This window comes from Coptis chinensis, chromosome 2 (genome assembly GCF_015680905.1).
Source record: "Coptis chinensis isolate HL-2020 chromosome 2, ASM1568090v1, whole genome shotgun sequence".
Taxonomy (NCBI): domain Eukaryota; kingdom Viridiplantae; phylum Streptophyta; class Magnoliopsida; order Ranunculales; family Ranunculaceae; genus Coptis; species Coptis chinensis.
Genome location: NC_141457.1, coordinates 88,254,484 through 88,326,572, shown reverse-complemented (window position 1 = coordinate 88,326,572; position 72,089 = coordinate 88,254,484). Strand labels below are relative to the sequence as shown.

The 72,089-nt window shown below is 39.7% G+C and overlaps 1 long non-coding RNA gene and 2 pseudogenes across 1 annotated transcript; 2 read left to right on the top strand and 1 right to left on the bottom strand.

Annotated features, from left to right (window-relative positions):
- Positions 1-30,853: 30,853 nt before the first annotated feature.
- LOC147518668 (uncharacterized) lies at positions 30,854-32,555 on the bottom strand. The gene is made up of 2 exons (XR_015211855.1): positions 31,936-32,555; positions 30,854-31,901 (listed from the first exon to the last, which is right to left on the bottom strand). It is a non-coding gene; the product is annotated as an uncharacterized LOC147518668 (long non-coding RNA).
- Positions 32,556-36,937: 4,382 nt separating this feature from the next.
- LOC147518667 (uncharacterized) lies at positions 36,938-38,273 on the top strand (annotated as a pseudogene).
- Positions 38,274-49,732: 11,459 nt separating this feature from the next.
- On the top strand, positions 49,733-53,461 carry LOC147518666 (uncharacterized; annotated as a pseudogene).
- The last annotated feature ends 18,628 nt before the right edge of the window (positions 53,462-72,089 follow it).

Sequence of the window (72,089 nt, the reverse complement as noted above, 5' to 3'; positions counted from 1 at the left end):
CTGAAGATGTCCAAACCTATAGCATTAGCTCAGTTTTTCTTGGGCAAAGGAGTAATGGTCTCCTCAGATTAAAGCAAGGGGAAGTATCGTTGACGCGTACTTCAAATTTGGGACTTGGTTTAATTTATTCAATTTTTCAAAGTCGATAGTAAGTGTAAAGAGTGGAAGTTACATTAATCTTGATTCCTCTCCAGATTCCATAAACGTTCATGTTCGTGAAGGTAATATTCTAGCCATGCAAGGTGAAGCCTATCTGACGAGAACTTGCATAAAGATGCCTTTCCACCTCTTGGTGGCAGTCAACAATAGTGGTAATGCCAATGGAGAAGTTTTTCTGGATGATGAAGAGGAACTGGAAATGGGAAAGGATGGGGGGAATTGGAGTCTAGTGAAGTTCTCCAGTGAACTATTAGGGGATGAGGTCAAAATAAAATCAGAGGTAGTGAATGGAAAGTTTGCTGTTGGACAGAAGTGGATCATAGAGAAGATGAGTCAATATTCATTAGACGTTTGGACCCTTTCTCTTATTAGTATAACTGCAACCTAGAACATCAACGACAACTTAATATAAGTATGTATCAGAAACGAAAGAAAGGCATACCAGAAAACTAAATAAATAAATGGAAGACAAAATACCCACAACACAAAGATGTGCACACTTACTTTTCTGTAAAGTGGGCGTGTTTTTGCCTCTGTCAAAGCGTTTCTCTCATCGGCAAGATCCTTAATCTCTTCCTCTAGAGCAAACATACGATTTTCACTATCTTCGTCGATGGATCTAAAGTCAATATTCATTAGACGTTTGGACACTTTTTCTTATTAGTATAACTGCAACCTAGAACATCAACCGCAACTTAATATAAGTATGTATCAGAAACGAAAGAAAGGCATACCAGAAAACTAAATAAATAAATGGAAGACAAAATACCCACTGTAGGGGAGTGATATTCTCTATCCAGCACGCGCCTAACGTGGTGGAAATAACACATCGACCTATGGATACAGGTCGCATCCATGAACCAGTAGAACACTACATACAGATCGCAATATCATGCGAACTACGCTAGGAAGTGACACAGACCCCCTATCCATAAGCAATCATGACTAAAGGGTACTTGTATATATCTTGACCGTCAGCCACTGGTCACGGCCACAAGCTACTTGTCTGATCGCCACTCCACATCATTACTGGCAGACCTATGAGAACGGTTCTCGCGTGCTATCCTAATCTCCACCCCTCGTTTAGGACATCCTTTACACGTGGAGAGCAAGGATACACTCTCAATCTCTATAAATACCTCTCCTATGAACTACGCCAGACCTGATTCTACTCTGCCCCATAGAACCCAGAGGAAGATACGTAGGCAGTTCGCTCTAGTCGAACTCGGTCTCATCCAATAATCTATCCCAGTCCCCCAGAGACTGTTTGTAAGGGAAAATCATATCACACCTTTACATTGGCGCCGTCTGTGGTCTCAATTACTTGAGTAACCAAACCATCTCCAAACAAATCCGTAGCCAAAACTCTCAAGCCCACGAAGAATGGCAAGCCTCGAAGCTCAACTCCACCTTTTAGCAGGCCAACTAGGGACAGTAAACGAGCAAATAGCTGAGCTCAGGCAAGAAAACATCACACTCCGTGCACAGGTGGACACACATAACCTACTAGGAGTCACCGCAGAGGACGACGTCATCAACGTCAGTCAACAGATCACCGAGCTGAACCAAAGGCTCGACAAAAACGCGGTCAAGAAAGATTCCACCTTGATAGTGCAAAAGATGTTGAAAACCTACCGCGCATCTCCATTTGCTGCTGAAATACTTCACAAAGTCTCTCCTCCAGACTTTGTCCAACCACGATTCCCGATGTACGACGGCCGCACATGCCCAGGCCAGCATATAGCAAGATATGTTCAAAGTCTTGCCCTCTACAGCGCACCAGAGTTCGACCATCTCCACTGCAGACTATTTCCGGCAAGTCTAAAGGATGGCCCACTCGATTGGTTCTTCTCCCTCGAGGCAGACTCCATAAAAAGCTTCGAACAGCTCACCGACCTGTTCGCAAGCCAATACGTCCACAACAGATGTAAGAAGGGTGATCTCAATTCACTCTTCCAGCTCGCTCTTGGCAAGGAGGAAACCTACAGCTCTTTCCTAAGCTGGTTCAAAACCGAACTCTTGGACATGGAAAGCGGCCTCAAAGAGTCATTTGCCGCAGTGGCTTTCACAACCGCCTGCCGCACCTGCAATACCGACCTAACCAGATCGCTCCTGAAAGACCAGCCAGAAACGCTGGCCGAGCTGTACGCTCGAGTTGATAAATACATCAAGCTGCAAGAAGGTCTGAAAAAGCAGAACTAGGAAGAAGAAGAAGCAGAAGAAGGAGAGGTTTACGAGGTAGCATCATCCTCTAGGAAACGACCCCGACAACAAGGGCAACCCTCCAAACCCAAACCAAGAAACGATCGAGAATTCGCCGTGCTCACCAGATCTCCTAGTTACATACTAGAGAAGATCAAGCGAGCTGCCTTTTACCGACCGGAGATAAGGCAGCCGGCAGATCGCCTAGACCAGCCCTACTGCGCGTTCCATCGCGCCAATTGCCATGAGATCGACGTGTGCTGGGGGCTCAAGCATTATTTGCAAGACTTGGTCGAAGCCGGGCACATCAAGCAGTACACCAATATACCTGACGGCGACTTGCGCCACAAACTCATGGCCCGCAGAATACGAAGCAGGTCCCCACCCCGACGGAGCGATCTGCGGTCCCAAAGTCGCCCTCACAGCAGAGGACATTCCAGAGAACGCGTCTGTCAAGATCGTCGTCAGACATCAAGAGGACGCGAGCACGACAGAACCATCCACATGATCACACTGCAGGATGATTCCGTCTCGAGTTCGCGGGAAAAAAGAAGGCGCGTCGGTGCCCTCCATGAAGTGTACAACTTTTCTTCACAAGCCGCACCCGCGCCATGCAGTTCAGGGCGTAGAACAGGAGACATCACCTTCTCAGAGGCCGACCTCAACAAGGTCCGCCCGCGATAAACGACGACTCGTGGTCCACGTCAAAATCGGTGATCGGACCGTCAAGCGAAGTTTTGATCGATCCCGCCAGCTCTTGCGATATTTTGTTCTACCACACGATCCAGAGATGAACTTGCCAAAGTCGGTCTTCATAGACCCCATCGCACCCTCTCTTCGATTCAATGGCTCCGGGCCGATCCAATAGGAGACATCATACTCCCAGTCTCAGTGGGTTGCCGGGAAGACAAGGTCAGCTTCAACACGCGTTTCAGCGTCCTAGATACCAAGTCGTCCTACAACGCTATTCTAGGACGACGGTGGATACATCAGATGCAGGCCGTACCGTCCACGTTGCACCAAGTGATCCGTTTCCCTGGCCCAAGGGGAATGATGGAGCTTCGAAGCAACCAGCTCGAGGCCCATCATTGTAACCAGATCATCGCAGCAAACAAGATCGCTGAACCTCCCATCACCGTCAACTACGAGCCCACTAGCTATACAATGGCCAAAGACTTAGTGGCTGAAGTGCGAGCCAGCGCACCAAAACAGAACGCCGGGGGCTCCAATAGAAACTTCCTCTCACCAGCCCGGATCCCGACCGCTACCAAGTCAGCTGTCATACCAGCATCGCAAATCCTTGAGGTCGCCCCAGTGGAAAACGTCGCATGCAAGCAAAGTCTCGAGGCCGCACTACCAGCTCTCATCCAACCAGCGGAGTCGCAGCACACCACCCCAGTTTCTGTTGTCACGGCAACAGCAGTCACCTCTGACCCTGTTGTCGTAACCACAGAAGACGCCCCAACTCCTACGGCTATTCCAGCCAGTCATAAGACCAGCCCAGCATCGACAAAGCGCAATCTTCCAAATGAGCACTTTCGAGCAGCGAGAACCAAACGGCGACTCGGATAAGCGACAAGTGAATTGAACCGAAGACGACCCTAAATTCGTCTATGTCGGGGCTAACCTCGACCCCACACTTAAAGCTCATCTTGTAAATTTTCTGTCCATGAATAAAGACGTGTTCGCTTGGTCGTATATCGACGTGCCTGGCATAGACCCTAACGTGGCATGCCACCGGTTAAACGTCAATCCTAGTGCCAAACCAGTTCGACAACGACCTAGGAGACTGTCATTACGCTTTCAAAAAGCAATCAACGATGAGGTAGATAAGCTCAAACAAGTAGGTTTCATCCGGAAGGTCGATTACCCAGAGTGGGTCGCAAATATAGTGGCAGTCCCAAAAAAGAATGGTACAGTCCGCTTGTGCGTCGACTTCACCAACGTCAACCAAGAAACTCCAAAAGACAGCTTTCCACTACCAAGAATCGACCAACTAGTCGACCAGACTTGTGGGCACGAGCTGCTATCATTCATGGATGCATATAGTGGGTACAACCAAATACCACTTGCTGAAGAAGATCAGGAGAAGACCTCATTCATCACTGAGCGAGGAATTTATTGTTACAATGTTCTCCCATTCGGACTGAAAAATGTAGGGGCGACATAACAACGACTTGTAACCGACATGTTCCAGGACATGTTAGGCGATACCATGGAGGTATACATTGACGATATGGTTGTCAAAAGCAAGAAAGCAGGCGACCACCTCACTCACCTCGAGCAAGCGTTCTCGGACTTCTGACGAAACCGAATGAAGTCGAACCCGAGAAGTGCCTTTTTGGAGCGTCCTCCGGAAAATTTCTCGGTTATCAGGTCTCGCAACGAGGTATCGAAGCAAATCCAGACCAAATTCGGGCGTTCATCGACATGCCCGACCCGCAAACAAAGAAGCAAATACAAAAGTTGTCAGGTATGGTCACTGCACTCAACCGATTCATATCAAGAGCATCAGACAAATGCCGACCGTTCTTACAGATACTAAAGAAAGGCGAGCAGTTTTCATGGAACGATCAATGCCACCAAGCATTCTCCACTCTTAAGGAATACCTGACAACACCCCCCGTCTTAGCTAAGCCGACAGACGGAGAAACTCTGGGGCTTTATCTGGCAGTATCGGATTTCGCCATCAGTTCGGTCCTATTCAAAGAGGAACACAATTTAGAAAAGCCGATCTACTTCACAAGTAAGACACTAACTCCAGCAGAGAGGAATTACTCCCACGTAGAGAGAGCAGTCCTTGCTTTGTTATACTCGGCAAGAAAATTCAGACCTTACTTCCAAGCCCATCCAATCAAAGTACTTAGCGATCTCCCGTTGAAGAGGATCCTTCACAAGGAAAATAAGACCACCAGGATGGCAATATGGGCCGAAGAGTTGGGCGAGCACCACATGGAATTCGTCCCCCGCACGTCGTAGAAAGGTCAGGTCGTCGCAGATTTCCTAGCAGATTTTCCAGTCGACGACCCCAATTGGGAGTCAGAAACAGAGGTCGCACCCACAAAAGCAAACATAAAAACAGTCTGGTCCCTCTACGTCGATGGTTCCAGCAACCCAGGAGGTAGCGGTATCGGAGTCGTTTTAGTATCCCCGGAGGGAGCTATGATAGAGAAAGCAGTCCGCATAAACTTTGCAACTTCCAATAACAAAACAGAGTACGAAGCACTAATAATGGGAATACGTGCGGCAATCCAGCTCGGTGTAAAGGAGATCCAAATCTTTAGTGACTTCGAAGTGGTCGTCGGTCGGTGTCGCAAAAAGAGTACACTACCAGCGAAGGTAACCTTTCCAAGTACCTTCAAGTTGTTAATGATTTGCTTCCTTCCTTTAGCAGAGCTACGATACACCATTTTTTGCGTGACGAGAACTGTCACGCAGATAGCTTAGCATACTTAGCCACTCAGACGCCGAATTGTGCCCCTAGACAACTGACCATCGAAGTGGTCGATCGACCAGCTTACCAAGCGGACCATGTCTTGGCAATCAGCGACCTGTGCCCACTCTCTAAAAATCAGATGTATCAAACATGGATGCAGCCTATTATACAACACATCCAGCACGGCACACTTCCAGACGAGCGTACCTGACCAACCTCTTTTTGTGTGTTTAGATGGTGTATGGATGATGTAGATAGATGATGATCGTTGAACAAAAGAGAAGCGTATCAAAACCTAATTATCCCTCACTAAGTAAAGGATGAGTAGGGTATCGTTCCACTTTTAAGTGTATGTTATGTGAAGGACGAATTTGGAAAGGGGTTTGAGGGATTAAAACTAATGTTGTAGAGATTGTAGATTCTAATGCTAAACTAAGCTAAACTAACTAAACTATTGAGAATTTATAAGAGAGAGAATTCAAGAGATTAGAATCCACCAATACTTTTAATCTATGACCTTTCGCTTCATGGTTGTTCTTACAAAGTAGACTACAATTAGGCAATCGGCGAGTGCCGATGCCCTTTGGATGAAACATCGTTAACAATTAACTCTAGTTAAGGTTGTTCTTATGTTTATGCTATTAATATCTTCTTTCCTTTTATGTAAGCTCGGGCAGCCATTCAATGTATTACCAAGAGCAACATCAAGGAGTACTTCCTAATAGGGCAGCCATTCAATGAATCACCACTTAAGGCAAACACAAAGAATACTTCCCCTAGGCGACCACTCCCTGAGCTACCCCTTCTAAGGCAACACAAAGAATACTTCCCTAACTCTAAAGAATTACACTACTAGAAGAAAAGTAAAGAACACTAGCATGATATTAATATTGCAAAACATAAACCCTATTCTATACTTCCATCCCCTGGTGTGGGCAATGGAATTAATAACTACAAACATAAAGAACTAACCTGATTGAAGAACACCATGAACCAGAAGAATCATTAAACCTTAAGCATTGGCTTCATCTCCTCCCTTGAAGGAGAAGATTAGCCTTCCATATAGAAGGAAGAACACGAAGAACGAGAAGAAGAAGAGTTGAAGAACATAAGACTAGAAAGACTAATTTATTAAGACTCAGCTAGTTAAAACCGATCTTTTATTATTAATCTCTCTCTGCCTCAAGTTCTGGAGACAAGAATATAAGTGAATTGGCAAATTACATGAGGCACTTAGGTCCTCTATTTATAGGGGTTACAATGAGTTCTAGAAGGATTCCAAACCGTCATTTGTTTCCTAATACAAATAGGTTTCTTTCAGAGTCCGACTTCGTCTTCAAAACTGAGAAGGAATTGGCTACAATTAATCGATTCATGCGCCCGGACGCATTATCCATGCGGCCCCGGACTTAATCAATGCGTCACGGGCGCTCGATCTATCGGCCCCGTGACGCAATCAATGCGTCTGGGACTTTCGATCCAGCGTCCCAGACGATAAGCCGATTTTCTCTCTTCGCTTCTATCCTTCTATCCCTCTTTTGCGGGCTTTGGTCCAAGCAACGAATCCTTTGGCCTTGGGCTTCCAAATAGACTTTAAAATAGGTCCAAGTCGCATATTTAATAGCTCCAATTCCTTGGCCTTCTCCATGATTGTCCACGGACCTCCCATGTGATCATTGATGCTCAATTGCCGTTTTACCCCATTTTCTCTAATATTCTACAAAACTCTCTTTTTCACCTGTAGAATCTTAAAACACAACTTATAAACACTATTAGTCCACTAAGATGGCTAAACAAGAGGCATAATCGAGGGTTAAATAGCACTTTTGAGCACTTATCACAACTCCCAACTAGCCTTTTGCTAGTCTCTTAGCAAATAAGATAAAAATAGATAAGTGATCAAAATCATATCCTAATAACAAAAATAAAATCCTAACTCACTTTCAAGAGGCATCGCGATTGCATTTACATATATGCAACAAGGCTTTAAACCTTTAAGTTCCAAAAAGGACGAAGTTATAGTCTCAAGTGAGGGTTTTTCGGTGATATACCCACAAAATCAATTAATAGCATGTTCAAGAATGATAATATTTTTCAGAGAGAGAAATTCCTTACCTACTTAGTGCTTACTCCAATAGGCGGTCTCCATTGCTAACTACATTCTTTGCAAAACTCATAGATTATGATGGGAGATAGTAAAATTGACAAAATTCTCAATCAAGGCTTATGTGTGTACTTAGTCAATCTCCTATACTCTCCTATCCAAGAAACGGAATCCCTAGTTTACCTTTAGACAGATAAATCTCGACTTTCAATCTTCACTAGTCATACTCTCAACAAAGAATCTCTCAGAAGATGGTCTACTATTTTACCTCATGTATGTGGGGAAAAGAATAATGCATATGAACATCCCACATACTATCTTGAAAAACAGACTTCTGAATAAAAGTAGTCTCATGGAAAGAATGTCAATCACATATGAAGTGTCGGGTCCTTCACTTTAGCATCCTCTCACCTATTCTAAACTTCGTACCATACTGTAGTGATAAGTCATGGGTTGTAACTTGGCTTGGGTATTGGTTTATGAAGAAAAGGTAAAAAAGATTCTAAGGTTGTTTCTGAAAAACACTAAGGGTTTTGCTTCTTTCTCAAAAGATTGGAAGATTTCTTCAAATTCTGTATTGCAGAGAAAATTCTTTATCTTAGCTTTTCCATCCATTCTGTTCAACTTTTTTTTTTTTTTTTTTTTTTTTTTTTTTAAAGCTCGATTGGTATATCCTTGATTAGTCTTGGATATGCTTGTTTTCCACTAGCTTCTTTCACTTTGAAGCGTAATGATGGACTTCATTGTATCTCTCGATATTTCACGGTAATCTTCCTTTTGTGGTCTTTCTTCCTCCTTGTGCCCCCATTAGATTCTCGTAAAACATATAGGTATGGCCGATAAAGATTTTGGCTATACTCCTTGTGCGGAGTTGGGTGACGGGTAAAGGGTTTTATGAAAGAAAATGGTTTATTGTAAGGCTCAAAAGGGTTTAACATGATGGTCCTACTAGGTGGGATAAAGTTTGAATGGGTTCACTACTTGACTTATCAAGATGATACTCTGTTTTGAATAGACTACAAGACCTAATGGCTATCTCCCAGTTGATGTCACCGTGATTAACCAAATTAAAGAATAATGAGACTATATTACAACGACATAAAGAACTGAAAGATGATGAGTCACTAAGACTCGGATTTTTCGTAAGAACTCTCCAAAATGGGTATAAAGCTCAAGTCTCACGGGCTAAGTCTAAAAATTCTACTTCAGGTTTACTAGGGGTTTAAATCTCTTCTAGCAAAAGTACACAAACCTGACCAAGTATTATGGTGGTGCCTTGATAAAGAATTCTATCAATAAGAACTATGTCCGAGCATAATAAATAGTCTAAGCGGTAATGAAATCAATAATATCAACTATCTATCAAACTCAGCACTAAGTAGTATAGAATCTATATCCCAGACTCATCATTAAAATTCATTTTTCTCATGCTACTGATAACAAAAAAAAATATTTTTGTTTTTGAAAACTAATTTTCGAAATTCATTTCTCAAGTACACCCTCCCCCTACTTATGCATGCATTGACCTCAATGTATAAAGAAGTAAATGAAATGGATGAGAAAAAGGTAGGATATTACCATTGATGCCGAATATCAATATTTGATCTTTCTCTGTCATATAAATGTTAAGCTCACAAAATAGAGAAAATCAAATATCATTAGTTTAAGAAACAAAACAAATACAGGATTATTAAAGTAACTAATCCTACCTGAGCAAAAAAGTGCTCAAAACTACTTTCGTGGCTGACCCTCGGCGTTACGACGTCCTCTATCCGCTTTCGTCCGCCTCTCGGTTGACTCTCTCGGCTGACTACCCGCTCTTTTAATCGTCAACACTACCGCCAGGGGTATCTATCGACCTCGTCGTCCGAAGTGTATGGGTGGTCTTTGCTTCGATAGTCCTTTGATGTTCAAATAACGCTGCATTCCCTCGTGATATGTATCATAGCAGCCCTCATGTTCTCGGTCCTCTATAGCTTGATAGGGTGCTATGTTTCCAAAATCATACTTTCAAGTAGGGTGTGGTGCATTCTGGAAGTCGTCGGCTGTCCCGCACATCTAAGTACTCGAGCTCCATTCTCCTGCGGTCCTCGTAGCCAAAATACTCTTAGGATCATAGCTCTCGAGTCTCATCCGAGCAGCTGATCTAAATCCTAAGCCTTCCATGATCTTTGTGGCTATGACCGGGAGCGCTATCTTAGAATGCTCCACCTTCTTTGTCTTCATATTCCCCAGCCTTCTAAGAATAAATCTACACATACAGATTCTAACGTCCCTAGTCATCAACATCCAAAGCAAGTGTAGACCAGGTTGGTATAAAGTGTTCTCACTCACCGTGCCTACTACGTTGTGACAAAGCCATCTGTATGCTAGCTGCTGGTTTTTCTGCAGAGACTTGGTCTTTGTCTGGCCTGCTTGATTAACCTCTGCATGTGGGCCAAGACGTCCATGGTAATCCTTTAATCCTCCCAGTACAGGTGTCTCATCCCCCTCGTACATCGGAATCTGGGTCAACTCCTGGAGCATCTCCCTCGTCAACTTAAACTCGTCCCAATTTTCCGCTTCAACAGTGGTCTGATAAACCAGATCCTTGAGAAAAATGGCCTCCACGTCTCCAGTAGGTAACTCCAGAAAAGGCTTTAGTCGATGAGCATTGACTTTGAAACGAGTCCTTCTCTTTATGTCTTCTACTTCAATAGCTCCAAAAGGTGTGACATGTCTTACTATAAACGGTCCCAATCCATCTAGATCTCAACTTTCGGGGAAAATTTCTAGGCGAGAGTTGTAGACCGTAACCTTCGTCGGGTTCAAATTCTCTTGAGAATTCTTCTATCATGTAATGCTTTAGTCTTATCCTTGTAAATCCTCGACTTATCATAAGCATCACTTCTCAATTCCTCTAATTCAGCGATCCGAAGCTTCCTCCTTTCTCCCCGCTTGATCTAGGTTGAAATTCATCTCTTTCACTGCCTAATAGGCTTTATGTTCTAACTTCAACGGGTAGATGACACGCTTTTCCATATACCAAGCGATAGGGTGACATCCCTATGGGTGTTTTGAATGCTGTTTCGTATGCCCATAGTGCATCTTGGAGTCTAAGAGACCGATCTTTTCCTAGATGGATTTCATTGTCTTCTCGAATACTCTTGATTTCCCTATTGAAACTTCGCTTGACCATTAGTCCGAGGATGATATGGTAAAGCTAGCTTGTGAATTACTCCATACTTTGCCATAAGATTCCTAAATACACGCGGTTCTGAAGTGAGAACCGTTATCGCGATGATGGCTCACCGGTGTTCCAAATCTTGGTAGAATGTTCTTCTTCGAGAAAGTCCACGGCGACTTTATGATCGGCGGTCTTCGTAGGAACTGCTTCAATCCATTTTGAAACATAGTCCACAGCAAGTAGAATGTAGGTGTAACCAAAAGAAGGAGGAAATGGTCCCATGAAATCTATACCCCATACATCAAAGATTTCGAGATAAGGATCGGTTGTTGAGGCCACTCGAACCTTTTCGAGGTTTTACCCAGAAATTGGCATCTCGGACATGCTTTGCAATAAATATTTGCATCTTTAAAAAGAGTAGGCCAATAGAATCCAGCTTGTAATACCTTGTGCGCTGATGCGTTGCGGGCCAAAGTGTCCTCCATGAAGGCTAATCATGTGAGAATGATAGAATGGATTCTGTTCCATTCGGGATGCATCTTCGAATAATTTGATCCGAACACTTCTTGAATAAGTATGGATCATCCCAAAAATAATATCTGGCCTTTGAGTAGAATAAATCTTTTTCTTGCTTGCTCCAATGTGATGGTACCTTGTCGGTCACAAGATAATTTGCAATGTGGCCGTACCATGGCACTTCGATATCTTGAACAACTGTTCATCGGAAAAGTCTCACGATTTGTAAATTGTCTTCCGTATTCTCCACTAGCAATCTAGAAAGGTGATCAAGAAGCGACATTCTCTCGTTCCTTTCTTATCACGTATCTCCAAATCAAATTCTTGTAAAAGTAGTATCCATCGGATCAATCTTGGCTTGGCATCCCGCTTAGCGAGTAAATGACGCAAGGCAAAGATGGTGGTGATATAGACAATCACCTTTGAACCTATAAGATATTGTCGAATTTGTCAAGAGAATAGACGACGGCTAAGAGTTCCTTCTCGATTGGTAGAATAATTAATCTGAGCTCCATTTAGAGTCTTGCTAGCATAGTAGATTGCATATGGCACTTTCTTGTCTCTTTGTCCTAGAACGACTCCTATAGCATAATCAGATGCATCACACATGATTTCAAATGGCTGGCTCCAATCGGGCGCACGAATGATTGGTGCTAAAGTTAGTGCTTCCTTTAACTTCATAAAAGCTTCAACACATGATGTATCAAAATCAAAGACAATATCTTTCCCTAACAGATGTGACAGCGGTCTTGCAATTCTGCTGAAATCTTTGATAAATCGACGGTAGAATCCCGCGTGACCTAGGAAGGCACGGATATCTTTGACAGTTCTTGGTTTGGGTAGATCCTTTATAATATCAATCTTCGCTCGATCTACTAGAATTCCTTCCTTTGAAACTTGGTGACCTAGCACTATCCCTTCCTTTACCATGAAGTGACACTTTTCCCAGTTCAGAACTAAGTTGGTATCGCAACAACGTTTAAGGACTAAGGAGAGATGGTGTAGGCAATCCTCAAAAGATGATCCAAAAACTGAAAAATCGTCCATAAAAACTTCCATGTATTTCTCCACCATGTCGTCAAAAATACTCATCATGCATCATTTGAAAAGTGGCGGTGCATTGCATAGACCAAAAGGCATCTGACGGTAGGCTTAATGTTCGAATGGACATGTGAATGTGGTCTTCTCTTGGTCCTCGTGGTGAATATGGATTTGAAAATATCCGAGTAACCATCAAAGCGATAGTAAGCTTGTCCGACTAATCTTTCTAACATCTGATCGATAAATGGCAATGGAAAATGGTATTTCCTCGATGCGCTATTCCGCTTCCTGTAATCAATGCAAACTCTCCATCTAGTCTGAATCCTGGTTGGAATCAACTCATTGTTCTCGTTCTCGATCACCGTGGTTCGGACTTCTTTGGCATAACTTGAATTGGACTAACCCATTGACTATCGAAATAGGGTAGATAGTGCGGCGTCAAGGAGTTTGACGACCTCTTCTCTAACTACTTCCTTCATTTTCGGATTAAGCCTCCTCTTTGTGGTTGCTTAGAAGTCTTGGAATCCTCTTCCAGATGAATCCTATGTTGAACTATCATAGGGCTGATCCCCTTGATATCATCAATTGTCCAACCTATAGGTGACTTGTGTTCCTTTAAAAGTGCTACTACTAACGGATTCTTGCTCGCAATCAAATCTGATGCAATGACTACTGGGTAGGTTCCCAAATCTCCCAAGAAAACATACTTGAGTGTAGACGGTAAAGGCTTCAATTCTAGCTTAGGTGGCTCCTTCTTAAGCTCTTTAGGTGGTCCATCAAGCATAGGCGATTCAAGTTTTTCTTTGAACTTGATGTCATCCATGACAGGTGATGAATCCAAAATCGCATTGATTGACTCAACACTAAGTTCCTCACAATCTGAGTTTGTCAGAGCTTTCAATAACTCGTCAGCAGGATATGAATGAGTCAGATAATCCTGTGCTAACGCTTCAATCATGCATACCTCGTTCGCGACATACTTCACGTGGTTCTTTGTAACATATGGAAAACATTGGTCTCAACTTTCATATTACCAAAGGATAACGTCATATTACCGTTTCGACAGTTGATGAGTGCATTTGCAGTGGCCAAGAATGGTCTGCCTAGAATGATTGGTATCTGCCTACCAGATGTAGGTTCTGTGTCTAGTACTATGAAATCAACCGGATAATAGAAATCTTCGATCTTGACTATGACGCGTCTTCAATTAGTCCTCTAGGTATCTTCGATCTATCGCGGTTTGTAAAGTAACATCGGTCGGTTTTAGATCCTTCAAGCCCAACTTCTCGTAGGCGAAATATGGTAGAAGATTCACTGCGGCACCCAAATCTAGTAAAGCTTGTTCCTCCAAAGAATCTCTAATTCTGCATGTAGCAGTTGGACTTCCGGGATCTTTCGGTTTCCACAACCGATAGATTACGTAGGTACGATGAACATCTTTGGCGATAAAAGCTTCTTTTCGGAATGTTGGTCTTCTTCTTTACTAGATCTTTCGGGGAACTTGGCATACGAGGGAACTTGCTTGATGGCGGTCGAAATGGGATATTAATCAGTAAATTCTGAAATACATCGCAAATCTCCTCAGATCTTGGTCATCTTTTCTCGGTATTCACTAGTTTTGAAGGAAACGGTGCTGGCGGATTCTTCAAAATCAGTTCTCTTTTTTCGGCTTCGGTTGGCTTGGTAACAATTAGTGGAGTGACAGGTGGAGTCACTCGTGATGGCTTCTTCTTACTTACTTCCATAGTAGTTCCTTCAACTTCTTTTGCAGCAGTTTTTCTTGCCGGGTTGCCAACACTAGATATATCTGGAATGTTAGAACTGGGTGGGATGGTGGGGACATAAGTTACCTTAGGCTCCGCAGAATCTTTTCCTGGTTCATAGACAATCTTGTTATCAACTTTCTTGCCTGACCTCAGAGTGGTGACAGAATTAACTTGGGCATTCGACTGAGTAATCTCCAGGTTATCCACCTGCAGGACACCTCTTCCTTTCGGATTTGGCTCGAATCTGGCTTGGTAATGCTCCTTTTGATCTTTCTCGTCAAGGCGGCGGCGATTTGCCCTATCGGCCTTGAATGACACTAAAGTTATTCTCTAAACGGGTTCTTTGATTTGTCTGTTTCAGCTCATTGACAATGGTGGTGATAGCTTCTTCCAGATGTGGGATAACTGCTTTGCTCGACTGAGGCGTAGGGGCAATATATCCACTCATAAGATCTGGTACTAACTCTCTGTTTGTGTTGGCTTGGTATTGCTGGTTATGGTATGATTGTTGATTTATGTATGGTTCTTTGGCGGTTTTGAACCGATCATCGGGTTATTCGAAACCGGATTTGGTGATTTTGGAATCACGGAGGAAAATTCCTCGATTTGTATTTTGTGGTTTCCAATAATTTTGTCCCCGATTGAACTGGGTTATTTCTTCCTAAAGAGTTGATACTACATGCCTGCATTAGTATCCGGATAATCTGAACACTCTCTTGGTGGTGTGGCCTTCATCGAACATAGCTCACAAATGGTATAACAAGGCTTGGATGGTGAGGTTTAGCTTGGAAATTGTTTGGTTTTGGAGGATTCATGGAGAACCGATCAAACTTCTTGTTCAGATTTTCAAGTCCTGTTGATAGGTTTGCCATAATTGATAGCATTGCTTGATTTGGGTCTTCTTGAATTTGGTTGCCAAATTTCTTGGCACCCTCCACTCTAGCCGTCCTCGTTGCTAGTACTCCATTGTTGAGTGTCTTGACTAAATTCTCGAGAAAGTTGTAAGCTTCCTCTCCATCCAATGATGTAAACTTACCTTGATGCATTGGATTGTATCATCTGCTTGTTCATAGTAGAAAGTCCTCGAAGAAAAAATGAGCGGTGTGCTCTTATCATAACCATGATGTGGACATGAGACTAGCAGATTATTGAATTTCTCCCGGCTTTGATGATATTCTTGATCCACCTTCCCTTTGAAATTGCGATGATGGCTTGCTGCATTGCATCATCTTACGGGGTGGGTAGAACTTGTTCATAAACTTTGTTCTTAACTTCTCCCCGGTTGTTGATTGAATTGATCGGTAAATGCGGTTAACCATTCGGATGTTTTACCTTCGAGGGAGAGTGGAAAAGAATTAACTTGATACTCTCATCCTTGATATTTGGTTCTTGAAAGTTAGAGGTCGATAGAAATTTGTTCATGTGAACATAAAATTTGAACATTATGCGAACCATTGAACTTTGGAAGCATAGAGATTACCGATGCTCTAAGTTCAAATTGATTAGCTTTCGCCGTCTCTCGGAAAAACAATCTCTTTGGGTGGCTCTCCAATAATTGGCGAATAGAAATCGCTCAGCTTCTTCCTCTGTTGTGCTTGCATGGGTGGGATAGCTTCAGGATTATTGGTGTCCAAAACACCTCCATCATTGCTTGCGGCCATTGTATCAATCTCGTCTAGTATTCTTGTGAGTCGGTTGTTAAACCTTGTCCACTGTTGTGTTCTTACCAGACGATGATATGGACGACGGGGCATACACTAGAAAATTCTATGCAAAAATAAAAAAAACTATCCTACTATGCAACTATTCTAAATTATACTAGAATGTAAAACTACTTTTCTTCAACTGGGTTGGGCTTTGCAGCTAGTATCTCGCCCGTTGTCTAAAGCTATCTCTTCTAGGGTTATGGTGAATCACTTGGATTGCTTAAGTACCCACGCACGAGGGCGATAGTCCGTTTGTCAAGATTCAGACAAGAAACACTAGAGTCTGATATTTCGCTGTGTTGGCTTACAACTTCAATTGTTGAAAAGATCCTAAATGCAATTATACTAGAAAGCAATAAAACTAAACTATGATGCAACTATACTAAAAAGCAATAAAAAGAATGAAGATTTGACTAACCTGGATGGTAGATCTTGTCTTGAGATGTCCTTCAAGCTTCTTTCTTTCTTAAAAGGATGGATGATCGCGGCTAAAATTACCTCAATATCCAAAATTCTAATCTTGAAAGAAAAAGCGTTAAACATAAACAACTTAAAAGCGGCGAAATGTTTGATTTTGACCACTCTTTTTTGTGTGTTTAGATGGTGTATGGATGATGTAGATAGATGATGATCGTTGAACAAAAGAGAAGCGATATCAAAACCTAATTATCCCTCACTAAGTAAAGGATGAGTAGGTATCGTTCCACTTTTAAGTGTATGTTATGTGAAGGACGAGGACTGGAAAGGGGTTTGAGGGATTAAAACTAATGTTGTAGAGATTGTAGATTCTAATGCTAAACTAAGCTAAACTAACTAAACTATTGAGAATTTATAAGAGAGAGAATTCAAGAGATTAGAATCCACCAATACTTTTAATCTATGACCTTACGCTTCATGGTTGTTCTTACAAGTAGACTACAATTAGCAATCGATCGGCGAGTGCCGATGCCCTTTGGATGAAACATCGTTAACAATTAACTCTAGTTAAGATTGTTCTTATGTTTATGCTATTAATATCTTCTTTCCTTTTATGTAAGCTCGGGCAGCCATTCAATGTATTACCAAGAGCAACATCAAGGAGTACTTCCTAATAGGGCTGACCATTCAATGAATCACCACTTAAGGCAAACACAAAGAATACTTCCCCTAGGCAGCCACCACCCCCGAGCTACCCCTTCTAAGGCAACACAAAGAATACTTCCCTAACTCTAAAGAATTACACTACTAGAAGAAAAGTAAAGAACACTAGCATGATATTAATATTGCAAAACATAAACCCTATTCTATACTTCCATCCCCGGTGTGGGCAATGGAATTAATAACTACAAACATAAAGAACTAACCCGATTGAAGAACACCATGAACCGGAAGAATCATTAAACCTTAACTTGGCTTCATCTCCTCCCCTTGAAGGAGAAGATTAGCCTTCCATATAGAAGGAAGAACACGAAGAGCGAGAAGAAGAAGAGTTGAAGAACATAAGACTAGAAAGACTAATTTATTAAGACTTCGGCTAGTTAAAACCGATCTTTTATTATTAATCTCTCTCGCCTCAAGTTAGGAGACAAGAATATAAGTGAATTGGCAAATTACATGAGGCACTTAGGTCCTCTATTTATAGGGGTTACAATGAGTTCTAGAAGGATTCCAAACCGTCATTTGTTTCCTAATACAAATAGGTTTCTTTTCGAGAGTCCGACTTCGTCTTCAAAACCGGAAGGAATTGGCTACAAGATTGTCGATTCATGCGTCCGGACGCATTATCCATGCGTCCCGGACTTAATCAATGCGTCGACGGGCTCGATCTATCGCGCTATCGTGACGCAATCAATGCGCTCGACGGGCCTTCGATCCCAGCGTCCCAGCGTAAGCCGATTTTCTCTCTTACGCTTCTATCCTTCTATCCTCTTTTGCGGGCTTTGGTCCAAGCAACGAATCCTTTGGCCTTGGGCTTCCAAATAGACTTTAAAATAGGTCCAAGTCGCATATTTAATAGCTCCAATTCCTTGGCCTTCTCCATGATTGTCCACGGACCTCCCATGTGATCATTGATGCTCTGAATTGCTTCGTTTTACCCCATTTTCTCTAATATTCTACAAAACTCTCTTTTTCACCTGTAGAATCTTAAAACACAACTTATAAACACTATTAGTTCACTAAGATAGCTAAACAAGAGGCATAATCGAGGGTTAAATAGCACTTTTTGAGCACTTATCAGTACCAAAGCCAGAAAGGTTCCACACCAGGCACGTAGCTATTGTTTGTTGAATAACAGGTTATTCCGCAAGTCCGCAGGAGGACCTCATCTGAGGTGCATCAGTCCAGAGCAAGGTCAGTTAATCTTCGCTGAGATCCATGTAGGAGAATGTGGCAATCATGCCGGAGGTCGCTCACTGGCCCACAAAGCGATCTCCTAAGGATACTTCTGGCCCCATATGCAGATTGATGCCAAATCGTATGTCCTCAAGTGTGTCAAATGTCAAACATTTGGTCACAACATTATACAGCCAGCCCGCGAATTGATCAACATCGTGAGCCCTTGGCCGTTCCACATGTGGGGCATGGACATTATGGGACCATTTATCCCTCAAAAGAGCACCGGCTTCCGCTTCGTCCTTGCTGCCACAGATTATTTCACTAAGTGGGTCGAAGCAATTCCGTTGGCACACGTCAAAGAATCACATGTCAGGAATTTCATTTGGACTCATATCATCACCATATTCGTCTTACCACACACACTAGTGATGGACAACGGCTCCCAGTTCAAAGGCAAAACGGTCAGAGAGTTCCTGGCCAAGTGGAAGATAGTTCATGCATTTTCCACTCCCCAGTACGCTCAAAGCAATGGACAGGCAGAGGCCAGCAACAAAGCTATTCTAGAGAATTTGAAGAAAAAGATTGAGAAGAACAAGAGCCAATGGCCAAATTAGCTCGAAAACATATTATGGGCTCACCGCACCACAGCTCGCTCCAGCATCGGCGAATCGCCATTTTCCTTATGCTATGGCACAGAAGCCGTCATCCCCACCGAGCTGACAATCACGACAACCCGATCTGAGCTTGTCGAGTCAGGCCTTAATGACTTAGTTTTATCTCGAGAGGTCGACCTCCTCGAGGAACGGCGCGACCTAGCAGCCATCAGAGTAGCATCCTACCAACAAGTCCTAAAGCGATCCTACAACAAACGAGTACATCCTCGATCTTTTCAACCTGGGGATCTAGTTTTGAAGAAAACTCAAGATGACTCTAAGCTAGCACCAACGTGGGAAGGCCCTTACATAGTGGAACGCGTCGTTGGCAATGGAGCATATTGGATTAAAACCCAGGAAGGGAAGTCACTACCACGACCCTGGAATACATACTTGCTAAAGCAGTTTTACCAATAGTCGTATTATGTATTGTGATTCACGTTTCCATTCATTACAAGCTCAGTTGTAAGACACTCAAGATTGTTATCATAAAGTGCGGGTCTAATCACATCTCCAAACCACGCCGCTCGCACCGCAAGCTCCATATGCACCGCGTCCTTACAGGCTCATCGCCTCTCTGAGTCTCGCTAAGTTGAGGACCTATACTCCTAGGATCAACTCAGCGAGAATGCCCTCAGGGGCTACACACGCTCTCAAGCGAGCAGAATGCTCTCAGGAGCTTACAGGCTCATCGCCTCTCCGAGTCTTGCTAAGTTGAGGACCTATACTCCTAGGATCAACTCGCGAGAACGCCTACCAGAGCAAAGACGCCCGGGGGGCTACACACGCTCTCAAGCGAGCAGAACGCTCTCAGGAGCTTACAGGCTCATCGCCTCTCCGAGTCTCGCTAAGTTGAGGACCTATACTCCTAGGATCAACTCAGCGAGAACGCTCTCAGGAGCAGCACGCCCTCAGGGGCTACACACGCTCTCAAGCGAGCAGAACGCTCTCAGGAGCTTACAGGCTCATCGCCTCTCCGAGTCTCGCTAAGTTGAGGACCTATACTCCTAGGATCAACTCAGCGAGAATGCTCTCAGGAGCAGCACGCCCCCAGGGGCTACACACGCTCTCAGGAGCTTACAGGCTTATCGCCTCTCCAAATCTGGCTAAGTTGAGAACCTACATTCCTAAGATCAACTCGGCAGAACGCTCTCAGTGAGCAACCCGCCCTCAGGGAATCACAAGGCCACGAGCCCCTAAGTCTACACTAGCTGGACTCCTACATCTCCTAGATCGCTCTTCCGAACAAGAGTAAACAAGTATAACGCTTAATGAGAACACATCCCAGAGACAAGCCCAATAAACTAAATACACGAGCAATAGTCACAGTCAATCAAGCAAAAGGAAAACATTAAGCATACAATTACCATGGAAATATACAGCAGGTTTCAGATAACCAGTTCAAAACCACCGATTTGCTGGGTGCACCCAGGAAATCCAGATCGGACCAGGGAACAAAGTAAGAAAAATTAACGAACTGCCACTTTCGTGGAAGCCAGTTCTCTATATCGAATAAAAGCGAACTGCTCAGGACAAGCCTGAAAACACAGCTCTAATGTTTAACCCTCGTAGGGGCAAAGAACAAGCAGGATCATTACAAACACGAACAAAATTTCTTACCAAGAAGCAAAATCAACATCACGGAGCATCAACCACATGTTTGTCCTGAGGAGCAGTGCTAGTCGAGGGAACATGCCTCGCAGCTCGCAGAACAACGCGCATACCCGTCCCTTGATCCCCATCTGCCTTAGTCAGCTGACAATACTTCTCGTCCAGCTTGGCATACTCATTACAGGCCGTAGTATACGCGCTTTGAGCTTTGCGAGCAACTCCCTGACATCGCTTAGCGTACTCAGTGACTTCTGCCACCTCCATTTTGCATTTCAAGAAATCGCGTGACCGATCTAGCGTTCTCATCCCTCAAGAAGACGGTGCCAGCGATCATCGCGTCTAGTTTCCTCTTGTCGGCCCCCCAGGCAGCTCGCAAGCATCCCAGCTCGACCCGGGAGTTAACATCAGTGTCAGCATGTTGCACAGCGTTCTTGAGTTTATCATACCCAGCCAGAAACTACAAGGACGAAGTCATAATCAGAATCACTTAAGAAACAAAGCGACGAAGCTGATAGAGGAATACTCACCAAACAACTCGCCATATCCATAGTCCCCAGCAGCGTGTCCATGTCTTCATCCTCGACTTCAGCTCGGTCCCCATCTAACACGATCCCCTTCAGCAGGCTAGTCGCTATGGGCGCCGAGTGGAAGCTGCAATCAGAACGTTTTACAGCACGCTTCTTCCCCGTTCTCCCTACATAGTAGAATTCGCTCCCCACGTCCCCAACACGAGGGAGCGAACCCTCACCAGCGACGTGACGACCTTGATCCAGGTCGTCGCTTCCCTCAGCAGCCCGATGGGAGCATTTCGCTCGCTGAGGCGACCTGAACACAATGCCGCCCGTCGAGCGACCCGACCCCTTGGATCGTTTGCTCCTCTTGCCACCAGATGCAACAGCTTTCCTCTTACCGCGGTCCCCATGCACATGAGGACGGAACTCCATCTCCTCCATGAGCAGAGGGGAACTCACTCCTAGACTCCTTTCTCCTCTGACGTACGGCACACACCGAGCCATAATGAAAGCTGCACACAGAAAACAAAAGGAAGACGCTCAGAACAACCAGTAACCTCTACGGCTACAATCTAAACGAAAGCTAGAAAAACATACCTGAGCAAAAAGCGAAACAGAGAGAAGCCGAAGAAGGTAAGAAGGAGAGCAGCCGCAGTAGGAAGAAGAGGAAAGGCAAATGCCGTTGCTCTCCCTAGACCGGTCGTATTTATACTCACGAAACGTCTCTTCCCAAGGCACACCATTATGGCATCGAGACACCAAACGCCAGCCAACTTGGCAGCCATCATTTCATACCCACTGACCGCCCACACCGCGACACGTGCCACACACGCAACATAGCTCAGGCCGCCCCAGAGTACAGAACGCCCCGGCGTCCTCATCAAGATGAACGACCTGCACCACTTAGTTCACAACGGCAGACACACGCTTACGAATATAAACATTCCTCCCATACACAAGGCCAGGCATAAAGGGAAAAAGCAATAAGAGTCACATTCAAACAAGGAGCGACCTAACGACAACAAGGACACCCCAGTTCACAGATTAACCGTGCTGCTGAGAATACTTAGGAAATCCAGCACAATTAAACATCCAGCAGAGTCATCAATAACAAAGAAAAAAACGAGCTGCCCAAGTCAACCTAGGAAACCAGCTCTATTGTTTACGGCCAGAGGCCCATTACAACCGCATCCACTAAACAAATGTTCTAAACACTTTCACCTAAATCTTCTCCAAGAGTAACATTCAAAACCAGAGAGAGTGGGATCACCGGAGGGGCCTTCAACGGCTTCAAAGACCAACCCGGGGAGATATTTGGACCCTTGAATTTTGCTTCACTCATCAGACCAGCGAGGGAGGGTGACACGACTGCAGGAACAGGAGCGGCCACTTCAGGCAGTTCGCCTTCGAGCTCGCCCAAAATCCGGCGTTCCCGCTCCTCATGCAGGTCGTCCATTTTCCTTTCCAGCTCCTCCACTTCAGCACGGATACCGAGATAGGCTTCTCTGGCTTGTAGAGTGGAAGTCTTACATCGCTCAGCATAAGTGTTCGCCACGGCTAGTTGAGCCCTCAACACCTCCATTTCATGCTTCAGCTCGATCGACTCGTTCACAGCAGCGGTCTTCTCCAGAGTCGGGGCAGTGAGCTGCGGCCTCAGAGCATCCAGTTCAGCCTTCTCAGCCTCTTTGGACCATTTCGCAGATTCAGCAATTTCGTCCCTTAGTGACTCAACGTCCGCCTTCTCCAATTGGCGTCGGCGGCCGTCTTCAAATTTTCGGTACCCGGTGATCGGTATAGCAGATCGCACCACATATCACGTTATTATCAAACAACAGCATGGAGCAAAAAAAAGAGCGCAATGGTTACTTACCAGGCACATCGCCTTGTCCATCCCTCTCAGGTTCGACTCCAGCTCCTTAGCATCCAAGTCCTTCCTATCACCGTCCACGGTCATCCCCTCCAACAGGCAAGCAGCTATAGGGGCGGACTTGTAGCTGCAGTCGGACCTCTTCACATAACGTTTCTTCCCAGTTACCTCATCAATGTACACATCAAGGTTGCGCTCCAAATTTCGTCCTTTTCAAGATCTTGGATTGCCCTTACCGCCGATCTCTCTTGCGCCAACCTTTCCCTTCATCTTGCCAGAGGGATCTCCAACAACCCTAGGTCGAGCGACCTCCGGGGCAACCTCAGGGGCGTCCTCACCTAGGACGCTGAAGTCGGGCATCGGCCTCGCCCTCGGGTTGCGAGCCGCCCTTCCCCCAGTTCGCACTTCACCACCCAGTGCGGTCTCAGCCACCCGAGCAGCCTTCGCAGGTCGATACTCTGGGATGTCAAAGAGAGTGTCGCTCCTCTCGCCCCTTCCCTGCTCCAGACCCAGAAGCCCCAGCACTTCCAACGGGTCGCTTCACCCTAGTACGGCCCCGTTGCCTGTCTTCCCGCGTCACCGGATCGCTCTTACGCTTCTCCATCACAGCTTTCTTCGACGTATTCCCACTCAAGTTACCCCGCGCTCGGGCCTTCTGTTCTACTCTTTTTTCCCGGATGGCAGGTCCTCCGTGCTCTTCAAAGAAATGCGCAACTTCTGGTAGCTTAGCCTGTTTTTCGTCTCGCGACAAGCAAGCGAACTTCTCGATCACTTGTCGACTTGACTCCTTTTTCAGGCGGATATCTGCATAGGCAACAAAACAACATTTTCAGTAAAAGTTCAACAAAACCAAATTAACCTAATCAGGCAACGCGGTGCTACCCACTAGTAAAGTTGCATATTTTATGGTTCACACTGAACCCGCTAGCACAGTAGCGTCCTACAAACAGCAGAGGTCGTTTGTCCCACGACTCATTACTCTTACCATCCAGAACGCCCGACAGCGTCGCCCGCGTTTGCAGGCTAAAGTTCAGCGACCTAGATCGCTTCACGAGGTAGTGCTCGATCACATCAGCGACCTCGATTCGGTACTCACCACTGGCGTTCAAGAGGTCAAAAACCTTAAATAATCGCCACGTGTTCCCCACAAACTGAACAGGAGCCTTGCCACAACGGTTCAGGAACTCGCAAACCAGCTTGGAGAGCGGTGTATCGCCATAAGCCCTCTGCTGTCCCTCACAAATGATTACCCCATGATTTGGTGGGGTGTACCTATCACTAAAAACCAAAGCGTTCCGCTCAGGCTCATGGATCTCCAGATTGCTTATGGTTATCCCATATTTCTTTCTCAGATATGGGAACGCCCTCAAAGCTCGTTTATCCACCCAGAAGGGGCATTTCGAAGGCGGCGACCCTCACCGCGACCTGAAGTGCTAGCCTCAGCAGCTACAGACGCAGATCGAGCCACATCTTCCTCACTGCTAGCCCCCTCAGCCGCCTCGCCTTCATTATCACTCTCAACCATCTCACACAAATTCGCCTTTCTTTCATCATTCGCTATCCGTCATCCCAAGAGAAACTTCGCGAACTTCATTAGATCGAGTATCATCGGAGTCCGACATTTTCTCTTCTAAACCTAACAAATCTAGCTACTAGTATCTAACAGGGTATCCTAACAACTCTAGCACAGAGGTTTAGCACCAAACAAGAAGAAGAGGTTAAAAAATGGCAGAGAACTAACCTGAAGGATGATGCGGTAATGAAGTTCTGTCTACCAGGCGAAGCAGCCAAATGAAGTATTAGCAGAGCAAGTAAGATTTTTGAGCAACCGCCCCTCCAGTTTCCAAGGCATCATGATTACACCCTAGCCCTAGCTGCCCACGACTTCCAACCAACTGTCCTGTCTTTTCACATCCCGAAAAAACGGGGCGCCACATTTTCTTCTCTACAACTGCTTAGATCCTGTCACGTGCTGCACACGCGTCAAACGTTCGCACCCACTAGCTCTCATGGTTAACACGAGCCATTCCTCATAGGTCGTTGGAGATTTCCACCTCTCACATACTCCACGCGCGCTACCGATCTCTCTCAGCAGGTCGTTCTCACAACCTACTGAGAGGGGGCTGTGTAGGGGAGTGATATTCTCTATCCAGCACGCGCCTAACGTGGTGGAAATAACACATCGACCTATGGATACAGGTCGCATCCATGAACCAGTAGAACGCTACATACAGATCGCAATATCATGCGAACTACGCTAGGAAGTGACACAGACCCCCTATCCATAAGCAATCATGACTAAAGGGTACTTGTACATATCTTGACCGTCGATACCATCGGTCACGGCCGCAAGCTATTTTGTACATTTGCCACTCCACATCATTACAGCAGACCTATGAGAACAGTTCTCACGTGCTATCCTAATCTCCACCCCTCGTTTAGGACATCCTTTACACGTGGAGAGCAAGGATACACTCTCAATCTCTATAAATACCTCTCCTATGAACTACGCCAGACCTGATTCTACTCTGCCCCATAGAACCCAGAGGAAGATACGTAGGCAGTTCGCTCTAGTCGAACTCGGTCTCATCCAATAATCTATCCCAGTCCCCCAGAGACTGTTTGTAAGGGAAAATCATATCACACCTTTACACCCACAACACAAAGACGTGCACACTTACCTTCCTTCCAAACGTGTGATCTAGTAGAGCCAACTTATCTTCAAGGTTCTTATCAATGGCACTAAGCTTCTCAAGCAGCTCCGCATCCTTATCATCTTCAAAGTCACCCTCATCGTCGTCATCATCAACTCCTCGCATAAGGTCAAATTCTTCCTTATCCTCTTCAACATCCTTAACCGAAGGACTATCTTCTTCATGTTCAATAATTCCATAATTCTTCTGATTATTAGGATCATACTTTGCCTTCCACTGCACTACCTTGATTTAACTTGGTCACTTGCTTCTCTAGAGGGAAATCCAAACCTAACAGATTGCTCTCTTATTGAACATTAGCTGTGTCTATAAAAAAATGACATTCCCAATTGACAAACATGAAAGAATCAATCAAATAAGAATAAGTAATTAAAGAAGCAGTCTTCTTACCTTTTATTAATTGTTTTCTTCTTCTTAGTGATTCAAAAAGGAGAAATTGGTAGGATGTAAAAAAAATGGTAAGCAATTGATTGGGGGGTTTATTTTTTCTGTTGAGAAGACAAAAACTATTGATTGATTTGATTTGATTTGATAAGAACAAATTTGTTTGACAGAGAGAACGTGGGTAACGAAGATCTTCTCTCTGACTCTTATTTTGATTGGGAAAAGAGAGTATGGAAAGAGGTTTTTATCTATTTTGGGTTAGGAACAATTGAGTTCGGCAAAAAAGGGCATAGAATTCCTTTTTTTCTGCCAAATTATCGTAAAATCTGATGTGTCAGTCTCAGAGGAAAAAGGATTTTCAACTCTTAATTAAGTTTCCAAGCTAGATCAATTGCTGCTACTCTCATAGGATATGTTCTGTTAAATACCAACCTGGAGTCCTGAAGATAACTGGGCCATGGACGTAATGGATTATGCCAGATAGTGTTCTGTTTAGTGTGCGGGCCATCATTGATTGACCATGCATTGTGGGAATATATATATAAGCATATTCATGAATCTGATCAGTGAATTAAGTCACTAACTGACAACTTTTAAAACAAAAAGCACCTCCTCCCTTCACCTTTCTCCTTCACCTTCCCCTTCACCTTCACACTATATTGACTAATAAGATTTCATTTGACCTACATGCTTTGGCATCTACTTGATGTTAAAACATTTGGTGGCTAAATTGGGATGCAACTGGATCTTAATAAATTCTACTAAAGATTTATGTACACCTGATTAACTTCCAATCTAACTCCCAATTTTGATAGCAGACTCCAAGTGAATTTTTGTCAGCCAAATTATACATTCAGCAACTAATACATAAATAATTTGTCACCGTTTCATGTGTTCTTGTCATGATCATGCGTGATGGGACTTAGACATTTGGTCTCCAATTTCTTTCTATTAAAGAAAGGCTTTACAATCCATGCAACTGTCCATATGAATTAGAAAAATGTCTGGCACTTTCATAATTAATAAAATGTGAGTATCACGTACTATCGAGTATCGTATCATTCTGAGACTGCAGTCACAATACTATAGAAGTATCAATAATCATAGCTTTGATAAACATATACATAGTGTGAGTTTCATTACTGTCCCTCGGTTCATCAACAATATTCTTGCAGTTCACATCCCTTCGTTGTCTTCTATTGTTCCTCGGTGTTAAATTACCTTGGACTCAGATTCATGGCCTATACATGAAATTGAGTTTCTTTAAATGGTCGCTAAGTTCAGATATACTTGAACCTTCGGTACATACATTCAGATCAATAATACCTGTTAATAGCATCCACAAATATCAGTTAGTAAATCAATCTTTATAATCAAGTAAAGCAAAAGTAGTGCTGAAATGAGTAGATATATAAATCTCTTTCTAGCATGATGAAGGAGAAGTCAAAATCTATGTTATCAAAGAGCAAAAATATTTCCTATAGTCATATCATTTTTGAAAAACAATGATGGAAATTACTTATGTGCGCGTGATTCATATATGAGAAGCTAATGCACTATAATAGACAACGATTATTCTAAATACATCAGTATATAAAATGTATCAAGCGAAAGTAGTACCCATAAGTTATATATAGTCTGATAGGGAGTAGGAGTATTTGGCATATCATGTACAGAAAAGCCATGACATTAATGTGAGAGAGACATAACAGATTGCTCTCTTCTTGAACATTAGCTGTGTCTATAAAAAAAATGGCATTCCCAATTGACAAACATGAAAGAATCAATCAAATAAGAATAAGTAATTAAAGAAGCAGTCTTCTTACCTCTTATTAATTGCTTTATTCTTCTTAGTGATTCAAAAAGGAGAAATTGGTAGGATGAAAAAAAGACGGTAAGCAATTGATTGGGGGGTTTATTTTTTCTATTGAGAAGACAAAAACTACTGATTGAATTGATTTGATTTGATAAGAACAAATTTGTTTGACAGAGAGAACGTGGGTAACGAAGATCTTCTCTCTTACTCTTGTTTTGATTGGGAAAAGAGAGTATGGAAAGAGGTTTTTATCTATTTTGGATTAGTAACAATTGAGTTCGGCAAAAAAAGGGCGTAGAATTCTTTTTTTTCTGCCGAATTATGGCAAAATCTGATGTGTCAGTTTGAGAGAAAAAAAGGGGGGCTGACATGGGTGCCTGGGAGCATTTTCCACTACTCAGTATTAATGGTCTTTGATGGTTAGCTAAACAGATTTCTCACAATTTGATGTCAGTGTTCAATTTCCCGTTGAGTGTCCGTTTTTCCTTTTGTTAGAAGGATGGTCACTCAGTTAAATGATTCAATTTAACTGAGTGACCATGGAATCGATAAAACCTTCTACGAAATAACTACCATTTTATTAAGAACACCAATGGATAGTAATCAATTTTGGAAAAGTGATTGCTATCCATTGGTGTTCTTAATAAAATGGTAGTGATTTTGGAAAAGTGATTGCTATCCATTGGTGTTCTTAATAAAATGGTAGTTATTTCGTAGAAGGTTTTATCGATTCCATTGTCTTATTTTTTTATGTCTCGTTATTTTGGCCTGCTTTCATATATATATATATATATATATATATATATATATATATATATATGTTTGTAGCAAATGTGGGATGCCTCTAGACTGTTAGTTTTCATTTAGTTTTATATATTCACATCCTTTGATTGTTATATTGCTTGTAGCAAAATTTTCTATGTGGGACACCTTGAAGCTATTACCTAATGAAGAAGTCGTCCCAAAGTCATACAAGGACAGGATCGACAAGACTCCACGTACAATTTGAATCTGAGATGCATCTCCATTTGGGTTTTGATGTAGAGGTGAGAATCTTAATCTATAGTCTTTCTTTTCTGCTAACCTCAACATGTTATACCTTAAATTATTGGTATTCAGCTTTTGAATTGGTCTTAATCCCCTTCTTTTTTGCTTCATGACCTCTTTTTGGTCGACTATTTATCTTTACAAATAAGACCTTTTTTGGAGCATTTGTGGAAAAAATGGGTCGGGGTTTCAATTTCGCAAGTTGTTATCTCTTGTTTAAGACAATGGTACGGAAGCTTCTTTTATGGTGATAGTCCAACAATAAGTTTGCGAGGTTTAAAAAATCACTCAAAATTGTGAATTTGTATGGTTGGATTAGTTTTGTACTCTCATTTTTGTTATCCTATGTATAATACTATTGTTTCCTTGTAAAAAATGGTATGAAAGTGCATGCTGTCCTTTTTACTATGTATACTTTTGTTTTATAGTGAACGATTTTTGTATTTAGCACCAGAGGGGCATAATTTTGCAGGTTCAGCTGGTCACCACAAAATATGATAAATAATTTTTTTTATAACCGCAACCCATCAACAAATATTCATAACCGTTACAAACAAATAAGTGGAACAAACTAAAATTTTATTTAAAAAATAAACTAACAATTTTGCAATGGTTATAAAACGTAGGTAATATTATCAACGAATTACAAACGTTCAAAAACAGTTTGGTAAAAATGAGAAACATTGCAAATGTTTTAAAATTGTGTACAAAATAGGCATAGAAAAGTGTTACAAATAATGTTTGCAACGGTTACTAACCGTTGGAAAATTTCGCTTCTAACGTTTTTTATCCATTGCAATCATTTCTAACACTTTACCCACGTCTTATTTACAACGCATTTTAAGCGTTGCAAAAAATATTAGTAACAGTTTTTGGCCTTTAGTAAAGCCTGTTATGGTTCCACTCTAAGGAAACCGTTACTGATATTTAGTAAACCGAGAAAAAAAATTATTGAAAATGTGTTGTGAAAAAAATTCAAATATTAGTAACCGTTACTAATATAGTAAACCGAGGAAAAAAACTATTGAAAATATCGATTCCTCACCTAAAAAAAATGTAAAATTAACAAATTGGGTTCTTAAACCTCATTAATAATAATAGAACCTAATCAATACACAAAACTAAGAGTTTACTTAATTTCCCCTCCTTAATGATCGAAAGTTAAATATACAAATTATTGTATTATCTCTCTAATATATATTATTGCTTCTCTCTCCTCTTATTCTTTTAAATATTTAACTTAATTTTTGTGTTTGACGTACATCTCTATTCTATAGTACTCCAAAATTGAGCTAATTAGATGTGATATAATTATGAGAATTTGATATTTTTTGTTATATCTTGGTTATGACAAAATCAAGTTAATTATATATTTTGAAAATGTCAAATATGTAAATCCGATATAAATGATTAAATCACCGATTAATCGCATATCGCTCCTCGAATGATTAGTTCTGAAAATCAATTTTAACCAGGGTGACAATTTTGTACACGACCTGCTAACCCGACACGAAATTAGCGGGTTTGGGTTGGGAAAAAAAGGCTTTTGGGTCATTTAAGGGTTGACCTGTCGAACCCGTCAAATAAATGGGTTGGGTTAGGGTCACATATATTAACCAGAGTAACCCGTTAATAGACCCGATTAGTTATCGGGTCTAATGGGTCGGGTCATCAACCCGTGACCTGTATAACCTGTTTTAAGATAAGTTTCATTATCTGAACAACCTAAGATAAACGACTAAAAGGAGAAGGATTTCATAGTGATTCATTTGATAAATATATGTTTTGTTATTCAATTTTCATTGATATGTAATTGAATTATGGATGGTTTGTGACATTGATGATAAAATGTAGTTATAACATTGGATATAAGCTTTTAAGTATTTACACAAAACAAAACACGAAAAGAGAAGAACAAATGTAGTTTTTTCTCCAAAATCAACACACCAAGATAGCACATTCCATGAGTCCCAACTAACCGAGTATGGCACAGATTCTCATATGAGACTTGAGAGTAGGCAGAATCCACCAAATAGTCACAGAACCTCTTCTCAACAGGGCGGTTGTATGCTAACACTTCCTAATTTTTTAGGAATGTTCGTCTCTTCTTCGAGAAGTGAGAGAGTAGAAGTGAGTGCTAGTCCCACTGAAAACTTGGAAATGTTGCCAAGAAAAACGGATCGGTTTGAAACATGTAACCACATCTCAATGAAAGGGAAAGAACGGCTCACTGTAAGTACTGACTTGATGGTCAAACCCTCATTTTCAAAGTCGAAGTGTAAGTTGAATGGAATAAGATCTGCCTCAAAGAAACCCCGGATACATAGATCCATAACTGAAATGGATGACCAGTAGGAACAATGCCTATGCCCTTAAATACGGACGATCAGCATCATTGTTTACATGGTTCTCCCAATAATCTACCTGACGGGTATCTGATAGGAGCAGCGGTTGGCGATTCAGATGGAAGAAGTAATAAAGTGAGGCCTGAGGCAGAAGGGATAATTGTCCATTTGTCATTTGATGAAGACACTTTGCTGACGTCCAGGTGTGTGAGTGAAGCTTCAAGAATTTCTGAACGGGAAAAATCCATTTTTAGGGATGCTTCCCTTTCAATAGCAGAAAATCATGATCTTGATGCAGATGCAACTGTTGGATCTCATGTTAGAGCCCCTTCCTGGAAATTCTGGTGTAGCATTAATACAACAGTTAGTATTGATGGCCTATAACTGATGCTGAGGAGCTTCCAGTCAAGGCAGACAATGTTTCTAAAACTTTCTCAAGTGCAGCTGTCAGCTTTCCTGTTTCAGAATCAAGCAAGACAATAGCTTTAGAATCTCGCAATTTGACCAATTCATTTGATGCTCAGCTCAACTTTATGCAATCTACTGAAAAGAGTAAAAACTCTGTATGTGCAACCGGGAAGATGATGAACCTTATGCAACAAAACCTGCTTTATGATTCAAAGCATTCGGAGCCAAAATCATTTGTAGAACATTCTGCAGCTCATAACATCATAGGCTTCTCGGATGATTCCACAGAACTTGTAGTGGGGAATTAATGCAACCTCTTCGCAGTTCATAGCAAATGCAGATGGAGCAGAAAGAATCAACTTAAATGGGGAGGAGTAAACTACAACATCTCAAACAGAAGAATCTGTGAAATTTACAGATAACCAACCATGTTGTTGCTCAAGGAAAAGGAGACGCTCTTTTTATACTGCCCCAACCTATCAAGATTCACAATTTCTAAACCAAACAACCAGAGAATCACTTGTGATGCCTGCCAAATGGACGATTTTCGACATCGAAATTCCTAACTTTCATTTTTTTTTTACTTCGAGAGATCTAATCTTCTTCTCCAACATATATTTTTAAGAGGAAACGTGACATTGATGATAAAAATTGGGAAACCCACAATCGCCCCCTCCCCCCTCCACATTTTTTTTTTTGTGAATATTTTTGCCTGATCGAGAAAATGGGGTTTCTATTTCGCGATGAATGAAAGAAAAAGGTGTTAATTTTCGAAAAAAAATATAAAATGACTTTTTCGCCCTGTTGTTATTTGTGACCCATTTTCTTTTATTTGTTTGGTTTTCTAAAAGTAGATCTGGCCATTAGATTTTGTTTGATCTAAGGGTTGGCTGGGTACGTCAAGATAGTATGTCGACTTAGCCAGCCCGTGTATATATATATATATTCTCAAAAACCATCCATAATTTAAATACATATTAATGAAAATTGAATAATGAAACATATCTTTGATAAATAAAATCGTGAAATACTAAATATTTTGCATACAAATTGCTTGTGAATCCAATCCGAAACTGATTTGAAATTGACCCGTTGGCATAGCGAGTCACTCGTTATATAAGCGGGTTGGGTTTGGGTTTGACAAACTTGACACGATTAGTAATTGGGTCGGGTTTGGATTTGCTCTCCTAACACGTGACCCGATTATGACACGACATGAACCCGACCTATTGCCACCCCTAATTTTAACTGTTTAGCTGCAAAGTAAACCTATCACACATGAAACTATAGTATAAAATATCGGGATATGAGTATTTATCGATACTCAATTTCTTGATATGTTTCGTAGATATATTCTTCTCTTTAGAGATATTTTATATTGTTTCATATGTAAATATCGTAGATATTGTCGATATTTTTTAATATATCACGATATGTTATTTATATTAATTGAAATATAATGATAAATATTAAATAAAATTGTTATATATATAAAATATCTCCAAATATCGCCATATAACTCCAAAAATCACCAATATCATTAAAATAATACTAATATTTGCAGTCTTATATATATAAACATATCCCAATATTTATATATTTTTTGTTGAAATCTCGATATTTATCGCAATATTTTGTTGAATTATGGATTATAGAAGTACGGTGTAGTGACCTGCACTGAAGCGCTTTTGTACGGGTTAATAATCAGAACTGTATGTTTGCTGCTTAAATCCTAATCTGGATCGGAAAGGTATTTTGGACTCAATGGACTGGGCCAGATGGCCAGGGAATCCACCAGTACACAAAAATTGCAAGTTGCGACAAATCAACAAATATTGGTACCAGCGAATTAGAAGACCCCATTTTCTTCGGATCGATAAAGCGAACATTAAGGACCCACTTTATCTACGACAAAATGTCTTTTGATACTTTCTTAAAATTTGTGCAATGCTTTTAATTTGATGGATTGCCACATGCCTCCATGCATAATAACAAAAAACTTGATTAGTTGGTTGTTTAATCAAAAGGATCTCAATCTCAAATCAAAACCAACAAATCAAATTACTTATCTTTAATCGTCCCATTATTTTAACCACTCTCTTCTGTTGGATTACTTGGATGCATTCAAATGTCAGCTAAATAAAGCAAACTAACATTTTGATTGCCGTACCCCGTGAGGCAGTGACCTCTACACTGCTACACACTAAGCTTTTTGTATTTTTATCTTCGGTGTCTGCATGCATGTTCGCAACAACAACGCACTTGGTCACGTGTCAAATAAGTATCTATTGATACAAACACGTGGCACATTGAAAAGCATCGTACATAATCATCAAACCGAAAACTTAACCTACAAAGCAAAAGACTGATAGATGAAACAACTAAAACCCCCCACAGTTATTTTCCGAACAAAAAATTTATCAAAAATAATGTCAAGTTGTCCATTTCATAGCTGTTTTGATAATTGGGTTTCACAACAAAAAAAAAAGATCTCGAAGAACTAATTAATGCAAAGAAGGAAGAACCTCAAAATGAAGAAAAACTACGATTTCTCACCAAAAGAAACATAGAGCATTTCCAAGAGTATCATGAGAAGAGAACTTCACTTACTAGAGAAGATGCTTTGTTAGCATTTTCTTCACTTTGGTGTACTTCTTTTGAGAACACTTTCTTATGGATTGGTGGATGTAGACCAACTCTTTCGATTCAACTCGTTTATACACTTTGTGGCATTCAACTTGAAAGTCATCTTATGGAATTTCTTCAAGGTGTTAGAACAGGTGATTTGGGTGAGCTTGGTAATCGTCAACTTGGCCTTGTTAATGATCTCCATTGCAGGTAGGTAGAAATGTAGGGTTAACGTAGCATTACTTGGTATATTTCGGTTTGATTTCTGTTGACATTTCTGATTTCTTCCATACATTTTATAATGGTGCGGTCTTCAAATGGTTGCATATATATTATCAGTGTTAGATACTAAATTTTCAGTGTGAAATGGCATGTCTTACGATAGAATATGAGTAACATGATTGGTCTATGTTCCGAAAATTAGCTTACTTAGAAGTTGGGTCTTATGATTAGTTGGGTCGGGTAATTTGTTTTCTTGCGGAAAGGTGTAAAATGCATATACGGGATTATACGGCGACTATCTAGCTGGTCAAAAAAAAAAAAAATATGACGTGACAATGTGACATGATTTGATAGTCAGTACTATTTATACACAACCCGATTAATTTGGAGGGCGACTACACCAGATGGTCCAGCACAAAAAAAAAAAGAAAAGAATTCGGCTGTGATGGGCGGGTGGAAAGAGAGAAAAGAGGAGAGAGTTTAATTTGTTATTTTATTTCCACCGATCAATCAGAGTCGATTTCGGACTTATTTTTGGGCTGGGCTATATGTGCCGCGTGTGTTAGTTCTATCTGTATCGGCCAAATTCATGACTATCAGGATGACACATCTCATGGACGGAGGTAACATAAGGCACAAGAGAGAGAGAGCATAGGATCCAGTCCGCGAAACATTAAAGGGACGTGGACTCCAGAGAGACATAGTGGCAAGGAGGGGTTCAGTGACTCAAGAAGATGTAAGATAGTGAAACCGGGGTCAGGTGTACAAGATCCAGCCCGCGATAAGTAATGCGAGAGGTGGACAGTTAGAGAAGGAGAGCGGTTACGAGAGAAAGAGAGGAGATGAGAATAAGAGGGGCGGTTATGAGAGAGAGGAGAAGAGGAGAGGAGGAGAGAACTATGGCGGCGCAGCCCTAAACGGGTTCAGTTGAAAGGTTCACAAGAGAGAGAGTCATCTTCGAGAAGAGACAGGAGATTGGAGGTGTGAGGTTAAAAGGTATGAACAGGGTTCACACAATGGCGCCGTCTGTGGGGACAGGAAACAAAAAGCTGATGATAAACCATGGGTCGGGGTTCTCTCGGTCTATTGATGATGATAGAGTGAATTTTCTTTCATGATCGAGTTTTACAGGGTGAGATTTTTATGTCAATTTGGGAAAGGAAAGGGTCATACAGATCCGAGGCAGAGTTGGGTTTTCCAAAACGGAGGAATGGTCAAATGGATCGCGGGAACAAGATCGAAGATTGGAACTTTCTTGAACAAGTTTCTAATTTTTGCGGCGAGGCGTTCATAACAACCTTAACACGGTACCATCTCCATCACCGGCGATAGATAGTGTTTATAGAAGATATTGTTTGGTCTAAAGGGGTTGAAGAGAGGGCTAGATGAATTGGCGTGATTGGTGGGTGATATTGGTTTATTGCCAGTCCATGGGCATTGAATAATGCTTCGTTAGTTTGGTTTGGTTGGGTTTTGTCTTTGGAATTCGATCCTTCAACATGGCGTCAAGGAATTACAGTTCTAATGATACTTCGCTCTCATACTATAATCACAGTTTATTTACTTCTTATTTGCATTAAATATTTCCATCTTATTCGTGTCATGCAGCTTTACTCAAAAATCCCTTTGCAGGTCGCACCTTGGATGAATGGTTCATGGAAGTGTCCAAAGTTGCAGTAGGGTGAGCTTGCCGCTAAGCTATAAAGGGCAACTTGTCCCTGTTGGGTGGTTTCAATATTGTTTCTCTTTTCTTTTATCTCTTTCATATTCTATGGTACTGTGTCTGCCAATGTTTTTATTTGAGAGTTGTAGTTGCAATTTATTTTGGTCTAGAAAATTGTTGTTCTTATGAAGAAGGCTTAGTTGAACATGGGGATGTTAGTGTATAGTACTATAGTTTAGGCCAATCGGGGTGGTGGATTTGGTTTTATATGGAATTGTGAATTGTTGGATTGTAGGTTGCAAAGCCTGGCTCCCTCGCTTGTTATGTTGTCTTTGGTCGGGTGGAGGCCTTGGCGATAAATGGTTGGAGTTAACGCCATTATTCTAACCGTACATGGTTTTTGATTTGTGTAGTGTTTTGTGTTCTTTTTCCTCTTTTGCAGATTATACATATGTTGACATGCATCGGTGCGGTTTGTGGATTTTATTGGAATCTGTTAAATTTGCTAGTTCATGGAGAATCTGACGAGACCTTTGGCAGCTTGGATATAGCACTAGAAATCCGTTCTGCGTAATGGGATTGTTGCTTCACAAAACAATGAAGGGCTGATTGTGCTGGTGAACGATTGGAAATATTACTAGGTGGGTGAGCAAAAATGGGGCAGCCAACACTATTTGGGGTTTGGGAAAACCAAGTAAAGAGGGCACCTTTCCAGAGAATAGGGAAAAGAAGTCGTAACAGAGAGAGGAGAGGGTTCGAATCGATATCGGGTGTGGGAAAGAGAAAGCTCAGAGGTGTAGGCTGTCGTCTTGGTAAGATGCAAGAGCGTAGAGACCCAAGTGCTAACACCATGAAGGCCTCGGTTGCGGCTATCAAGGGTGAAGTGGCTGAGGAAACAAGGGCAGTGGAAAGAATGTCAAGGATCCGAATGGTGTTGGGCGCTAGACAGTTTGAGGAATGAGAAGTCGATCAGCTGAAGAGGATGGGGTCTGCCCACAATTTTATAGACCTGCCAAGTATTTCTTCATCCATATCTGGTGTGGAACTTTCAAGTAGACTGCGTTAGTTCCTTGTTGCATGCCCACCTACTGGGGCCCCCTCCTCTGTAGTAGAACTTGTAGTTTGTATTTGCGGATTTTTGAAAGATCTTGCGAATTTGGAATATCAATCCTGTAAAAGGAGGAGTTGATGTGAAGGAATTGTTTCACTTATACATCATCCTCTGGATTCAAGATAAGTGACTATCACTACTTGAGTCCTGCAAATTAGACAAAATGTTGAGAAGGCAATTGTGGAGGCTTTGGAGAAACAGTGTTCAGACGTTATATCACCTTTGAAGGACAATCTGGCTCCTAAGAAATTTGGGTTTAGATACATCTAGAAACTTGCTAAGCGTACCGACTGCGTCTATTCTGTCCCTGAAGAGTTGGGAATCCTTTTGAACTCCATGAAGAGAATTCTTGATGTGCTGTGGCCAAGGATAGAAACCCAATTAAGGTCATGGGGTTCTTGTATACCAAATGGTGGAAGCCGTTATGCTGAGATCCAAGTTTAGGGACTGGCGACAAGCGATTGGGGAGAAACTTGCAGATAATTCAAGAATGCAGAGTGCAACAAAATTGAAAAAGATCATCCAATCTTCGAAGGGCCCAGATGTTCGGAGCCGAATGCAGCTCCTGAAGGACCAGATATCAACTACAATTGATCGCCTCCATACTGTCTTTGGTACGCATGTATTTGTAGCTATTTGCCGTGGCTACTGGAACCGAATGGGTCAGGATGTGTTAGGTTTCTCAGAGAATCGGAAAGACAACAGAGTGTGGTACAAAGGATAAAAAATTACTGTTGCTGGTACAAAACCCGTTACGCCAAAAATTACCTTTCAGGAACCATCAGAGCCATTTCATCCGTCATGGTTTTTGGCTCAGGAACATAATTTCCACGTAAGTGTTCATGTGCAGTTAAGTGAATGGGGACTAACCTCGGCTTAATTCAGCACTTACTCATGGGAAACTCATAATTTATCAACTGGAAGTCAAGAATCTCAACCATGGCCGCTGTATAGAGTGAGAAATTGGTTGAACCGGACGTCTTTGAGTCTCATGGAATGGAGTCGGTCAATAACAGAATCCATTTCTTTTCAGCAAGATACTTCTTGCAGAGATATTCAAAAGTGTGTCTTCGCAATTATCGATATGGGAGCAACAAGTGTGAGACGGAATAGCTGGGAGAGCAGGAACAGCGACAGAGACTGTAGCATCGATGGTATGGTCAGCAAGTCAGGTTAGGCCGTGGACGGATCTGATTTTAGGGCAGGTTGTATATTCTATTTTGATGTGATTGGAATCTGCGCTGGGTATCTGATTCGGGCGCGTGGGATTCTATGGATGGCGGAAGTTTTGGGTTGGCTACTTGTGAATCGCCAATGGCGTTAAGCCTGAAATTGTAGTGCAGCTGATTCTAGTTTACCGATCGATTTGTTAGGTGGCAATTATACTCTGAAGAATGAAAAGGGCATGAATGGGTGCCCTAATTAACACTTGGGGGCATGGCGAAGTTGTCTCGGATACGGCCGAGCTATCGATATCGGCGGCTGAATGATTTTGAGGCAAATGAACAAGGAGATCCAGAGTTTGAGATTGAGTTATGCGGATTGGAGCGTCCGAATATGAATGGTAAGTTGATTGCAAAAGAGTTGCAGAGACATACCGCGGCAGGTAACTTCTTATGTTGTTGTCATGAACATAATAGGCGGACGAGTGGTGACTCGATCGTCGACCCGGTGTTGCATTGGGGCGAGGCAAGTCTTGTCCCCATCCTTGAAGTAGAGATATGTGTGGGGATAGAGTTGGGTTATCCCCAAACCTCATGATATTCCGCGAACCTACTCGCTCTGGGAGGTCGCAGACTATGAATGAGAAACGTGGTTGTACACCTCAGGGTAAGACGGATGGTACACTATTTTGGAGCCCATGATCGCCAATTATATTTGTATGCAAATATTTATGCTGAATTAATGTTCTTCGTTAAAACTCATGAGTTATTTGTGCAACACTCGAATATGAAAGTTTCAGGTTACAGAGAAAGATAAAGATTCGCAGAACAGAGTTGAGATTGAGCTAGTGTTGAGAGATGGATCCATCTCACCTCATTTACTACCGTATTTGCATACACTATATTGTCATAAAAAAGTTTACTGTCTCCATTAAATGTGTATTGCATGATATAACATTGAGTTAGACCAGAGTCGAGCCCCGTACTAGCTATACGAAAAGAGAGGAAGCTTGCTTTTACATATTGCTGAGTGAGCCGAGGAATGATAGTTTGTGTTGAATGTTATATCAATGAAATAGAGAGCATACTTCTTCCAATTGTTTCATGAGTATTGGGCTATGAACAAAAATAACTTAGGGGCAAACTGAACTGCCCCTATTAGGCTTCACAGCTGACCAAAGACAGCGGGGGGGATGAGCCCTTCGCGGACTAGAGGTCCAAATAAAACTTGGGGGCAAACTGAGCTGCCCCCATTAGGCTTCACAGCTGACCAAAGACAGCGGGGGGGATGAGCCCTTCGTGGACCGCAGTGTCCGAATCAAGCTTGGGGCAAAATGATATGCCTCTAAGCCAGAGAGCCGGGGGATGAGCCCGCCGTGGACCATGATGTCGAATCAAGCTTGGGGCAAAATGAGGCGTCTATAAGCCCGGAGAGCGGGGGATGAGCCGCCGTGGACCGCAATGTCGAATCAAGCTTGGGGCAAAATGAGCTGCCTATAAGCAGAGGCGGGGGATGAGCCCGCCGTGGACCGCAGTGTCGAATCAAGCTTGGGGCAAAAATGAGCTACCTATAAGCCCGAGAGCGGGGGGATGAGCCCGCCGTGGACCCCTTGAGTGTCGAATAAAGCTTGGGGCAAAATGAGCGCCTCTAAGCCGAGGAGAGTGGGGGGACGAAGCCCCGCCGTGAACATGATGTGGAGTGTTGAGAGCTGGCCCGAGGAGAATGGGATGAGACCCTTATGGAGATGTTGGTATTACTGAATAAGAAGCCGAAGGGTTGAGACCGCTTGGCGGATATATTGTTGAGCTCTACAAAAAGAAATGGAGGGATGAGGCCCTTTGAGGGCGTGATATCGAGTTCCATGGGTAAGTCTGAAGGGGTGAGACCTTTCGTGGACAATAGGTGAGTTGGAAGAGTGAGAGCGAAGGGGATGCGACCGCCGCGGATATTCTAATGAGTTCTATGCGAGAACCGATTGATTGAGACACTTTTGCAGAGATGATGATTGATTGTGAAGAGTGAGGGCCAAGGGGAAAAAGACCCATCGCGAACTAGAGTAAGGAATCTTGAATCAAGTAAGTAGAGGATATCTCGGACCCCCAACGCGAGTTCGTCGGCGTGGTTAAGGGGCGAGAGGCATCTGTATCGGCCAAATTCATGATTATCAGGATGACACGTCTCATGGACAGAGGTAACATATAAGGCACAAGGGAGAGAGAGCATAGGATCCAGTCCGCGAAACATTAAAGGGACGTGGACTCCAGAGAGACATAGTGGCAAGGAGGGGTTCAGTGACTCAAGAAGATGTAAGATACTGAAACCGGGGTCAGGTGTACAAGATCCAGCCCGCGATAAGTAATGCGAGAGGTGGACAGTTAGAGAAGGAGAGCGGTTACGAGAGAAAGAGAGGAGATGAGAATAAGAGGGGCGGTTATGAGAGAGAGGAGAGGAGGAGAGAACTATGGCGGCACAGCTTGATCCCCCGGAGAATCGGGGGTACGTAGGCAGCCCTAAACGGGTTCAGCTGAAAGGTTCACAAGAGAGAGAGTCTCATCTTCGAGAAGAGACAGAGGAGATTGGAGGTGTGAGGTTAAAAGGTATGAACAGGGTTCACACACTATCCATTAATTTGACCTACTAACCAACCTACTAACTGATAATTACTAGCATTTCGCCCGGCTTATGGCCGGGATTGTTATATTGTTTGAGTTTTATTTGTGTTTTGGGCTTAAGTTTACTAAGAAAAAAACTGATTTGGTCGTGTAGTTTGCTTTTAAATAGCCATATCAGGTGATACCGAAGCTATTGTTCCTACCAAAATTAATAAAACAAAATATGATAAAAATCAGTTGGTTAGTGAGATAAATTTAGAAGAAATTAATAATAATAATAAATCAATAATTAAAACAAATTGACATTCAAACGTCCAAAGATAAATAGTTACCAAAAATATTGAAAAATCTCACATGTTAAATTATTTTTAAGTAATGCATGCTAAATTACTTGTGCATTGTTTAAATTTAGTGTATCTTTTGCACCATGATACACATCTTTAGTTGTTTTATTCTACATATCTATGGCCGCACACAAATAGGAAAATGGTAAGTGTAGACAAAAGTTAAATGGCAAATTGTAGCTTCGGTTTTCAGACCCGAGTCAAACTAATTATTGAAGTTGGTTTTATGAGCCTATATCATAAAAGTTCATAATGACACCGCGATATGAGATTATATATATGTCAATAAGCATTAACTCAAATTATTATATACTACATAATAGATCACTTTCAGATTATCGAAAAAAATAATAAATAAAAAATAAAACATAGTAGATTACTCTGGCTTGTCTTCTTTTATGAAGCTTCAAAAATCCACTCGTGAAGTGAAGCCAATTGATCATAGATAGGCTGATTTGTTTCATTCTCCATACACGTCATTTACAAAACATATAAATTAATACAAAGCATTTTCCATACGCTCTTTTATATTGTTCAGATAGTAGCAGCCCACATTCGGCACCAGGTAACAACATCACTTGTAGCAACCTACAACATTACACGTTCAATGGATATAAGTACAACAATAGAACATCAAGAGGAGAATATCAACACTCAAGACTATAATGAAACATTGCAGGCGAAGTGGGAAAACTGTGTACCTTCAAGAGAATAACTGTAGAAATTGGTCATCCTTTCACTTGAAGAGCATGGGTGACTGGATGGAGTTCATGATATACTAAGAAAAAGATGCACCGTAATTTTGATTGCAGGTATGGAGATCTTAACATCTAGATACTTAAATCTCACTGACATCATTTGCAGTTTAAACAATAGAAACTTGGGTTAACTAGTATTACCCCCCCACTAGATGAGAAATTAGGGTCTCCCCCCTAAATACACACAAAAAAAAAGTCAAAGTGGGTTGATCGAAATTTTTTTGTGTGTATTTAGGGGGGAGACCCTAATTTCCCATCTAGTGGGGGGGAAATCCTAATTGACTCATCTAGTGTGTGTGTGTGTGTGGGGTAATACTAGTTCACCCTAGAAACTTATTTACTACAACAAAAGGGGTCGGTTGCAACGCACTCTTTCGCCACGCCTAAAATTTGTTGCAATAAGTCATCTTTTACAACACCGTGTGGCGTTGCTAAAGGTCATCCGTCTTAATAGAATTTTTATTTTGAGAAATACCTAGAGCGACGCCTTGAGCGTTGCAAAAGTGTTCGCTTAAATTTACGATAAATAAGAAAAATAATTAAATTGAAAATGTTTATTGTTGGCAACGAGTGTGGTGCTGCTATAGATTAAATATCTATTGCAACTCCCTTGCCGTCACTGGCAATTCCGGGATAGACTATGTGTATGACTTGTTGCGACGTTTTCGGTGTTGCTAATGCACTTTGGTTTGGGCGGATATATTCTTTTTGGCTGCAAATATTTTTCGCGCTCCAGTTTTCATGTTCCCGCTGCAAGTCATAACAGAATTAGAAATACCATAAAAAAAAACACATATTAAAACCCTAGATTGCCGTCTCTCTCCATCTAAACCAAAACTTCTTTCCTCCATCTCCAAAACTCATCCTATTTCTCTCCATATCTTCAAAGCTTATCTCTCCTCCACCCTCAACCTCCACTATTTCTAACTTTACTGAGGTGAGAAGAATTGAAAAGCCATTGAAGCTACAACAAAATCAAAAGCTTCGTTTTTTTGTCCCCTGCCCTAGTTGAAAATTTTTTTTTTCTTGTCTTGATTGATTGTTTTAGCTTTAAAGTTGGATTTTTGGTGTTCTTTTGCAGTGATTTGTGGAGCAGGTAGAACTGCTTTCGAATTGGGGTTCTCTACGATTGGGTAAGATATATTGCTTTGCTTTTGATTTTTGGGTATTTTGTTTTTGTTTTGATTTGTGATATAAAGAACAAATCTTTATATTTCAATTTGAAGGAATTTTGGCGTGTATTCTATTCCAATATCAATCTTTCTATGGGAATAGCGCTGCCTTTTAATATTCTTGTTATGCAATATATGAACCATGCCATACTATTGTAAACATATTGGTGTTATCAGTTAAAGAACAAATTGCATGACTATACATGTCAAGTTTATTTGGATGATATCAAGGAAGAAGAGTGGTGGCTCATTCCATGCGTGAGTCAGCTTTTATATATTGTTATTTTTTGCTGGAGCATATTGAAACCGAAGGGAGACCTTAGTTTCCCAACCATGGCCCTATTGCTAAGAAGATATTAAAAAAAATGACCGACTTTTAAAATATTGAGTAAATTTTTGGATCTGGATATCGCGCGAATAGAATAGTGCCGTTGAAAGTAGAAAAGTATGGTATGAATCTTTCTTTCACTTTTTCCTTAGGAAAAGTCCTTAACGTATATGAATTAAGCACAACTAGGCCAATTAAGGTTTGTACGATTTTAGCGATTGTAAGTGGTGCCTTGTTTATGACGTGTGTGTGTGAATTTGGGTTTTGAGTTTACAAGTGAGAACCTTATGTCTTATTTTATTTTGGCTAATTTTGTTGATTCCTCGATCTTTGCAACTTAATGTAATAAAGTGACGGTAATGTAATAGTATGTTTGAAAACTTGGTTCAGGTCCTCAACTTAAACACTTGCAACAAGGAAAATAGGTTGAAGCTGTAAACTTATTTCAGGTAGCCTTTTCATGTTCTCTAGCTTGTATTTTTTAGATTAAAATTGAACTTTGTTTTCTTTGTAATGCAATTTTAGTAGTTTTGAACAATTGATAGCTATATTTTAGAATTGAACTTTTGAACAATTGATAGCTATATTTTAGAATTAAACTTTTGAACAATTGATAGCTATCTGAATACTGCTTTAGCTTGAAAAGCGACACAAATAGTCTTCAGTTGTGACAGTTAGGCTAGAAACGAGATAACAGCCCTTTTTTTAAGAAAAAATAAATTAATAATGCTGAATATGGTTTATATTTGCCCTGAACCTAAAACCGCCACCTTGAATAACCTGTATGTATCATAATACCAGCACTAAACATGCACTAAAATTCTCCAGTAAAATAATGGCATCAACATCCAATAAGAACTCTTTCATTAAATTGGAATAACCGATAACCATTCACATAACGTAACTTTCGTTTCGTTCATTAAAACAATTTACATGGCCATTCTTTAATAATACCAACCAAATCAAATTCACAATAGTCATACCGACACCAAAATCAACTAAGCCTAACTAGCTGCACTTGACAAAAAGGGCTTCACATCTCTGTTTGAGTTCATCGCTGACCTACAAAATAATAAAAATAGGACTATCAATACACAAGTGATAAGAGATACTCTAAAACAACTAATGGCATTTCCACACAAGTAAAAACATGATGCAGGTCACATCTCTATATGACATTGGAACACAAGTCCGATAACCATCATTAAAATTAACAATAACCATCATCCCCATTTAACAACCCCAACTTAGGAAGTGAAGTCTGAACCTAAGCAACCAAAGCGTAGTAGGGGGGGGGGGGGGGGGGTGGCGGCGTCAAAGCGCCTTAACCTCAAAATTCCCCATATTCAAAGCGTCTTCAGAGCATATGCTATTCTATATTTACTTAAGTTTAATTATTTTTATTTTTTTTTTTTCAAGAAACAGTGCAACTCACTTATTTTATTTTACAAACAGTTAGAGAAAAACATTAAAAACTTATTAGGTACTAAAGTGCTAGACCACAACCCCACATAAGGCCTTTTACCACGTGGAGTAGAGAGATGGTTTTCCATTTGGGTATGTGTAACTGTGTAAGAAATAAATTGTTAGGCGAAGGCTTGGCCTACCAAAACTGTGTTTTGTCGGGCCCAAGTCGAGTTTCAACATTTACTCTCACTGATTGGTTATTTTCGTTGACAGAAAATGGCCTAAATGAGAACTTAAACATAAAACATACTCACGGTCACCATATCCTCCATGAGACCAAAGATAGTCCTTTTCAGCTTATTGTCATTTTCTAGGAGCTCAAAACGGCCGGTGTGGGGTATTACACCGACTCTACATGCATGAGATAGGATCGAAGATGATGCTATTGAATGTGGCATTAAGTAGCAAGTGAAAGCATATGGCGGTGTCAAGGACCTCTTAATGACTAAAAAAGTATACAAAGAGAGTGAGAAAAGAAGAAGGTATTAACAGTTTTGAGTAAGAAGAGAGAGGGAGAGATATTAGGGGAATAATGCAAGGATACTATACCAAAGTAACTAGTAACCCATAGCTTCTGCTTCCTCCCATAGCTTCCGCTTTCTGCAACAGAGCATCCAGTAATCCCCAATACCGAACTGACGAGTGCTTACTCTTTCGTCATACTTTCCGGTCCACCACCTCGATGCCAACCAAACTTTAGTTAGTGAACTTGTAAATATAAAAAGAGTGAGATGTAGTTATTTTGAAGTAGAATAGCACATACTTATTCACGTTTCCTTATCGTCATGTGTTCTCAAAGAACTATAACCAACGTCGACTCCTATAGATACCACATATATACGCGTAAGTTCATTATTATAATTTGTAGAAAACTAATGAACTAATCATTTCTTCTAACTTACGGCTAAAGAATTCGATAAGAACTTGTGTTTTGATTACTAAAACACACGTAACTAACTGTATGTGTAACTAGCTTGCAAGGTTTCTATGGTTTCGGGTGATATTTCTTTATAAACTACTATTACAGGCAGCTACAGTACACTGTCAGGCTGCTACAGGACACTGCCAGGTCGCTACAGGACATTGACAGGCTACTGCAGGCCATGGCCATCACCAAGCCACTAAAATTCAGCACATAAAACTCACAATATGCAACTATGCAACCTGTACTTAAGCACGCATAATGCGTCTAATGATTAGGTCCGTAGCTTAAAAAACTGGGCATCTGTGGGCAAAAGTCCATTTTCTTGTAGTCTATAGAATCGAGGGCACAAGGTGTACAAAAAAGAGTACCTAATTAGACATAGCTGCATTTCACGTAAGACGTAATTAAGTTGAAAATCCATCCACCCTCGTTCAAACTCAACTACATAGAAGAGAAGAGAAGAAAAGATCAAAAAGTTAGTGTACCAATGATTTTGCCACATTTCAATAACTAACGCATCTAAAGCTTTAAATGACTTTCCCATGCCAACTTAAACTACAAAAAAAGATCAGAAGCCAAAACTGAATACAAAAGAGCACCTAATATAACATGCAAACTGATTAAGCGTACAATGAAAAACCAAAGACAGAACTTATAGCTGCCTTTCATGGAAGACGTTATCAAATTTGATAATCCATCCACCTCGTTCAAACTCAATTTAAAATAAAATAAAATAAATGATCAAGCAGTTACCATTATATTGAATCTTCCACATCTTAATAAATTAACTAAAGAACATAAAGCTTTAAATGACTTTCCTATATCAACTTAAACTACAAGAATGGATCAGAAGAACCTATCAGGGAGAAAAAAAATAAGAAAGGGTCAACAGAAGCTAGAACTGAATACAAAGCAAACATACCAACATGCAAACCAACTTAGCATGCAATGAAAAAAGAAACATGTAACACGCAAAATATTTTGAGAATCCATTAGTCTTGTTACTGATACATATTATTTCACTTTATTTTTGTCCCAAATTGATCATTAACTATACAAACATACTAAAATTACTGGAGAATAATCCAAATTAAAAGTCGTAACCCTCGCTATATGAAAGTTGGATGGAAATCTAAGACTAGCTATAGGATAATTCACCCGTAAAATTTAATTCCCCAAATTGTGTTCTTATCTATAAACATGTAAACCAATTCAAAGTACGCAAATGATGATAGCTATAATAAATATTTAACTAAATCACACCTGACCTTGAGCCCAAGAAACAATACCTATCATGTACAAACTTTTTGTGCTTCATTCGTAACCAATATGACCACCAAGTGCAATGGCATTTGGACAAGTTTAGCATCTACGTCCTTCATTGCAAGACCATGTAGCCTTATCAAATCATTGTTGTGCTCCACTGTTTTGGTGTTGTTCAAATTGGTGTTCCAAGGGTTTACCAGCACACCCATGCACTTTAAATATTCTCCCATTGAAGGAAGGAGAACCAAAAGTTCAACCCAAAATAAAAACTCATACAAGTCAACTCAAACACTAGCAAGGGATCATACAATCAATAATTAAATAATGACTAATATGCTCTTTGAAAGTGGGGGAAAAGAAACAAAACAATAGCACTTTTTATTTATAGGCGTCCCCCTTCTTCCGCATCTCTTGAACGGTTGAACCTTCCTTTCTCATGTTTCTTTCTTTTCCTTTGAAATATCTACCTGCCCCATATATGGTGAGCATACCTTCCCAAAGTAAGTAGTGGCATGTACAAAGAAGAGGTGGCACCCCCACTTCTGAAGCTTTGTCAAAAGAAAACAGAGAATTGACTACTAGATATATTTCTTGCTGCCATGCTCACCAAAAGATTCTAATGGTGGAAATTAATATATATCTAGTTCCTTGCTAAAGAGAACCCAAAAGGTGCGTGAGTACAAATTAATTGAGAAGATTCTCTCTGTTGGTACTTTATACCATCAGATTTCCAGGAGCTTCATTCCCTTTTCATAGCAGGTGGTGGCATCCTATTAAACATTATATTTTATCTCAACTGGGTAGTAAATCTCAACTTTAACAGTAACTCCAATTTACATCAGAACTTGATTTGGGTCTGATTCAATGCCTTAATTTCAGTGCAGGAGAAAAATAGGAAAGAAGAAAATTTGGGTTTAATATGTACATACACAAAGATTTAAACTTATGGCACCTTCGATTCATGTAGACTACACTGAAGTAGAGCAAATTAAGGAAATAGGCAAAAACTAATTTATGCATGGATTTCACTAGTTAATTTGCAAAGATGGTTCGGTCACACTTCCAAGATTTTAAGATGACACAAACTAATAGTAAGCTAGGAATATCTGACCTTATCATGGAGTTCTGGAGTCATCTCAAGTTATGTACTGTATGTAGATACTTCACAGACTTGTTTCACGCAAACTGATCCTTCATATTTTTATCCAGCTTCTTCAATTTCCCTGTCTTTGGAATAACTCACCAGATAAGTTTTAGTAAAGCTTTTCGAACATTCGAGGCTGGTGGAGGCTTGTGGTAGCCTTTCTTTAGTGATATTACAAAACTAAGTTTCTAAACTTAAGAGATATTTTGTCTCTTGAGACTTATTTGGATTGGTAGAACTTGGTTTTTTTATTTGTCTTGCAGGCTTAATTAGCACTATATATACGTACATGGATTGAATGTTTGCTTCTTTTGTTTAGAGGAGTTTGTTTTACCTTGCCTAGATATGGTTTTATACTTGGATTAGTATGTTGTTTCAGTTTCATTGTATCGGTCAGTTTCATTATATCGGTTAAAAAATGAACTAATGCTTGGATTGTATAGTTTTTGTCTCACCACAAGAATATATAGGTCTTGCTTATTCATACAGACTCGCTCCTCATGATTTTGCATTGCTATTGTTTTCTTTTTGCGAAAAATGCACACTAGTGATCACACACTAATTATAGGGTGTAAAACAGTAGGACTATGTAAAAAGTATTCAATGTCAATGTCATTCTGAGCATCTCTGTCCATTGAGCATTAGTTGAACAGTTCAATAGACCAAATTTAGTAAATAAAAGACATTCAATAAGACCAAAAGCATAAACCTACTAATTAACTAACATTGCAAATCTTAGGGTCATAAAGTAAGTAACTTGCCTTGTAGAATGGGGAGTACAACTAGTAAAGACAATGTAATACAACCTTGAAAGTTTATTAGTTGTTGGTAGCTAATTAAAGGTAACGATGTCTATAGGTTTTTCTGTGACGTCACATACAATAGCTAATTAAACTATGTAGAAGATTAGGGGTCAAGTTGACAAGTTAAAAGTGAGATGTCTTATATTGCAGTTTGTCTTTTCTTGAAGTGAATGTCAAAAGTAACCTTCATTAAGTGACTTTCACTTTAAGTTTAAGGGTTTGAAAGTTTATTAGTTGTTGTATAAGTGAAAGTTTAAGTTCTCATAAACAAATCTGATAAGTTGGTGTGGCATGTGTACTGTTTTCGTTTGTGATGTCAAAACTGATTGTACAATTATTATCTTATGGTAGGAAACATGGAAATGGATAAGAGTTGGATACAATTGCCAAATAGGTTTTGGCCAGCGTATAAAAAAGGAATTCGGGATTTTATTGATATTGCTCGTGGTCATGTAGACAGTGCGGGCAGGACTAGGTGTCCATGCAAAGAGTGCAAAAATAGGAATTACAAGCACATCAATGAGGTAAATGATGATCTAGAGAGGTTAGGCATGGACAAGAAGTACACTCGTTGGGTGTTTCATGGAGAAGAATATGAGGAATTAAGTGATGATGATGATGACGACGATGATGATGGCAATGGTGTTCAAATGGTAAATTTTGATGGGTTAGATGACATGATTGAAGATTTACAAGCTTCAACACATGTTGATAATTTGGAGCCTCATGTGGAACATGGGGAATCCGGAGATGATGATGCATTGAATGCAACAGAAGGTGAAGGTGGCTTTAACAGCAATGGAGTAAATGTAGATCCATATGATGACCTTTTGAGGGAAGCACGCCAACCTTTGTATCCAGATTGTAAGATTTCTAAGTTAGATTATCTTGTGAAATTGCTTCACTTAAAGATAATCAATCGCTGGAGTAACAAATCGTTCACTATGATTCTCTAGTTGATTAAAATTGGATTGCCTGAAGGTGAGACACTGCCAAAGTCTCATTACGAGGCGAAGACATTAATCGTAACACAGGACTTGGTTATATCATGAATACATGCATGCAAGAATGATTGCATGTTGTTTTGGAAAGAAAATGACGGTCTTCAAAATTGTCTCGAATGTGAGGAGCCAAGGTATAAAGTTTGTGAAGGCAAGACTAAAAAAATACCACAAAAAGTGTTGCGTTACTTTCCACTTAAACCAAGGCTCAAGAGGTTGTTTATGTCGAGGGTTACTACTGCAGATATGAGATGGCACAAAGAAAAACATGATCGGGAGGAAAATGTACTTAGGCGCCCATCAGATTCTCAAGCTTGGGGCAATTTTGATAAGGAACATGAGTGGTTTGCCAATGATCCTCGCAATGTTCGCTTGGGTCTTACAACAGATGGATTTAACCCATTTGGCAATATGAGTAGCCAATACAGTATGTGGCCTGTAATGGTAATACCATATAATTTACCACCGTGGAAGTGTATGAAAGAATCGTTCACCTTCATGACGTTACTTATTCCAGGACCTTCATCACCTGGGAATGATATCGATGTCTATTTACGACCTTTGATTGATGAACTTAAAGAGTTGTGGAAAGATGGGATAGAGACTTATGATACAGTGGCAAAGAAAACATTTCGGTTGCATGCTGTAGTGTTATGGACTATAAATGATTTTCCCGCATACGGTAATTTATCTGGTTGGAGTACCAAGGGCAAACTAGCTTGCCCTAATTGTAACAAGGATACAATTTCCATGTATTTGAAGAATGGACGAAAGTTATGTTATATGGCAAATCGTCGTTTTCTGCCGAGAAGGCATGCTTGGAGAACTCGTGGCAAACAATTATTTGATGGAAATAGGGAGAGCAGGTTGCCACCTAAAGAGTTGTCTAGGGATGAATTGTTATCACAAGTGAACTATGTAGAACCCCTTCAAAATTTTGGAAAGCCTAAAAAAAAAGAGAAAGCGTACCGAGATGGAGTTGAACTGGACAAAGAAGAGCATATTTTTTGAGTTACCCTATTGGGACACTCTTAAGCTACGACACAACCTTGATGTTATGCATGTTGAGAAGAACATTTGTGACAATGTTGTGGGGACATTGCTAGACCTAGATAGCAAAACAAAAGATTCAGTAAAAGCTCGATTAGATTTGGCCGCATTGGGTATAAGAAAAGAGTTGCATCTAATCCCAAGAGGTGATAAGTTTGTAATGCCCCCGGCATGTTACACATTGTCATCTTCAGAGAAAAAATCTTTTTGTGAGTGGCTGAAGTCGGTGAAGTTTCCTGATGGCTATGCGTCTAACATTTCTCGATGTGCAAATGCTAAAGATGATAAGATAACAGGAATGAAAAGTCATGACTGTCATGTGCTCTTGCAACAACTTCTCCCGATTGCAATACGTGGTTTCTTGTCAAAGGATGTAGCCATTGCATTGGTTGAGTTGGGCTTGTTCTTCAAAGAGTTATGTTGCAAGACGCTAAAATTGGAAGTACTTGAGAAGATGGAAAAAGACATTGCAGTTATACTTTGTAAGCTCGAGTAAATATTTCCTCCTGCATTTTTCGATGTAATGGTTCATTTGGCTGTCCACTTGCCGCGTGAGGCGATACTTGGAGGACCGGTGCAGTATAGGTGGATGTATCCTATTGAAAGGTAAGGCATATGACTTGCAATTCATTTAACGTGAAATTAACATTTTAAAGTTAAATTTTTTATTATACATTAATTATATATGTGTGATTTGTAAACAGGTATCTACACACGCTAAAACAATACGTTCGAAATAAGGCTCGCCCCGAAGGTTCAATTGCTGAAGCATATGTTGACAATGAATGTCTCACATTTTGCTCCATGTATCTTCAAGGAATTGAAACTCGGTTCAATCGTGAAGAAAGAAATTATGATGGTGGTAATGAGAATCAAAAGACAGGATTTGATGTTTTCACCCAGAATGTTCGACCATTTGGAGCTTATACAAATATCATTCTCGAACCAAAGGATCGAGACAAGGCTCATTACTATGTGTTGAATAATACAGAGGAGTTATCAACTTATTTAGAGTAAGTTCTATTGCATTTAACTTATCAATTATGTTTTATACATTTTAAGCCACTTTAAGTTGTTAAGTTTATGTGTTTGATATGCATGTAGTCAACACATGACAGAGCTTCAAATGGAAAGCTCTCACATAACTTGCACGAGAGACAAGAAATGTTGTTTCCAAGTTGGTTTGAAAAACGTGTAAGTGTTTGTACTGTTTATTTTAATGTTATTGTTATGGACCGGAATAGTATGCTAATTATGCTTTATTGATTTGGTGTACATTTTTATGAATAGATGCAAATATTACGCAATGAGAACTCTCCTGAAGCTACCGATGAATTGTATTCATTGGCATGTGGACCTGATACACGTGTGAAACGTTATAGTGGTTGCATTGTTAATGGGATTAGGTTTCACACCAAAGATCGAGAGAAAAATCTTGAACCCAAAAAATAGTGGTGTTCTTGTAAAAGGAGAACACCAAAGGAAAAGAAGACCGACTTTTATGGTATTTTGACCGATGTTTTTGAAGTCGGTTATCTATTCGGGGAAAAGAGTTTATCTTTTTTCAGATGTGATTGGTATGATGTTGGTAATAGAAGGACAGGGATACAAACGGATGGTTTTTTCACTAGTATTAATGCCTCCATGACGTGGTATAAAGATGACCAGTTTGTCTTAGCCACACAAGCATGCCAAGTTTTTTACGTCGATGATACCAAATTGGGTAGTAGTTGGCAAGTTGTGCAAAAGATAAAGCCTAGAAATGTGTTTGATGTTCCAAAGAGGGAAGAAGAGATTGAAGCAGGAGGCACTGATGAGGCATATCAACAGGAGGAGCATACTGGGATGGATTTGGATAATGTCCAACATGATGAAACACATGAAGCTAGTAGCAGCGGAATCCAAAATGAACCTATAACGCCCATACAACTAAATAGAGACGATATGGACCCAAATGAAGTTGATGCCAACGAGGTCGTGACTGCTATGGAAAGTCGCCTTCATGACAATACCATTGTTGATGAGGAAACATAAGAAGAGGATGATGATACATTAATGGATTATTGTTCAGAGGAAGAAGCTGTCATATCGAGTGATGATGACACGGACGTAGATTGAATATTTTTTTAGTAACTTAATTATCCATTTTGTTATTGAATGGAGAGCTTTATCTTATATTTTATCTTGTTTTTCCATTGAGTAGAAATACTATATTAAACCTGATTTTTCTAGCATGTGTTTCATTTTTGGATATGTTGCATACTATATTAAAGCTGATTTTTATCATTCATGAATTCTTTCTTTATATTCATGTTATATTTGTTTCTATAGTTATGGTACCTGGTCTAAATCGACCCTCGAGGGCACAATCTATTTCACAACCTCAGTCTGTGGTTAACGAGGTGAATGGTTCGAGTGTCGGTAGGATTATAATTAATGGTTTTGTGTAATTCGTTAGTTAGTTCAAATAAAATGTCGTGGAAGCTCATACTTTTTTGTTTAACAGCTCCATTTAAGAAGAAAAGAGGTAAAGGCTGTGAATCGAAGAAAGTCATAGACTACAAAGACGCGTTATCGGGTCGAAACCAAGGATAGAAATTCAACCGGGTAATACTAGACACGTGGGGAAGTGGAGTGCTCAATTTGTCAAGGAGATTGTCCTAGTTTTGGCGTCGACACGGTCCTCTTACTGGCCATGATTGGAGTAAAGTGGGAGAGGAAGTGAGAAAACCATTACGTGACCGTATTATGGTAATGGAGTTTTATGTTTTAGCTATATGATATACCATAATTATTTTATGTAACTTTAAACTACATTTCTTGTTAGGAAAAATTGGATGTGGATATGCACCTTCCACATGTGAAGTACGCTGTGGACGCAATATTAGGGGCACGTTTAAGAGGATTTAGGTGTAATCTTCACAAGCATTATAGGAGTTTCAGAAATGATGGAGTCGCACGATCACACCCTTATAGTGGCTTGGCACAAGAAAAATGGAATGCGTGTTGTGATTGCTTTAGAAAAGAAGATTTCAAGGTAATATACTTTATTGTGCTAATTAGGAAACTGCTATGTATTGAATTATATTTAAGGGTTGTGTTGATTTCTTAAAGAAAAACTACATACTCATTGTAATTTTATGTTTTAGCTTGGTCTGTCTTTCTATTTGGATGATGTAGGGAGTACTTAATTTATTGGATTTTGAATGAGTTCAATTTAATGTTTTTGTTGGCATTGCTTTTGATATTGTATTCATTTTATTGCAGAAAATTAGCAAGCAAAATTCAAATAATCGGCAAAAGCTCGAAACAAACCATTGTGGTGGTTCAAAATCATTCCTAGGATACTTGGAGGAATCTGTAACTTTCTTTATTTACATACATTGGATTGCTTTTTCGCAGTTTGATATTATTTGAAGTAAATTATAAAGGGATATGTTTTCAAATCTTTACAGCGTGACTCTGAGACTCAGGAACCTATTGGAAAGATCGAATTCTATCGTCGAACCCACTTTAGCAATAGTAAGGGATGGACTAGTCTCATTGCTGAACAAAACTATGTAAGTAAATTTACTTGTACCTAGCTTTACCATGGTGTACTTATAGTTCGATATATTTAAGCCCAATTTAAACTTATAGGACCGAATGCGACAACTTAAAGCTGAGTCTGAAGTAGAAGGTGCTGAGCCAAAGACTGAGGGTGAAATTTTTATTATAGTATTGGGTGTAAGGTCTGGATACTCCAATGGCCTTGGGCATGGGGTCCTGCCAGAGTCATCTAGAAGGCTGGCATCCCTTCATTTAGAGGAGGAAGTGCAAAGGAGGAGGGGAGGAGGAAGAAGCTGAAAAAGCGTAACGAGGAGCTCACTGCTGAAATGATATCTCAAAGAAGTCAAATAGAGGAGATGGCGGTCCGTCAAGCTAGGTTTGAGGCTTGGATGTTGCAAGTCAATGCTAGTTCTTCATGGTATGTATGAGCTGTTTGCATTAAATTGATTGGTTGCATGCCTGATCGAGTAACTCCTTTTGAGATATTTTGTGTTTGTGATTTATACTAATCTGCGAGAACTATACGTGTATCCTTTTTCCTCAAACTTTTTCTGTATTGCCTCGTAATTTATACTAGGCAGTATCGAGAGATGGCGATTCTATGAAATTCTTATAGGTCTAGTTGCTCTAAATAAAGTAAAGCCTAGAGGCAGGGCAGTGCACTAGTTTAACTGTCAGATGCTAGTTTCAGTCATTCAGAGCTAGTTTCAGACTAGCTAATGATAGATCTCCTCCGAAAAAGGAAGTGAAAGCTCAGCTCGACCAACTACTGAGAGGAAGCTTTCATTATCAATACACAGGCGAGGCGGATTAGGATGGAAAAGTATTAAATAGCTCATCATGAGGTTTGTCCCAAAAGCATACTTCTCCCGCGAAAACTTCGAATTTGTTTAGTAGGGGTAGCATATCGGAAAAAAGCTTTTAAGTGAGATAGCTATTTTTTAGTCTAACCCCAATAGCTCCCTTTTTGCTTTATTTAAGCCGAGGAGCAGAGAAGTAGGTCGGATCTTTGCTTCGCCCGTGAAGCTGGGACCTTTGTTTTGCGTAGTTGAGTCTCGTGGATGGATTGGCACCGCGGATCTCTTTGTTCTGAGTGAGAGAGTTGGGAAGCTAGGAGTATAGCAATAGCGGTATGTGATGGGGAGAAGGAACTAATTCTTTCAATCCTGCTGCCTTCCAATTGCGAGAATGGGCTAGAAAGCGTTATGGGAAGTTGGGGTACTTACATGTCGATCTAGGGGCCAATGATCTTTGTTTGCCCTGGTAGGATTGTGGATCTCATTTGAGGGTCGGAAAGGCCTCTTGTTTGTTATTTGGGGCTCCTCTCTTTGTCAAGCTTGCTCTTCTCAGCTCTCGTGGGGCCGCATGGTATGTGTCAAAGTCAAAGGGTTCCAAACCTTGAACAAAGTTGAGAATCTTTGCTCCCTAAGGTGCGTATTAGGAGAATTTGTCAAAGCCCATGCTAACAATTCATGAATTCACCTTTCATGAGCAAGCACCGGAATGTACTTCTCTTTAAAGGCTCTCACACCATGCATATGGCCTACCTTGCTCTTACCATTGCCCTTTCACCTTCCAACAAGCAAAGCGGCAAAAAACCGGTGTAACCAACTTGTTAACCTACTTCTCATCGTCCCCTGAAGTTAGGTGACCTATCTTCCTTAAGACTTCCCTCATCCGTGAAAGTTTGTTTAAAAAAGAATCCCTTTCCTCCTCTAGTGGTCATTCGTTCTTTTGATGACTCGTGAGTCGAAAGAGTTGGTTGGCAGTTCAAGCGGAGAGAGGCCTTGAAGTTCGTTCAAAGGCACTAGGGGCGACCCATTCTGAGACGGTTTGATGCTTATGGGGTTCGGCCATATCCATATCGAATTGTCCAAAAGCTCATCAACCTTTCCGAGGGATGATGAAGGCGATGCCACAATTGAGGTAAGCGCCCTTGTCTTAGATTGAGACCTCTTGGCAGCCTTCTTCAAGTAGGCTTCTTTCTTCGCAAAGCGCTTTGGAATTCTTTGTCATTCCTGGGGGTGAGCCATTTTTTGAGTTCCTTAGCGATTTCACGCTTGTAGCAACGTAAGAAGAACTACCTACGGAGGGCTTTACTTACACCGCTGGAGTGATTGCTTTATTTTTCTCGGGTTCCTTCTCCGACCACTGCTACATTGCATTGCTTCATCGGGCTGGAATGACATGGGAGCCGCATAGGGAGATGTGAGTTCTATCATTCGCTCCAACATAAGAGATTACAGCTCTTACGGGGCAAACAAAGGGCTTTACATAGTCTACTTCGGGATGATCTATGTTTGTTTGGAAGCAAAAGTGCTCTCTTTCCTTCGTTTGTGGATTTCCCTTCTAGAATGTGCTCTCGCTTTGTCGGTTACGTGTAAAGGGGAGGAATGCCCCATTTGTCTTTCTTTTTGCCTAAGGTAACCCACAACTGCCTTTCCTCTTTCTTTCTACTTCCTCGAAATGTAGCATCTTCGCTCTGGCGATCTGTCCGACCAAGTTAGCTATTGGACTAAGGGATGGCTCATTGATAGTAGCTTGTCGGAATGTATGCAGTGCCGGCCGAGGAGTAGCCACTGGATGTTCCATGCGTTACTATATGAGAATCATATTTCCATGGTACCGCATGTGTATTGGTATCTTGAAATGGAGCGGTACTTTTTTTGATCACTCTTTCTGAGGAACATAAGAAAATGCTCAGTAGTTTGCTGGATGAAATTCCGTTGAGTGCGGAAGACCAAATACAACCAAACAGCCGAGTTCCCGAGTATCCTCGGAAGCTACCTGAGTCATGTACTTCTATATTTACTAAGCTAGTTTCAGGTCTAGCAACTGTGAAGAGAGTAAAGCCTAGAGGCAGGGCAGTGCACCAGTTTAACTATTAGATCCTAGTTTCAGAGCTATGCCATGCATCCCTAACGAATGATATTTCCTTAAAGAATGATCAGTGATTTTGATTGCCTCGCCGCCCTTCTAGACCTGCATATGCTCAGCTTTCTGTACACAACCTTGTACCATCCCTTGTCCAAGTCATTCAGAGCTAGTTTCAGACTAGGCACTGATGCATTCTCTTTTTTCAGACTGTCTTCACAAATTGTCATATGCATTCTCTTTTGTAGTAGATTTTCGTAGAAGGGAACGAAACATTAGTAGTTGTCTTGCCCTGATTTTGTTTGATGCATTCTCTCTTGTAGTAGTTGTCTTGCCCTGATTTTGTTAAAGATATTATTGCTAGAGATACTTGGGCTTAAGGGAGCTAGTAAGTTTGTAACTGCAAAACTTTGATGGCCACTGCTGTCCCATCCCTTAAGACCCCTTGGTAGACTTTCCCAAAGCTACCTGACCCGATAAGTTTCCCTTCATCAAACCCTCTAGTATCCTTTGAGAGTTCTTTATAAGTGATTCTGGGGAAGTTGAATTTCAGTTCTGGCGTTGACATGCTAAACAACTCATCTTTCTTGGTGGAAATTATTCTTTTGATGTATCGATGTCCAATCCAACAAAATATGGTAAATTAATAGTAACAGCTGCCTGTTCTTTGAAAGTAATATCTCAAGTGTCTAATGGTTGAATACTATGTATGCTGGTCTTCTGGTACAATTTAAGGAAGAATGATCTAGGAAAATGCACTTTTATCCACTCTGGGAAAAAATCTTACGGATTTACCTACTATGCCTTGCTCTTTTTTGAGAATATGTCTAAGTTATTGTGATTTTTAAGTTCAAGACAAACAAACCCGGCACAAAATGCTTGATACATGGCGAAATGCAGAACCACAGGGCGATCCATCGGCCCGATCGCCTTTGCATTTTGTCATCATCACTTACCATAATTTACCAGGGTATCAAGCATTGCTCTTTAATTAAATGTAATGCATTGTTTTGTGGACCATATTATATTCAACTTGGGTTTCTGCCAAGAGATATTGCAAAGTGGGTATAGTAGCTCCATTATGTGATGCTGGTTTTTTTTGTTTCTCTGCGTATATATATCCAAAAGTAGTACTTGCAGCTACTTTGGAAGGAAGCAACAACAAAGTACAACTGATAATGTATGTCTCACAGGCATGTCCTATATCCAATGGGACCCTAGTTTGACCACATAAAAATATTTCCCATGCATTGATTACTTGCATTTTAGCTTCAATTTTATTTTAATTTGGATAATTATACTTACTAATGTCTCTTTTCTTTTCCAATTTGTTGTTTGTATCAGATTGGCAGATTGGTTGGCGGTATATTGATAAAGAAAACTTGGGTAGATGTTGTTCGAATCGGCAAATTATGGGAATTTGGCCAAAATCTTATTTTTTTGAAGAACTAATATTATTTAGTTGATGGCTTTGAAGATTTTGTAATTCAGTATATTCGAAGAGACTAATTGTATGGATGCTCAAATAATGATTTTGGATGATCTTAATTAATGAAATATATTTGCTATAATTTATTGTGAATGAATACATTTGATCGGTGTTTTTAGTTTAATCATAAATTGTATTGGGCAGGTTTATATAAATTGAAATGATTCAAAATAATACGTAATACCTATTATATATATGAGTAAACCCATTTGCAACGCCGAGCATACATTTGGTGCGGCTAAAACCACTAGCAGGATAGCTAAAAACACACTTTTGGCAACGCCTTTGGCGCAGGTAATGGTTTAAACCTTTTGCGACAAAGACCAAGGGGCAGCTAAAAACACACTTTTGGCAACGCCCTTGGCGCAGCTAATGGTTTAAAGCTTTTGTGACAAAAACCCGTAGCTAATGCTTTGCTTTTTGTGATGCGAGGGTGCAACTAAAAGTAACCCTTTTTTGCAACGCTTAGCAGTGCAAAACTAAAAGAACATTTTGCAACGCCAATCGCTGCAAATAGTTTAAATATTTTAAAAATCATTTTAGTTTGGCAAAATACTTTAGCAACGCTAATAAAGTAATAGCAATGGGACAAGGCGTTGCAATAACCTTCAAGCTTTTGCGACGCCAATTGTTGCGTCTTCATTTAGCTTTTGTGACCCAATTTTTTGCAGCGCCTTTGTGACGCCTACATTGGCGTTGCCATTGATCATTGGCAGCACTTTTTCGTACTTATAGCGACACCAGATGGCGTTGCAATTGAGCCTTTCTGTTGGAAAACTGATTGAGAAGAAGAAACACTGAGAGCAAGGGATGCGGGATTACCAAATGCGCTTATACTGACAATAGGGTATGGGATTATATTCTTCTAGTGAAGAACAATATATGGTATAACTTATATTATATGGGCCTTGACAATGTAAGGGTGTCAAATCCTATATTATATTTGAAGTTGCTTGCTTCTCATTTATATGGTCACTTAACACTAATCATCAACAAATCTAAGTAATAAACCAATGGAGGAGAAAAAAATTCAAATAGTAACAATCATAACAAAAATTGACCCTTTAATTTATCGTTCTTAGTACAAAGCACTCTCAATTCATATAACTTAATGTTAAAATGTTAAGATCATTCACTTCACTTAAAGATTGGCATTCACTGATCTATCTGGATAACTACTAGATACCAGTTAATGTTTATCTTACTATAATTTATTGATAATCAAGTCTACTTAATAAATACATAATCACTAATTTAATCACCTTAATAGAAACGAAGACACCAAAGCGTGTGGTGTGTATTCTACATTAAAAGGAAGAAATGTATGAGGCCGGGCTCCTATCGAATCCAAAACCATGAATGAATCATTCTTTCAAGTTTGTGTAGTACCTTGAGGAGAAACGTTATGAGCATCGAGGCAGTCTTAATGTCCCCAATTATAGTAATCATCTTGATTTTGAGTAAGACAATCCAACACCGCCAGGAGAATCCGGATAGATAATATTGGAAACACGAATTCAAAATAAAAGTACACAAGGAACAAAAAGTTAACCTAATAACAATGGCTGTAAGCAACAATTATTCCAAGATTATATATTCGCTTTCAAGTATTTTAACTTTGGACCAGCTGTATGGATTAAGATGCAGTTGGGGCAGGCTTCCACTAGTCTTTCCTGCTTGAAAATTGAACGGACCTGCCAAAATGCAGCAGAGATATTGATATGCCTCCTTCCCAAAAACATTCAAGTCAATTCAAGCGTATTACATATAAAATTAGACACTATGTGGAAGACCACAAGAAATTAAGAAGGCATTTGTATATGCAAAAACAATAGAAAGATACGAATTTCATATTGGGAGGTGCCATTACACTAATTCACTTCCCCATAGAGTCATAGACCATACCTCACCCCCCAAACATAATGGGCAAACAGGAGTGTATCAAACCATCAGTAAGCCACTTAAGCAATGATTTAGTAGATTCTAGGTTGATGAAATGGCGTAAATAAATCTCCCATTGCACCAAACATTTTGGATAAGGCAGTTTCCTATCAATTGTTTCAACAACTAACTAAACAACTTCTACATAGTACATATAACATATTAAATGTTTGGAACAGGAAAATTTAAGTCATATCAATCAGAGTGCTAATTAAGTGAAACCAATACCGTGCTCATACACGAAGCCATCGAAGCTAGAACACCCAGGTCCACCATTGAGCCATAGAACAACAGGGTCCTTGGATGGGTTCCTCTCAGAAGCAATAAAATAGTAAAACAGATTCTTCCCATGACTCTCATCAATGTTCACATACTTTCAATACCCAAGTCATAAATATACCTAAGTTTGCAGACCGTTAAAACTTTTAAGCAAAATAATAAAAAAAAAAAAAAAAAGAGTTACCCAGAGTAATGTTTGGATTGAATAGATTTCAAAACCCCAAAAATTAAAGAATAGACAATGGAGTGATTAAATTGCTTCTTTCTTCGTCAATCGTGAGTTCTTCAATCTTGGCGGTTGAGAACTCCCCAAAAAATTAAAGAATAGACAATTGGTCGATTAAATTGGTTCTTTCTTAGTCAACCGTGAGTTCTTCAATCTTGGCGGTTGAGAACTCGTGGGAATTTGGTCTTTTGGGTGTTTTTATTTTATGGACTATTAGAAGGTTTTTGTTGTTCTAGGATTCATAGCTTAAACTTTGAAGGACTAGAAGGATTTTTAGTTTTAGAATCAATTTTGTGTTTCTATGACTCGTAGTTTTATCACGAATCCTTTTTTAAAGTGGCGTCTAATTGTTTTATGTACCTTGAAATCATCTGCACGATCTCGAGAGAATCCTACGACTGAATTATCTGGGATTGAGGACTTATATGTAATAACCGATGAACATGTCCTAGATAGTAATTAAAAATGTGTCCTTAAGTGAAAATATTACTGACGTGGCCTCCTGAAATCACATATGAGCATTTTCGCCCACTATGCAATAATCGATTTAGATTATTATTTTTTTATAAACAACTGATACTCATTGATACACATCAAGACACACCCCTGACCCCTGAGTGTCATTATCCAAACAGTCGCATAGTAGGTCGAAAAACGTGATATTGGTGAATTTTGACTTTTACACAAGTTTTGCCCTTCAGAGGCTCAGACTACCATCGTACCCAAACTCATGCCACTTTATTTTCCCCAATTATCATCTCATTCTATACGGCTATCCCGCATCTGGAAGTCTGGAAGAGGGCTAATTGTTGTGGGCCTGTCTACCCAAACGGGTTGTATGGATATTCGTGTTTAGAAGGATGATCGAAGTCAGAGTCAGAATTTCAGACTAGTAGTTCTACTAGGATTCTTCTTCTTCATGCTTAAACTTTTTTCTTCAGGTTTAAATTGATTGAGCCAAATTTGTAAAAATCACTTTTTAATTTTTATTGTTTCAACTTTGAACTCATGATTTTGGCATCCACTTGGTCTATTCTAAATTACAAATAAATAAAATAAAAAACAAAAAAATTGACCTATTCTTTCAAATATTTATATACAAATTCAAATCGCCCCATTTGTATTTGTAGGGGTACGGTGTTTATGGGTCGGTTTCAGTTCGGTTTTTACCGATTTCAGTTATATTTTTAATGGTTTCTATTTAATTGTTGTTGTTGTTGTTGTTGTTTTTTTTTTAAAGAAAACTCGGATCTATACCTATTAATTAAGTTGGTTCCAATCCGGGTTTCAATTTCTTATCGGGTTATCTTTATATATATATATATATATATATATATATATATATATATATATATATATTAAAGCAGAGACTTCCAATGGAGGATTTTCTCTCTCCTATGTGGCACTCTAATATGAGAGTTATCATTTTCTCTCTCTTATATGTCCCTCTAATATGAAAGATAGTCTTTTCTAATAGCCTATAATCCCACATACATATAATCTCTTTATAAAGTTTGACTGTATTTCTAATTCTTATATTTGGAGAGTTTGAGTTAATTTTCAATTCTTATATTTGGAGAGTTTGAGTTAATTTTCAATTTTTATATATTTTATCAAATAAAAAAAAATTGCTAAAAAATAGGTGATTTGTAGAAAGTAACTTATTATGAATCAAACACTTTTAGTATTCCAATTCTTATATATTTGATCAAATAAAAAAAATTGCTAAAAAAATAGGTGATTTGTAGAAGCTAATTCCCTATTACAAATCATACACTTTTAGTGTCTATGATAAAACACCGACTTATTTCGAATATATCCTTAACGTGGTCTCAAAAACACTACATATTTTCCAGTTAATAACTTATTATAAGGTGTAAAATCAGCTTCCAATGGTTCTCCACATTCTCTAAGGATTATGTAAGATATACCGAATTAGAACACTCAAAATGTTATTCACACAACCCTTTCATATATATACCTGAAATTTGTTGACTACAACAATTTAGATTTTGTATTCGGATATCATCGGGAAACACAAATGAACTCAAAAGTAAAATTGTATTTGGCACTTGGTAAGCAAAACCTTAAGTATACTTAACTAATTTCATTTATAAACAATACATTTATAACGACATGATCTTCTCTGTTATTCATATTGGAATTGAATAAGTATATTTTGCATGTATACAAACAATCACATAGAAAAAGAGAAAATATTTGGGAGAGTATTTTAAGTAGGTGAACGCATTTTCTTAAAAGAGATTTTTTTTTTGTATTCATCAATTCATCGTAGAACACGTTCATGTGATAAATCTTTTCAAGTGGGAGTAGTGTATTATTTGAGGATAGGATAAAACAATCAATTTGTTTTAGTGATTTGATAGATATTCATGTTTTAGTAATTTGTACAAATTTGTGCGTAAGCCGAGCGGTGATGATTTACCACTAAATCACCATAAATCTAAAAAAACTATTATACAAGTTAGATCGAGTTTAAGATAATTCAATTTGAAAATTACAGATTAATATCCTAAACCACAAAGTGAAGAAGCTATCTCAATTTGATCCTTTAGTTTTCAAGTACTTATGCACCATAATCGCTGTTCATTAATGTATTTCGATTTATTTTCAATAAAAATATATTATGATTCGAAAATTTGTGAGATATTTTGTAAAGCCTTTTCGACACACAAAATATTTAATAGAGATCGTATGTATGCCCGAGTCCAAAATCTAGTATATATTATAGCTCTACCCTTTTCAATTGAAGAAGCGTTTCTAGAGTGTCCACGTGTCATAGCTAATTAAGAAAAAATAGGAGATAAAATAGGAAACAAATATTTATCTTTATTTTTAAATATATATTACAGCTGTACCCTCACCAATCTATTTTTTGGAGTACTCACAAAGACTCCAGTTTTTTCTAAACTCTATTACTAATTATAAAAAAAATATGATATAAATAAGGAAACAATCCCATCTAGAGTTTCACAGAGTCTCTAACTTTTCCTAAACACTATAGCTAATTACGAAAAAACAATCTCATCTAGAGTTTTACAGAGTCTCAAACTTTTTCTTAACAATATAGCTAATTACAAAAAAAAAAAAAAAAAAAATGAGACAAAAAACTAAATTGCTAAAAACAATAGTTTTCACCGAAAACAATTTTTCTAAAACCTTTTCAATTTGATGCGTCATTCATTGTGGGATTTAGACATTTATTCTTAGTTAAAGATTCCAAAAATCACAATTCTAGACACAATAATTACGACGTATTCCAATTAAATTTATGCATTTATAATTTTTCAACACAATAATGTAATTTCTTCCATATATATATATATATATATATATATATATATATATATATATATATATATTCAGTGGAATAACGAGATTTAGTTAAAGTGGACGTTGGGCTTAAATAAATTATATACCAAACAAAAACAAATTAAATACATAAAATTAAATTATATATCAAACCAAAACAAATTACATGTGGAAAATTAAAATATACAAAAATAACATCACAAAATATATAATATAAAATGGAAAAAAATAAATAAAATAACGACAAAGCAATAATGACAAATATTTTAAAATATATATAATACTTAATGAAACTAATGACAAAGAACAATTAATGGGGAACCAAACACTGGATGTAAATGCATCGAATAAACCTCAAATAATATTTAACGGGAAATAAAAAACTGGATACAAATGCAAACATTAAACTAATCTTAAAAAGTAATTAATAGAAAATTGGAATATGGATACAACTGCATTAAACTAACATCAAAGAATAATTAACTGAAAATCAAAACTTGGATGCAAATACATCAAACTAACATAAAAATAATTGTTGAAAAATCGGAAATTGGATGCAGATGCATTGAACTAACCTTCAAAGATTAAATTAACGGGAAATCAGAAACTAGATGTAACTATATTGAACTAACCTTAAAGAAAAATTAATTATAAATTGAAAACAGGATGCAAATGCATGGAACTAATCTTAAAGAATAATTAACAGGAAATCAAAAACCGGATGCAACTACACTGAACTAATCTCAAAAAATAAACTGGATGCAAATGCATTGAACTAAACTCAAGAAATAATTAACGGGAAATCGGAAACTAGATGCAAATTCATTGAACTAACCTCAAACAATAATTACTTGGAAATCAGAAACTATATGCAAATGCAACCTTATCAAATAATAAACGATAAATCGAAAACTGGATGCAAATGCATTAAACTAATTTCATGAGTAATAATTAACGGAAAAATAAAAACTGGATGTAAATGCATTGAACCCGACTTCAAAGGACAATTAATGTAAAATTGGAAATTGGATGTAAATATATTGAACTAACCACAAAGAATAATTAACGAGAAATCAGAAATGGATGCAACCGCATTGAACTAATTCTACTACATAAATGCTCGTTAGCCACGGTGGGTCAAAGCATATACCAACTGTTTCTCTAATAACAAGTGGCTAATAGGCATATGCCATGGTAAGAAAAAACTTTTCTAATTTGGGGTACAAGCAAAAGCCACTAGTCTCGTGAAAAACAGTTGGTTTATAGTATGTCATATACCACGGAACAAACCAATATCACCTAATTTGTATTTTGATGTTCATATACCCTTACGATGTGAACAAAAAGGTGGCTAATGTCTGCAAAAAATAAGCATACCGTGGACAAAGTCGGTCTACCAAAACCCCGCGAAAAATTAATATTAGAAAGTAGGGCCAAAACCGCCTCGGCTCAAACTTAGTCTTTTCAACTTCCAAACTCTCTAAACCGCTAACTTCGGACTCTCTAAACTTCTCTCGGTCTCTCTTTTTTCTTCAACTTCTATCGTCCACTAGTGTTCTTCTTCAACTTCTATCGGTCTCTTATCGTCACCAGTAAAGCAGCAGAATAGTAGTGATTTTATTCTACAGCTTTCCTAAATTTCGGCTATCAGGTATTGTTTTTTGCTCTATTTAAATTCAATTTTGGCTGTAAAGTAATTGTTTTTGCTTTATATCATTGGTAGCTGTTGATAGGGTTCACAAAAAAAATAAGAAATTGCAATTTTTCTTTGCAAAATTTGGGGATTTTAGTGTAAAAGGAAACTCTGTATTTGTTCGATGAGGCTAGATATCACGGAGTTACAGTCACTTGGGTTGAAACAGCTTAGATATCCATCAGAGTGTGTACATGTACACTACAACCCAACCAATGAACTCAAATTACACAAAGAAATTGAAAATTTTGCACGATTCTCGTAATTTGAACTCACCTTAAATATGACATCAAAGATCGGGATAGGTATCCAGTGGAAAAGTTGGAGATCAATTCAAGCATTTTTTAGCGTTTCCAAAAGAGACCTAACCGCTTAAAACCATGGGAGCCACCTTGAGCGTTTTTTAACCCCGGTTTTCGGGTGGTGCTAGGGTGATCCTTTCAAAGATTCGCTACCCCATTTGTTGAAGTCGGAGAAGAGACCAGCTCTTCCAATGCTTTTTCGGGTTGAGTCTCTTGTGAAAGTTTCCCACTCTTCTTTGGAAAAGTTTTTCCTTTCAGGTGTATTATGATAAGTTGACAAGTAAAGAGTCGAATCCGCCGAGCGGTGGGCGGTATTTTAGTGGCTTAAGGTGTTTGATCGAATGAGTAAGAGATGGAGATCGTTCTCATTACATAAACTGATTTTAGAAGCTCTTATGCCTGTTGTTTTACTATTAGTTTGCAAGTTTGCTTATTGTTGATTGATATATTGGGCAGTGAACGCGTCGATCGTGGATGATTTGGTCGACAAATAGATAAACACTCAACGGTAAAAGATTACTAGCTTTCAATTTGTTGATTTGTGTGTGTGTCTTTTGCAAAGTTAGGTAGTCTTGAATATTATGATCTAGGAATTTCTGATATCAAGACCCTAATCTTAATGCTACACTTAGCTATTTCATTTTATTCTACCAAGTATCTAGGTGGGTGGGCGGGCACATGTAAGGAAAGTAGGAATTTCCCCATTCATACGCCTAAATCCATTCCCACGCTTACACTTTTGGCACCTTAGGTTGATTAGTACAAGGTTATATTGCATGTTTTTATTTGCTTCAACCACCGATTGAGCCAAAATCTATGAATTGTGTGATTTTATCTTGCTTAATCACATTTTTTTCCATGTGTATGTAGTACTTGTGTATTGAATTTCGACATTGAGTATGGATAAGCCTTGGATGTCTATGGATATCTTGTCCGATGATGAATTTGAGGAAGGGTCAAGTATTTTATAAAATGTGGAGAGCATGCAGGCCCGCACAATCTTAATTTCATAAGATGCCCATGCCTTAATTGTGGGAACCACTTGCATCGAGTTTGGACGATATTAGGGATCATCTGTTTCATGTTGGTTTTGAAAAAAGTTACAAAAACGTGGATATGGCATGGGGAAAAGCCTCACAGTGGAAAGTCCCGGTGTCAACAAGCATGAACCTCCATGTCAAGACTTTGATATGGAAACCCCATGTGATTTTGGGGACACGGTTAGAATGGTTAATGATGCATATGAGAGCTTCACAGGGGAATCGAAAAAGCTTTGTAAATTGCTTGAAGATCTTTGAGAAACCTTTGTACAAAGGTTGCAAAAGCTATACAAAGTTATCATCCCTTGTGGAATTGTTCAACTTGAAAGCCCGAAGAGTGGGTGGTCGAACACGAGTTTTACCAAGCTATTGAAGGTGTTGGGAAAAATGTTGCCGGATAATAACGAAGTGCCACAATCCATGACCAAAGCTAGAAATATTTTGTCTACGTTTGGAATGGAAGTTCAAAAAATACATGCATGTCCCAATGATTGCATACTTTACAGAGGAGATGAGTACAAGGATTTAACTAGTTGTCCAACTTGTGGAACGTCGAGATATCAAGAAAAGAAGGGTAAAGCGCCTGCGAAAGTTTTGTGGTACTTTCCGCCTCTCCCAAGGTTTGCAAAGATGTTTCAATCCGCTCAGACATTAAAGGATTTGGTATGGCATGCAGATAGAAGAGTAGAAGTTAATGGTCAAATGTGTCATCCAACAGATTCTCCAGCATGGAAAGAGGTTGATAAAAGGTGGCCAGAGTTCGCTGAAGATTCAAGAAATCTGCGACTTGCTCTTTCGACAGATGGGATCAATCCACATAGTCATCTCAGCTCTAGGCATAGTTGCTGGCCGGTTATGTTGATCACTTACAATCTTCCGCCATGGTTATGTATGAAGAGAAAATTTTGATCTTCGACAATGTTGATATCAGTCCCCGGACAACTGGTAATGATATTGATGTTTACCTTAGACCTTTAATTGAAGATTTACAGGCTCTTTGGAATCCTGGTGTGGAGGTTTATGATGCCTACAAGCAAGAATCTTTTACATTAAGGGTTGTTCTACTGTGGACGATCAATGATTTTCCTGCTCTTTGGAAATTTAGGGGTGTAGTGTCAAGGGATATCTTGCTTGTCCAATATGCGGTGAGAAAACTGATTCTACAAGATTGAAACACTTTCGAATAAAACATATATCAGTCCCATAGAAAGTTCCTTCCAAAAAATCATCGATATCGAAGGCAAAGGAAGGCATTTAATGGTTAGCAAGAGTTAAGATCACATCCGGACCCGTTAACTGGAGAGGTGATTTCAGAGAAGCTCAAAGGGATGAAGGTTAGATGGGGGAAACCAAAGCTGGTGATTCCAAAGCCAAAAAGATCAAGAAAGAAGTCAAAGGCATCCAATGAAGAGTCACAAACACGAGAGAAGCAGCCTAGCACTTCTGATGAGAATGAAAGTGGTAATTATTGGAAGAAGAGATCCATATTTTTTTGAGCTTGAATATTGGGAATTCTTGCTTGTGCGACACAATTTGGATGTCATGCATATTGAGAAAAATATTTGTGATAGCATCATCGGCACACTACTTAACATTAAGTACAAGACAAAAGATGACCTCAAAAGTCACCTAGACCTCTTAGAAATGGACATGAGGAAGGAACTAGCACCAGAGAAAAGGGGAAATAGGACTTATCTTCCACCAGCATGTCATACGTTATCTAGAGCCTGAGAAAGAAATAAAGATGCAACACGTTGCGTGAACTCAAAGTGCCGATGGATATTCTTCACATTTTAGACATTGCGTGTCGATGCAAGATTTAAAAGTGTATGGTCTCAAGTCTCATGACTGTCACATATTGATGCAAAGACAACTTCTTCCCCGGGCGTCACGATCGGTGTTGCCAAAGCACGTGAGGTATACCATCACTCGGTTGTGTTTCTTTTTTCAACTCTCTTTGCACCAAAGTAGTGGATGTGTCCAAATTAAAGGAAATTCAAGACAATTTGGTCCTCACTTTATGTCTACTGGAAATGTACTTTCCACCATCGTTCTTTGACATCATGGTGCATCTATCCTGCTCATCTTATAAGGGAGGTTGAGCTTTGTGGGCGGTATTCTTTTCGTTGGATGTATCCATTTGAGAGGCAAGTACACAAAAAATTGAATTAACTACTTTCAATAATTCAGTAAAAAGCTTCATCAATTTGATTGTTTGTTTGTTTTTATTTTATCTTCTTTTGTCACTTTTTGAATATTAGGTTCATGAAAATACTAAAAGGGTTACGCGGCGGAATCAAAATCGCCCGTATGATGCATTGCTGAAAATTATATCCTTGAAGAAGCTGTTGAGTTTCTTAGCGAGTATTTATCTGGAGTGAATGCAGTGGGAGTCCCATCAGTTAGAAACATGGATACTAATGATACGGAGAAAGAAAATACAATTTCTTATGGAAAGCCTCTTGGTGGTATGAATGTTGTTGAAGTCGACGAGAAGACTTGGGAGCAAGTTTCATCAATGTGTTTTGGCAAACACTAATGACGCTCAACCTTATATCGAGTCGCGTTAGTATAGAATTTTGTTTTTCCTTATTTCACCTAGACAGATAATGGTGACCAAGCTTTTTTCCTAACTTGATAGGAAGCATATGGAACACCTAAATCTTACTTATCCTCGTAAGTCAGCCAAATGGTATCAAGATGAGCACACTCGCACATTCATTTATTGGATTTGTCAAAGGGTAAGATTATCTGAAATTATTTTACATCTAATACAACTTTGCTAAATTCGACTAAGATTCTTGGATAACTTGGATAATCAGGTTAATGAGGAGGCAGCAGCTACCAGTAACAAACTTTCAAACACCCTGAAAGTTATAGCTCAAGGACCTCGTCGAGACGTTCTAAAGTGTTCAGGCTATGTTATTGGTGGATACCATTTTCATACGAAGGATCATGAAGCTTCACTAGTAAACCAAAACAGTGGTGTAGGTTTAATGGCAACAAAGGCAAATTTCTAGTGCAAAGGATAAGAACCCCGTTGTTTTGAAATGGGTTACTACGGTGTTATAAGCTGAGATATGGTCGCTTTCGACTATCGGTACTCAAAGTCCCAGTATTTAAGTGTGACTGGGTTGACAACAGAAATGGCATCAAAGTAGATGATTTGGGTTTCACTTCTGTTGACCTTGGTAGAATTGGACATAAGGAAGACCCTTTTGTGATGGCCTCTCAGGCTAAGCAAGTCTTTTATGTACCTGACCAACTCAATCTAAAATGGCCAATAGCTTTGAGGACTCCTGAAAGAGACTACCTTGAGGAAGGGAATGAGGATGAGCTAGATCATACAAGTAGTAAAGTATTTCCAGATGTTGACTCCCTTAGTTGGGTGCATCAAGTATCATCTTATGCGGCGTGTAGATTGTGAGGGACTTATGTCGATCCCTACCTCAAACGATTAAGTTAGAGCATGTTATGATTTTTCCTTTCTATGGAGATGTTTGAACAAGTTTGTTCCTTTATTATTTGACTATTGAATATTGTTATTAAATGTGAATTCGTACCTACTTTGATATTTATATTTGCCTTAATACTTTAATTCATGTTATGGATGATCATTTGTCTTATTATTGTTTAATTAATATTGTCCAAGTTATTGATACCTAGCTTATTTCATATGTTATTATTGGTTCAAGTCTTCATGTCTATACTTGGTATATAGGAAATCAGCATGGATCCAGGAGAGAATTCTGATTCCGATTCAGATATGGGAGTTGACGAGACTTCCGATACACCAATGGAAGTTAACAATACACAAGCTTCAAGTGTAGAAAGGACAGGAAGAGGAGCAGTTCAATGCAAAAAGATAACAAAAATGAGAGAGGGTGAACTATTGAATGTTCAATACAATGAAGATGGTCAACGTATAGGGGAAGG